The sequence below is a fragment of the Oncorhynchus masou genome, chromosome 15 (assembly GCF_036934945.1).
Source record: "Oncorhynchus masou masou isolate Uvic2021 chromosome 15, UVic_Omas_1.1, whole genome shotgun sequence".
NCBI lineage: Eukaryota > Metazoa > Chordata > Actinopteri > Salmoniformes > Salmonidae > Oncorhynchus > Oncorhynchus masou.
Genome location: NC_088226.1, coordinates 45072146 through 45144068, shown reverse-complemented (window position 1 = coordinate 45144068; position 71923 = coordinate 45072146). Strand labels below are relative to the sequence as shown.

Here is a 71923-nt window from a genome sequence, read left to right as displayed (position 1 = left end):
GGATTTCAATACAAAGAACCCAAAGAACAGAGAAATAACGGATTTCACTCTCATAGAATATGATTGATTATTATCACTATAATAAGATATCAACACTAGTTCATCCTTTACCAGCTGATCTTCATTTACGAGTTCATCATACTAACAAGAGTGTATATTACACCTTAAATATTATTTTAGCTCTAAGATTTTCCATAGAGCATTCTTGACTCCAGGATAGAGACATTCATTGTTTTGAAATCATTGTTAATGGTCAGACTAATATCCTTTATCTTGGTCTCACTTAATTATAGAGTCATTGCACTAGTATAATAATAATTTTCCCCAAACAACTATTATTTTACTATACCTGTTGATTGAAGAGAGCAATAAGAACCCATGGTCAACAGAGCTGCAAAAGTAGCACGTTTTTATCCCTCCATCAGGTCAAAAACGGACCACATGAATGTAATTCTGAAGCTACAACATTCAACAGTGTTTTGGATCACAAATAGACCCTCAACAGAACATTTTGTTCGAGAAGCAACAGTTTCAATATAAATGATGAGAGGAGATAAAAGTCCACTATTATATCTGCCAGATCACTTTCCATCCAGAATGTGAATTGGAGATTCATATAATCAACAAAAATCACCCACGAAGCCAAGACCACGGGTGCCAATGGTACTTACACTTGCTTTCCTATTTTGTGAGTGTAATTATTTTTTAGACTTGATTTTATGCTCTACTCATTGCATTTCCTACACAGAAAGTACATGTTTTGGACAACTTTCACATAGCTAATGAATCTTTTGCTGGTCTCTTGAACAATTGTATATGCTCTTCTTTTAGGTCTGCAGCATAGTATCAGAGTACTCATATTATTAGGGTTATTAATGATAATTATTAAGATAATTTGGTTTACTACCCCCTATGTTAGTCCTGGCAATAGAACAAGACATGGGTGAAACAGATTATGACTCTAAGCATGCTAAAACAAGGCTACCCAAAATGTCAACCTGCTTAAAATGCATATTTAGAGACCTTTCTGATTCTTTATCAAATATTGAAAGGCTGTCAATGATTTCATCACCATTGTGAATGTCAATGTAGATTACACAGATGCCACCATTCTCCCTCGATGCTGCAGTTCCGGTGTGAAAATCTCTTTTGTTTGCAGGTCACATCTGCACGTCATTTTCTGTGCGTGTCGTAGGGGGCTCCCTCAGCACTGTAGAACACTCCTGACAGGTTCACTTACTAGAGACACCTCTTGTCCCCGGAGTCGTGGTGGTCGAGCCCACTGTGGGAAGTTCCTTATCACACTCTTAAAGATGGGAAAATGGAGTGGAGCTAGCTGGTGTTACGCATTGATTGTAACCTCTAGCCACCTGGGGTTTTGTTTTTGTGTCAACACTTCGATCGACAGACTGTCTACGTGGGCACTAACATCTTCCTTTGACTTTCTCAAAATAAATAAATATGTGGACAAGTGAGATCAAGCACCAAAATAGCAGGACCAGTGAGTGAATCATGACCAAAGGCAAGCAGAGTTTGTGGAATAAAAGACATGTGCGTTGGTAAAAGCTAATGGCTGTGTATGTGTGGGCTGTCAATACCACAGGATACACATTAAACATGTTGGGCTAAAACAAGCTCATTTTCCTCGAACGCTCTGAGCCAAACACACGCGTCAGCTTGTCACATTGAACCAGTCAAGACCATGTAAAGTGACATGCCAAATATGATCATACTCCGGCATGCAGTTATTTTGAACAACCTATTCAGCTGCTCATTTGACGCATGCACACGTCCTTTATGCAATTACTGCAATCTCTTCATCCTTGTAGGGAGATGTATTTGTACAATAAATGATTGTGTAGCGGTATTTACAGTGCCTTCAGAAAGTATTTAGACCACTTCACCTTTTATTACATTACAGACTTATTCTAAAATATACACACAATACCCCAAATGACAAAGCAAAAACAGGTAGTTAGAATTTTTTGAAAATGTATTTACATTTTTTTTTAAATATCACATTTAAATAAGTATTCAGATCCTTTACTCAGTACTTTGTTGAAGCACCTTTGGCAGTGATTACAGCCTCAAGTCTTCTTGGGTATGACACTACAAGCTTGGCACACCTGCATTTGGGGAGTTTCTCCCATCTTCTCTGCAGATCCTCTCAAGCTCTGTCAGGTTGGATGGGGAGCGTCGCTGCACAGCTATTTTCAGGTCTCTCCGGAGATGTTTAATCGGGTTCAAGTCCGTGCTCTGACTGGGCCACTCAATACATCAATACATTCAGAGACTTGTCTCGCAGTTACTCCTACGTTGTCTTGGCTGTGTGCTTAGGGTCGTTATCCTTTTGGAAGGTGAACCTTCACCCCAGTCTGAGGTACTGAGCGCTCTAGAGCAGGCTTTCATCAAGGATCTCTCTGTACTTTGCTCTGTTCATCTTTCCCTCAATCCTGACTAGTCTCCCAGTCTCTGCTTCTGAAAAACATGCTTCACCTTAGGGATGGTATTGGCCAGGTGATGAGCGGTGCCTGGCTTCCTCCAGACGGGATTCTTGGTATTCAGGCCAAAGAGTTCAATCTTGGTTTCATTAGACCAGAGAATCTTGTTTCTCATGGTCTGAGAGTCCTTTAGGTGCCTTTTGGCAATCTCCAAGTGGGCTGTCATGTGCCTTTTACTGAGGAGTGGCTTCTGTCTGGCCATTCTATCATTAAGGCTTGGAAAGGCAATGGAAACAGGATGCACCTGAGCTCAATTTCGAGTCTTATAGCAAAGGGTCTAAATACTTATGTAAATCTTTTTTATTTTCTATACATTTGCAAAAACGTCTAAAAACCTGTTTTCGCTTTGTCATTGTGGGGTATTGTTTGTAGATTGATGAGGAAAATGTTGAATTTAACCCATTTTAGAATACGGCTTAATGTAACAAAATGTGGAAAAGTAAAGGGGTCTGAATACTTTCTGAAGGCACTTTACATGATAAACGCGCATAGGCTACTGTATAAACACTGTTCTACTTCACTTCTTCTCTGAAGAAAATGTTATATCACACAAAATGCTTATTTTCATATTAAAGCAATAACTGTTCTCAAAGCCTTGCTGTGGGATGTGAGAAGCTCCGTACATCTCAGTGCACTCCTATAATCAAATCTCCAACACTGCCAACTCTAACATCCAGTTATCTCAAACAGCCATGCTCGGCCTTAAGTTTCCCATCATTCTAAAGGCTCCAGGAGAGTCATGGGTACCCTGGGGCCAGAACGATGCCAGAAAGCTGAAAATGACTTGTCGAGAAAACACACAGTATACACAGGCACTATGGTAAAAACTGCTGCTTAAAGGGTGGTTGTTCCCTTTAAAAACCCTTACCCCAGAGTCTTGACCTCTCTCACACACTTCTGAATTACTCACCTCCCTGAATCTGCTTCAATCCTTTGGGGCTATCAGCTTGTTATCTCCTATGTCTATGTATCTCTAATTAAATCTAATAAAATCAAATCAATTTGCGCCGAATTCAACAGGTGTAGACCTTACAGTGAAATGCTTACTTACAAGCCCTTAACCAACAATGCATTTTAAGAAAAATAAGTGTAAAGTAAAAAATAGATAAGAAAGAATTCAAAATAAAGGTTTCAAATAATTAAAGAGCAGCAGTAAAATAACAGTAGCGAGGCTATATACAGGAGGTACCGGTACAGAGTCAATATGCGGGGGCACCGGTTAGTAATTGAGGTAATATGTACATGTAATTGAGGTAATATGTACATGTAACCAAAGAAACAGATTTAAACATAACCTTCTGGGTCAACATGTGAGAACTGCAAATCCTAAGATCACTGTCGGGAGCTATAAGGCCACATATCTATGTTTTAGATATGTCGTGTCTTTACTATCATTAAATTGAAGACTTATAGTTTTTTTCAAAGATTCTCTGTAATTAGTATTACGCGATCAACCGATTAATCATGTAACTGTAATTAACTAGGAAGTCGGGGCACCAAGGAAAAATATTCAGATTACAAGGTTAGAATTTCCTAATATAACCTTTCAGATATTTTCATATTTGATCCATAGTCTTCTGATTAATGAATTATTTACTTTACCTCACGTTAGTCTCATTCCAAACGTCGTAAATTGTTGGTTATCTGCACGAACCCAGTCTTCACTATGAGTCATCCATACATCAATTGTCTTAAATCATTTATTTATTACTAAGTAATTCACAGAAATGCATAAAGAAACAAACAAGGTAAATGTGGTTACAAGAAATGATAGGGGAATGTGTCCTAGTGGGCTAAACCAGAATCGCGGCTTGTTAGACAAAAGGGGAAGTGGGGGTCAACTGAGATGAGACACTACAAAGTTGATAATTATAACAATTGAAATGCTAATCCTTTGCACATGAACGCTCACTCATTCGGGAACAATTGCAATCAATATATATATTAACGCTCAGTGTGTCGTCGGGATCTTTGTTGAAAAGTTTGTTTCTGTTGGAGAGTTTCGTTCTCTCTCTCGAGTTTCGTTCTCTCTCTCTCTCTCTCTCTCTCTCTCTCTCTCTCTCTCTCTCTGTGTCTTGGTTAGAGGGGATAGTTCAGAGTGACATTAATTTGTTATAGAATGAATGTTTCGGCAGTTGTCGTTCTTCGCGTTCAATGATACCGAATTCCTAGCTGCAGACTAGTAATTAATATCAAAACCTTGTTCTTATTCTGTCGGTATCGATAGTCTAAGAGTTTAACCACGTGGTATGGTTAAAAGATTCAGCAATGATATACAACCTTTGTCCTCTCCTAATGGAGAAAAACATGGTCTGCTGATAATTTCTCAAAGTTGGGTTTTATTCAGAATTGCAGAAAAGGGCTGTCTGAGGATGCCTGACCCTAGGGCTCAGGGGCGGTCCTCTGATTTAGGTAACTCCAATTCCCATATTATACAACAATTAGATGTAAACCTCATATCTGAGGCTATTATATAAACAGTGTTATGATAATGTGGCCACACCGTCTCACATGAGCTTCCCCAAGTTGTAACAAACGGACCAGTTCGTAGCTGGATTCTTCACCGATCTTTTATACTTTGTCTGGAACATGAAATTTGTTCGTACCTCAAGTTCTGTGAGGTGGAAGAAATTCCTTTATGCTCTATGAAAATTTACTCTGCCTCTTATACTGTGGGGCCATGTGGCATGGTCTTCTCAGGAATTTACGACCTCTCTCTGACCACAGCAGCCTAGTTGAAGGAGGCAAGGGGGAGGCAGGGAGAGGGAGATGGGGCTTGCTATAACCAAAGAGGGCAACGTCATGACAGATAGGACATGTTTAATACAACGTCTAAACTAATTACTGTGAAGGAGCAAAAAACACACTCATAGCAGCATTACATCAAATTACAAAATTATCTAAAACGTATTTTTGTACAAAATGAACACATTCAGCCACCTTGCTTATTGTGAATATTGATAATGGGCACCGATGAAACAATGACAGAGACAAGACACAATTGTGTCTGTAGAAAACAAAACATAGCAACCTCTGCACTACCTTGCTATATTACACTCTCTATCTGACCAACCCACACAATTGATTGAATCAAGCGATGTCTCTGAGGGACAAGTACAGTATGTGGATGGGGTTTACAGATCCTCCCAAAACTAAAGATGATGCAGACCACCCACTTTGATTTGGTATATATATAATAGCTTGTCTAGTGTATCCTGGGCACAGAGACAAAATAATGTGTTTTTGAGATATTTCAATATTCATATTCAGCTATTTGAAATTATAGATAATTAATAAGACATTTGTTATTGTAGATAGTTAACAATATGACATAACCCACTGGGCACACACACTGGTTGAATCAACATTGTTTCCACGTTATTTCAATTAAATGATATACATTAAACCAATGTGGAATGGACATTGAATTGACATCTGTGCCCAATGGGAGTGCGGAAACAGATGAATGTTGCCACCTGGTGTTCTTAGATGGTAATTGGGTCCTGTTGTGAGTTATCAGAGGTGTAGGTAGAGAGGTGAGAATAATGTGTTGTGTCATTTCCACAGGGATGAGCTAGCCCGTAAAAGTGGTGTCTGTTTGGTTCATTCTAACACTTTCAGCAGAAATCAAACAAACCAGCACCTGGACCATGCCAGTCATAGAGATTCAGGAACAGTCACTAGCTCACAACCATACTCAATAAAGACACACTTATATATTTTGATTTCACTGAGTAACATCAGAGCACCATGTTTGAGGTTTTGCCAGTTTATGAAACCTCCTAATTCCTCACAACCACTGAAATGTGATTATTCACTAATAACATGGAAAAGTAAATAATTCCCACTTCTTTCCATAAATCAATTACAGTATGTGTAAATCTCAATTGGATTAGATTTTCTGGGGATTGTTTCCTCACATTGATGTCTGTAAACTACATGTAGGCATATGTAACCTACAGAAAACGTACAGCCTACACACTAAAAATAGAAAATGTCCTACATATTTATTCAAACTGTTTCTTCATGAATGTTGGAAAAGGCATCACCAATGGCAAGACTGAAAAAGGCAGGTTGTGTCAATGACTGCATATATGGGTTGTGCTGTTGTGCATCAGCAAGTGTTGTCAATTTAGCGACCTTGTCGCTGGTGAGTTTTCAGACCCCTCCAGCGACTTTTATTGGTAAAAGAGTATAGCAACAATTGTGGGTACATTTTAAGGCTGCCCCAGGATGAGAGCTTTCTGCACAAATCGTCTTAGGGAAGGTAATCTGAGTGTTTGTCATCCTCACCAGGGTCTTGACCTGACTGCAGTTTGGCGTCGTAACCGGCTTCAGTGGGCAAATGCTCACCTTCAATGGCCACTGGCCCACTGGAGAAGTGTGATTTTCACAGATGAATCCCAGTTTCAACTGTACCGGGCAGATGGTGTCATGTGGGCGAGCGTTTTGCTGATGTCACCGTTGTGAACAGAGTGCCCTATGGTGGCAGTAGGGTTATGGTATGGACAGGCATAAGCTACGGACAACAAGCACAATTGCATTTTATCAATGGTAATTTGAATGCACAGAGATACCGTGATGAGATCCTGAGGCCCATTGTTGTGACATTCATCCGACGCCATCACCTCCTGTCTCAGCATGATAGTGCACGGTCCCATGGCACAAGGATCTGTACACAATGCCTGGCAGACTGATCAACTCTATGCGAAGGAGATATCACACTGCTTGAGGCAAATGGTGGTTACACCAGATACTGACTGGTTTTCTATCTACTCCCCAACCTTTTGTTTTTAAAGATATCTGTGACTAACAGATGCATATTTGTATTCCTCGTCAAGTGAAATCCATAGATGAGGGCCTAATGAATTTATTTCAATTGACTGATTTCCTTATATGAACTGCAACTCAATCAAATCTTGGAAATTGTTGCATGTTGCGTTTATTTTTTCGTTTCGTGTAATTGAGAAGGTTATATGGAAAGAAAAGCTGTCAACCCACAGGATTGTTATCACATCAACTGACTCCAGGAGTGCAAATTTGGTTTTAGAAGTAGGGGGCATAACCTGGCGGGGGGGTCTGGGGGTCCTCCCTCAGAATTTTTTGGGGCATCTAAAAACAATCTTGGTCAGATTAGTCTTTTCCTGGGCTCCCGAATGGTGCAGCAGTCTAAAGCACTGCATCTCAGTGCTTGGCTGTATCACACCCAGCCAGGCTGTAGGCTGTCATGGCTGGCTGTATCACACCCAGCCAGGCTGTAGGCTGTCATGGCTGGATATGTATCACTGGCTGTATCACACCCAGCCAGGCTGTAGGCTGTCATGGCTGGCTGTATCACTGGCTGGCTGTATCACTGGCCGTATCACACCCAGCCATGATTGGGAGTCCCATAGGGCGGTGCACAATTGGCCCAGCGTCGTCCGGGTTTGGCCAGTGTAGACCGTCATTGTAAATAAGAATTACTTCTTAACTGACTTGCCTAGTTAAATAAAGGTTGCATTTAAAAATATAATAATCTCAAATAATAAACTTTCGATTTGTAAACATTTTCAAAGGTATATTTTTCGCTATACACTACCAGTCAAAAGTTTGGACACACCTACTCATTCCAGGGTTTTTCTGAATTTTTTACTATTTTCTACATTGTAGAATAATGAAATAACACATGTGGAATAATGTAGTAACCAAATAAGTTTTAAACAAATCAAAATATAAACTCAGCAACAACAAAAAACGTCCCTTTTTGGGGACCCTGTCTTTCAAAGATAATTAGTAAAAATCCAAATAACTTCACAGATTTTCATTGTAAAGGGTTTAAACACTGTTTTCCATGCTTGTTCAATGAACCATAAACAACGAATGAACATGCACCTGTGGAACGGTCGTTAAGACACTAAAAGCTTACAGATGGTAGAAAATTAAGGTCACAGTTATGAAAACATAGGACACGAAAAAGGCCTTTCTACTGACTCTGAAAAACACAGAAAGAAAGATACCCAGGGTCCCTGCTCATCTGCGTGAACGTGCCTTAGGCATGAGGACTGCAGATGTGGCCAGGGCAATACATTGCAATGTCCGTACTGTGAGACCCCTAAGACAGCACTTACAGGGAGACAGGACGGACAGCTGATCGTCCTCGCAGTGGCAGACCATGTGTAACAACACCTGCACAGGATCGGTACATCTGAACATCACACATGTGGGACAGGTACAGGATGGCAACAACTACTGCTCTAGTTATACCAGGAACGCACAATCCCTCCATCAGTGCTCAGACTGTCCGCCTTAGGCTGAGAGAGGCTGGACTGAGGGCTTATAGGCCTGTTGTAAGGCAGGTCCTCACCAGATATCACCGGCAACAACGTCGCCTATGGGCACAAACCCACCGCCGCAGGACCAGACAAGACTGGTAAAAAGTGCTCTTCACTGACATGTCGCAGTTCTGTCTCACCAAGGGGTGAGATTCACGTTTATCGTTGAAGGAATGAGCGTTACACCGAGGCCTGTACTCTGGAGTGGGATTGATTTGGAGGTGGAGGGTCCATCATGATCTGGGGCGGTGTGTCACAGCATCATCGGACTGAGCTTGTTGTCATTGCAGGCAATCTCAACACTGTGCGTTACAGGGAAGACATCCTCCTCCCTCATGTGGTCCCCTTCCTGAAGGCTCATCCTGACATGACCCTACAGCATGACAATGCCACCAGCCATACTGTTCGTTCTGTGCATGATTTCTTGCAAGACAGGAATGTCAGTGTTCTGCCATGGCCAGCGAAAAGCTCGGATCTCAATCCTATTGAGCACGTCTGGGACCTGTTGGATCGGAGGGTGAGGGCTAGGGCCATTCCCCCAGAAATGTCCGGGAACTTGCAGGTGCCTTGGTGGAAGAGTGGGGTATCATCTCACAACAAGAACTGGCAAATCTGGTGCAGTCCATGAGGAGGAGATGCACTGCAGTACTTAATGCAGCTGGTGGCCTCACCAGATACTGAATGATACTTTTGATTTTGACCCCCCCCCCTATTTAGCCCTATTTGGTACAAGACCAAGTCCATAAATAAACAATAAACAAAGAGCAATCACAGTCCATCATTACTTTATAACATGAAGGTCAGTCAATGCTGAAAATGTCAAGAAGTTTCTTCAAGTGCAGTCGCAGAAACCAATAAGCGCTATAATGAAATTGGCTCTCATGAGGACAGCCACAGGAAAGGAAGACCCGAGTTACCTCTGCTGCAGAGGATAAGTTCATTAGAGTTACCAGCCTCAGAAATTGCAGCCCAAATAAATGCTTTACAGAGTTCAAGTAACAGATGCATCTCTACATCAACTGTTCAGAGGAGACTGCGTGAATCAGGCCTTCGTGGTCGAATTGCTGCAAAGAATCCACTACTAAAGGACACCAATAATAATAAGAGACTTGCTTGGGCCTACTTGGGCCAAGAAACAAGAGCAATGAACATTAGACCGGTGGAAATCTGTCCTTTGGTCTGATGAGTCCAAATTTGAGATTTTTGGTTCCAACCGCGTGTCTTTGTGAGATGCAGAGTAGGTGAACGGATGATCTCTGCATGTGTGGTTCCCACCATGAAGCATGGAGGAGGAGGTGTGATGGTGTGGGGGTGCTTTGCTGGTGACACTGTCAGTGATATTATTTAGAAGGCACACTTAACCAGCATGGCTACCACAGCATTATGCTGCTATATGCCATCCCATCTAGTTTGCACTTAGTAGGACTATCATTTGTTTTTCAACAGGACAATGACCCAACACACCTACAAGCAGTGTCAGGACAGTGTCAGGACTATTTGATGGAGTGGTGCATCAGATGACCTGGCCTCTACAGTCACCTGATCTCAACCCAATTGAGATGGTTTGGGATGAGTTGAACTGCAGAATGAAGGGAAAGCAGCCAACAAGTGCTCAGCATATGTGGGAACACCTTCAAGACTGTTGGAAAAGCATTCCAGGTGAAGCTAGTTGAGAGAATGCCTAGAGTGTGCAAAGCTGCCATCAAGGCAAAGGGTGGCAAAGGGATTCTACTTTGAAGAATCTCAAATTTAAAATATATTGATAAATGATGTTCCTCGTCCCCAGTGAAAGTTGCACCCCTGACTAGCTGGCTCCACACAGAGTAACAGTAATAGACAAAAGCACGCACCACACAGACAGACAGGTAATATTGATGGAAATTAATTGGCAGATATTGTTAGGTTTGGCTTCTTAAGACAATAGTGGCTAACCAGGGGTGGGATAATGTCAAAAGTTGCATTGATTAGATAGTAGCTGGGAGCTTGTGTGGTGGATACTTGTGAGATTTATTTATGACAGTTTGCAGTGAAATTCTGTCAGTGTGCAGTATAACTGCAGTAAACTCCAGTATACCTGCAGTTAGAGTGCAGTATAACTGTAGTATGCTGCAAATACTGCATCCAAAATAACCATTGTTCTTTTTACTGCAATTAGAGTGCGATTACTGCGTCCAGAAAACCACAGTGAACTGCACTTTCAAACCTGCAATCTTTTTTTGTAAAGGAACTCTTAATTTGCATGTATTTTTAGAATGTTTTGGTAAGCTAAACATAGGTGGGCTGCGATCAACCTGTTTGAGACCCCTAGGCATTATGAGCCTCCCCCGCCCCTCTTCGCTTTAGCCTCTCGTGCGATGGGGCGCTGTGGGATTATTTAAAATAGTATTTGAAGAGGTAGGGTTTGATGTTTTCAGAATATGTGCAAGGATTCTGCTGTCCTAGCTTCATGGGCAAGCTGGTTCCATCATTTGGAAGCTATTAGTGCTCCTGTGTAGAATGGGCACCCCTTTGCTTGGTGGGCGAAAATACGAAAAACGCTGCCTGCTGGAGGGAGACAGATTTTCCACCGAGTTGGGCCTCTCTCAGTAAAGGGGAGCCCATTCTACTCAGGAGCACTTCTAGTTTCCAAATGGTGGAATCAGCTTCCCCCTCAAGCTAGTGCATCAGAGTCCTTGCCCATCTTCTGAAAACATCAAACCCTACCTGCTCTTGATCTATACTTTCACACACCAAGTAGGCTACTGGGAAGACAGACAGCACTTAAAGTAGTCCCAACTAGCAAAAAAATACTAGACTCCAGAGGTGGCGTTTTAACGTTGTTTCGCCCAGATATCAAGGAGTGTTTTGTATGGAGGTCAATGAGTGCCTGAGAATTTGGTCAATAAAAACATTAATGCATATTTGCTACGTGAGATTTATTTGAAAAAATAAATACAGTTTCATAATGCTTAAATTGTTATGGGTGTTGTTTTGGTAATCAGTGGCTGTATTGGTTCCTGTGGTTTCTCCTCTGTCTCTCTCTGCTGGTCTTTTTAGATAACCTTCTCTGTGCTCTTGATCTTCAGCTGTTCACACACCAAGTAGGCTACTGGGAAGACTTTCACACTTAAAGTTCTCTCTTCCCCCTCTAGAAAAAGACAATACTAGACAACAGATTAAGACAAAAATTAACCTTATCACTCCTGGAGATATCAGGAGTGTGCTAGCTATAGATTGAAGTACACTGAGTTAGAGCCTGAGAAACTGGTTATAGACTCAAAAAAGAGGTGAAATCACTCCCCCTCCAATACAGCCACTGATTACGAAAAAATAAAAACAGTCATAAATTGCTTTACCCATTAATCCTGGTTGATGTGTAATAACAGTTATACTTATCACTCCTGGAGATATCTGGAGTCCTCTAGCTTTAGACATTATATTTAGTTGTTGGATAATTTATCATTGCATGAGATTGAAGGACAGCATAAACATAAAAAAATAGAATACACAAATATTTTAAACATTCTGTTTAGTTTTTCTTTGGATAATTTCTCATTTCCTGAGACTTGACAGACATAATAAACTTGCATAAAATGTGCAAATTAACATTATTCCACTGGGATTCTCGGCCTCTAACCCTATTACAGGGGCTGAGTCACTGGCTTACTGTCTAACACTATTACAGGGGCTGAGTCACTGGCTTACTGGTGCTCTTTCATGCCGTCCCTAGGAGGGGTGCGTCACTTGAGTGGGTTAAGTCACTGATGTGATCTTCCTGTCTGGGTTGGCGCCCCCCCTTGGGTTGTGCCGTGGCGGAGATCTTTGTGGGCTATACTCGGCCTTGTCTCAGGATGGTAAGTTGGTGGTTGAAGATATCCCTCTAGTGCTGTGGGGGTTGTGCTTTGGCAAAGTGGGCGGGGTTATATCCTTCCTGTTTGGCCCTGTCCAGGGGTATCATCGGATGGGGCCACAGTGTCTCCTGACCCCTCTTGTCTCAGCCTCCAGTATTTATGCTGCAGTAGTTTATTTGTCTGGGGGCTAGGGTCAGTTTGTTATATCTGGAGTACTTCTCCTGTATTATCCGGTGTCCTGTGTGAATTTAAGTATGCTCTCTCTAATTCTCTCTTTATTTCTCTCTCTCGAAGGACCTGAGCCGTAGGACCATGCCTCAGGACTACCTGGCATGATGACTCCTTGCTGTCCCCAGTCCACCTGGTTGTGCTGCTGCTCCAGTTTCAACTGTTCTGCCTGCGGCTATGGAATCCTGACCTGTTCACCGGACATGCTACCTGTCCCAGACCTATTATTTGACCATGCTGGTCATTTATGAACATTTGAACATCTTGGCCATGTTCTGTTATAATCTCCACCCGGCACAGCCAGAAGAGGACTGGTCACCCCTCATAGCCTGGTTCCTCTCTAGGTTTCTTCCTAGGTCTTGGCCTTTCTAGGGAGTTTTTCCTTGCCAACGTGCTTCAACACCTGCATTGCTTGCTGTTTGGGGTTTTAGGCTGGGTTTCTGTACAGCACTTTGAGATATCAGCTGATGTACAAAGATCTATATAAATAAATTTGATTTGATTTTGATTTGATTAGGTCACTATTACAAAATGACGTCATCTCGCGACAAATGTAGAAACCAGCAGCCAACATTTATTTTGTTAATAAAATATATAAAGATAATACATTTAAAAAGCAGCAACCAACTGCTACTTTTTTTGAAAAATAGTTGGCAACAATGTGCAGCATTGGGTCACATGACTGGTCCATCCCAGAAACAGGAAACTGTAGGGGAGAGGCTGTGTCTTGGCTCTAAGGGATACTGATTTTGTTAAAGTTACGTCATAATCTCGTTCACTTCAATGAGAGTTTGTGTTTTTACACAGCTTCGAGTTCTACAGCAGACTGTACTTGATATATACAGTCGCGGCCAAAAGTTTTGAGAATGACACAAATATTAATTTTCACAAAGTTTGCTGCTTCAGTGCCTAGATATTTTTGTCAGATGTTACTATGGAATATTGAAGGATTTCATAAGTGTCAAAGGCTTTTATTGACAATTACATGAAGTTGATGCAAAGAGTCAATATTTGCACTGTTGACCCTTCTTTTTCAAGACCTCTGCAATCCGCCTTGGCATGCTGTCAATTCACTTCTGGGCGGCCACATCCTGACTGATGGCAGCCCATTCTAGCATAATCAATGCTTGGAGTTTGTCAGAATTTGTGGGTTTTTGTTTGTCCACCCGCCTCTTGAGGATTGACCACAAGTTCTCAATGGGATTAAGGTCTGGGGAGTTTCTTGGCCATGGACCCAAAATATCTATGTTTTATTCCCTGAGCCACTTAGTTATCACTTTTGTCTTATGGCAAGGTGCTCCATCATGCTGGAAAGGGCATTGTTCGTCACCAAACTGTTTGCGGATGGTTGGGGGAAGTTGCTCTCGGAGGATGTGTTCTTAGGCAAAATTGTGAGTGAGCCCACTCCCTTGGCTCAGGATGCTTTACTGTTGGCATGACACAGGACTGATGGTAGCGCTCACCTTGTCTTCTCCAGACAAGCTTGTTTTCAGGATGCCCCAAGCAATCGGAAAGGGGATTCATCAGAGAAATTTACTTTACCCCAGTCCTCAGCAGTCCAATCCCTGTACCTTTTGCAGAATCTCAGTATGTCCCTGATGTTTTTCCTGGAGAGAAGTGGCTTCTTTGCTGCCCTTCTTGACACCAGGCCATCCTCCAAAAGTCTTCGCCTCACTGTGCGTGCAGATGCACTCACACCTGCCTGCTGCCATTCCCGAGCAAGCTCTGTACTGGTGGTGCCCCGATCCCGCAGCTGAATCAACTTTAGGAGACGGTCCTGGTGCTTGCTGGACGTTCTTGGGTGCCCTGAAGCCTTCTTCACAACAATTGAATCGCTCTCCTTGAAGTTCTTGATGATCCAATAAATGGATGATTTAAGTGCAATCTTACTGGCAGCAATATCCTTGCCTGTGAAGCCCTTTTCGTGCAAAGCAATGATGACGGCACGTGTTTCCTTGCAGGTAACCATGGTTGACAGAGGAAGAACAATGATTCCAAGCACCTCCCTCCCTTTGAAGCTTCCAGTCTGTTTTTCGAACTCAATCAGCATGACAGCGTGATCTCCAGCCTTGTCCTCGTTAACACTCACACCTGTGTTAACGAGAGAATCACTGACATGATGTCAGCAGGTCCAATTGTGGCAGGGCTGAAATGCAGTGGAAATGATTTTTGGGGATTCAGTTAATTTGCATGGCAAAGAGGGACTTTGCAATTAATTGCAATTCATCTGATCACTCTTCATAACATTCTGGAGTATATGCAAATTGCCATCATACAAACTGAGGCAGCAGACTTTGTGAAAATTAATATTTGTGTTATTCTCAAAACTTTTTGCCACGGCTGTACAGAATAACTTGCTAGCTAGCACGGAACCATTGGGGAAAAGCTAGCTACTGAACACACATAAACGCCACATGCAACAATTTCAAAGAATTTACTGACTTACAGTTCATATAAGGAAATCAGTCTACTGAAATAAATACATTCAGCCCAAATCTATGGATTTTACATGACTGGAAATACAGATATGCATATGTTGGTCACAGATACCTTAAAAAAGGTAGGGCATGGATCAGAAAACTGGTCAGTATCTGATGTGACCACCATTTGCCCCTTGCAGTGCAACACATCTCCTTTGCATAGAGACGATCAGTCGGTTATGATGCCAAACTGCAGTAAGGTCAAGACCTTGGTGAGGACAACGAACACACAAATGAGCTTCCCTGAGATGGTTTCTGACAGGTTGTGCAGAAATTGTTTGGTGTGCTAACCCACAGTTTCATCAACTGTCCGGGTGGCTGGTCTCAGACGATCCCGCAGGTGAAGAAGTCAGATGTGAAGGTCATGGGCTGGTGTGGTTACACTTGGTCTGTGGTATGTGAGGTCGGTTGGACATACTGCCAAATTCTAAAAAACAACGTTGGTAGAGACGGCTTATGATAGAGGAATTAAAATTAAATTATCTGGCAACAGCTTTGGTGGACAATCCTGCAGTCAGCATGCCAATTGCACGGTCCTTCAACATTTGAGACATCTGTGGCATTGTGTAACGTGACAAAATTGCACATTTTAGTGTGGCCTTTTATTGTCCCATGTGTAATCATCATTCTGTTTAATCAACTTCTTGACATGCCACACATATCAGGTGGATGGATTATCTTGGCAAATAAGAAATGCTCACTTCTAGGGTAGAAATACATTTGTGCCCAAAATATTAAAGAAATATGTGTAGCCTAATGGTGAGAGCGGTGTAACTTGTAGCTGGAAGGTTGCAAGTTCAAACCCCTGAGCTGACAATATACAAATCTGTTGTTCTGCCCCTGAACAGGCAGTTAACCCACTGTTCCTAGGCTGTCTTTGAAAGTAAGAATTTGTTCTTATTTGACTTGCCTAGTTAAATTAAGGTAAAATATTTCTGAGATATTTGGGACTGACTCTTTACATGTTGTGTTTATATTTGTGGTCAGTATAGAAGTGCTCCTGAGTAGAATGGACCCCACCTCCCCATTTTTACTGAGACACAACGTACAAAAAATAGTGTAGGGTGCACTATGTATGTCCAATATGAAAAGACGATTGGATTTATGCATATGGCCACTCTTTAAGGGCCGCAAAATGAGCAGCGACACTCGTCTGGGTGTAAACTCTATGGATTTGGAAACTTGAAGTACTTCTGTGTATAATGGACCCCCTTTGTACAGAAAAGTATGTACAGTGCAATACATGATAGAAGTATACACACCAAAAACATTTTTTATAAAAAAAATCACATAACATTTCATAGAAATACTTGTAATTATTCTATGTATGATAGCTAGTATAAATATATTGATAATTGTGTATATTTTCCATAATTTCACCCTCATTATTAATTTACAAAGTATACAGAACGGGACTCTTATTCTGAAGGACTCCAAAAAATACGTGACCTGGAAGTAGTTAGTTATTCTTGCCTGTTTTATAGCGGTGGAGAAGTTTGCTTATTATTTTGCTTTAATAGCGCTGAAAAAAGATCACGTTTAAATGACAATACATAGTGATTAGGTGTAGAACATCCCTAGTGCATTAGATTCTCTATCAACATTCAATTTAAGGTACGTATGTTCTGTATAAGACACCAAGCTAGCCTAACAACTTTGCTAGCTAACCTAGTAACTTTAGCAGTTAGCCAGGAAGAATGGCCTGCTTCTCAAGACAGCTAGCTAGCTGTCTGTTTACATGTAGCTAGCTGTCAATCGCTAGACACGTCCAGAACCATTTTGGCTAACTACATCATGCTTGCTAACCGTTGTTTACTTATTTTGACTGCACCATTGACCAGCAATACTGTGATGTAAACGGTGCAGACGTTCTTACCATAATGTTAATGTATACTGTAGGAAGTTCGGGAAATGATCAGGTAGACTGGTACAAATCTTGAATAATATGGTACTATACTATAGTTGTAATTTATTTGTAAATTATATTGTCATAGTCTGTGTCCCACTGTGAGGAATAAAATTGTGTGTAAAACGGAATTATATGAAGGTTGCATTGAGTTTGCCTGGCTACCCAGACTTCTTGCTCCGGCCAAACGCTACGCGCACGGACGTTAGTTTCTTGTAGCAGGCGAATTTACTGCGAGCCGTCAGGCTAGCATTATGTCTGCCTGATTTGTATTTACAGTAACAACAATGACAGCCATCAAGCACGCCCTCCAGAGGGACATCTTTACGCCCAATGATGAGCGTCTCCTCAGCATCGTCAACGTCTGCAAGGCGGGGAAAAAGAAGAAGAACTGCTTCCTGTGTGCCACAGGTGTGGCATAAATGCCTTTAAAGTCTAACATGAATCAGCCATTTTCACCATCTCACCAGTGTCATGATGTAAACATTCCGGACTTGAAAACCACTGTCAGAGATTTAACATTAGAAACAGTGATTTCACTGATAAGGCTTACAGAAATGGATCAACATATCACTTTTACCCCATTATTAGACTATTATAACGGTTTGATGCTTCTACCTCAGTCACCACAGAGAGGCCGGTGCAGGTGAGAGTGGTCAAAGTGAAGAAGTCAGACAAAGGGGATTTCTACAAACGGCAGATGGCCTGGGAACTGAGGGATCTGGCTGAAGTGGATGCAAAAGATGCCAGCAAGGTCAGGGAAAGAGTCATTTTTCTCAACTTCCTCTCACTGCCTGAATGTAATTTCTCATAGAACCGTGTCTCTCTCTCTCCTTCTCTTCCTCCTAATGTGGGTATTCTTCTTTTCCTTCCTTTCCTCATATGCTTTATCCTCTTGCTAATTTTATTGATATTCACATATGGCATCTCTTCTGCTCTTGTCATTCAGGAGAATCCAGAGTTTGACCTCCATTTTGAGAAGGTGTATCGATGGGTGGCCAGCAGCACAGCTGAGAAGAATTCCTTTATCTCCTGCATTTGGAAGCTGAACCAGCGTTACCTGCGGAAGAAGGTGGAGTTTGTGAATGTCAGTTCCCAGCTGCTTGAAGGTATGACAGCTCTCTAACTATGGGGGAGGATCAAAAGCATGTATGTTTTTCTAGTGACCCTTGCTGATCCCTGTACCTTGCATCTGTGATACTTTTCTTTCTTGCCTGTTCCCAATCTCCTGAACTCAACCTGAAGTGTTTCCAGATAAATCTATTTAACCTGTGAGTTGACCTTTGGTGTGGCTTTCTGTGGCTTAACACGTCTTTATTCTCACTCTTCTCTCTTAAACTGTCAATGGCCAGAGCTTCCTAAAGCGGAAGGTTGGTAGCACTTAACTTCTTTTCCCATTTCCTCTTCATTGTGATTTCATGGTGTTGATTCACTATTCTCATAGTAGACTCGCACATCTTTAAAAGTTGTTGCTATTGTTTGCCTTATTTGGATATTGAGTGAGTGGCTTCTGAATGGGTGTTACTAGATGTTTATTAAATATTTTAACATTTACTTAACTAGGCAAGTCAGTATGAATATTAGTCTGTTCTGTTTTTGTATAGACATTTTCTATAGTGTATACACTACCAGTCAATTTTTTTAGAACACCTACACATTCAAGGGTTTTTCGTATTTTTTACTATTTTCTATATTGTAGAATAATAGTGAAAACATCACAACTATGAAGTAACACATATGGAATCATGTAGTAACCAAAAAAGTGTTAAACAAATATATATTTTATATTTGAGATTCTTTAAATAGCCACACTTTGCCTTGATGAAAGCTTTGCACACTCTTGGCATTCTCTCAACCAGTTTCACCTGGAATGCTTTTCCAACAGTCTTGAAGGAGTTCCCACATATGCTGAGCACTTGTTGGCTGCTTTTCCTTCATTCTGCGGTCCAACCATCTCAATTTGGTTAAGGTTGGGGGATTGTGGAGGCCAGGTCATCTGATGCAGCACTCCATCACTCTCTTTCTTGGTCAAATAGCCCTTACACTGCCTGGAGGTGTGTTGGGTCATTGACCTATTCAAATACAAATGATAGTACCACTAAGCCCAAACCAGATGGGATGGTGTATCACTGCAGAATGCTGTGGTAGCCATGCTGGTTAAGTGTGCCTTGATTTCTAAATAAATCCCTGACAGTGTCCCCAGCAAAGCACCATCACACCTCCTCCTCCATGCTTAGGGTGGGAAATACACATGCGGAGATTATCCGTTCACCCACACCGCGTCTCACAAAAAACAAAAATCTAAAATTTGGACTCCAGACCAAAGGACAAATTTCCACTGGTCTAATGGCCATTAATCATGTTTCTTGGCACAAGCAAGTCTCTTCTTATTATTGGTGTCCTTTAGTAGTGGTTTCTTTGCAGCACTTCGACCATGAAGACCTGATTCACACAATCTCCTCTGAACAGTTGATGTTGAGATGTGTCTGTTACTTGAACTCTGTGAAGCATTTATTTGGGCTGCAATTTCTGAGGCTGGTAACTCTGAACTTATCCTCTGCAGCAGAGGTAACTCTGGGTCTTTCATTCCTGTGGCGGTCCTCATGAGAGCCAGTTTCATCATAGCACTTGATGCTTTTTGCGACTGCAAAATTGAACTTTTCCGGATTGACTGACCTTCATGTCTTAACGTAATGATGGACTGTCATTTCCCTTTGCTTATTTGAGCTGTTCTTGCCATAATATGGACTTGGTCTGTTACCAAATAGGGCTATCTTCTGTATACCACCATACCTTGTCACAACACAACCGATTGGGACAAATGCATGAAGAAGGAAAGAAATTCCACAAATTAACCTTTAACAAGGCACACCTGTTAATGGAAAAGCATTCCAGGTGACTACCTCATGAAGCTGGTTGAGTGAATGCCAGGAGTGTGCAAAGCTGTCATCAAGGCAAAGGGTGGCTATTTGAAGAATCTCAAATATAAAATATATTTTGATATGTTTAACACTTTTTTTGTTGTTGGTTAATACATGATCCCATATGTGTTCTTTCGCAGTTTTGATGTCTTCACTTTTATACTACAATGTAAAAATAAAGAAAAACCCTTGAATGAGTGGGTGTTCTCAAACTTTTGACCGGTAATGTATGTGTTTTTGATTGTATATTTGTTGAAATGGAAGGGTGACGTTTGTTTGTGTGGATGTGTGTGTACTGTATGCGCTGTGCACAATGTTAAACCATCCTCTCCGTCCTTGGTTTAGAGTCAGTCCCCAGTGGTGAGAGCCAGAGTGTTGCCGGGGGTGATGAGGATGCTCTGGATGACTACCAAGAGCTGAATGCACGGGAGGAGCAAGACATTGAAGGCATGATGGAGGTGTGCGAGTATGCCATCTCTAACGCAGAGGCCTTTGCTGAGAAACTCTCCAGGGAGCTACAGGTTCTGGATGGGGTAAGTAGACAGCGCCATGGAGACTTGGGTCATCTTGAGGACAACATAGACTTGAGTTGCCTGACATGCGCAGACTACTGCCCTTTATGATTTATGGTTGAGCACATTACAGTGTGGTTTGGCTCACCGTGATTTGATGAACAGTGTAGTTAAAGTGACCACCTCCAATAATCCCCCCAATTCCAGGCCAACATTCAGTCCATCATGGCATCTGAGAAGCAGGTGAACATCCTGATGCAGCTACTGGACGAGGCTCTGTCGGAGGTGGACACCATCGAGGGCAAGCTGAGCAGTTATGAGGAGATGCTGCAGAGCGTCAAGGAGCAGATGGACCAGATCTCCCAGAGCAACCGCCTCATCCAGATCAGCAACACCAACAATGGCAAGCTGCTGGACGAGATCCAGTTCCTGGTGGTGAGCATTGTGGTTGATGTGGGGGGAGGTTTCCTGTTGCTGTTGGTTTGTTTGGATGGATGATTTGCCTCTATCTGGTACGATTACAATGCAGTACCACAAGATATGGCGCGTTTTCTTTGACTTGTTGGTTTGGTTTAATGAGGTGATGTTGAATGATGAGGGGCGGGCAGGTAGCATAGCGGTTAACAGCGTTGGGTCAGTAACCGAAAGGTCGCTGGTTCGAATTACCAAGAATACTGGGTGAAAAATATTTTGAGTTGCGCTTGAGCAAGGCACTTAACTCCAATTGATGCTGTACCTGGTTGATTAGAGCATCTGCTAAAGCGGTGGTTCAATGTTTTTTTTTGTTTTTTTTTCAAAAGTCAGTCCGGCTTATAATAGTAGAATGCACAAGGTGCGATTTCGAAATTGGATAGTGCAGCATCAGTTCGTCTTGTCATGTTACTCATTGCAAACCTTAGAGAGCTATTTATAACTTGTCAGAAAGTTTAAAAAGATCAATTAGCCCATGTCAGCTAATGTTTTTTTAGCTAGGTTTTTTAGCCCATAGATTTTGTTGTGATGTTTGTCACTCAGATATCATCACATGAATAAACATTAGACATGGGAAATGTTATAGAATTGCAAGAAAATTAGGTTTAAAACTGCAACATGTTGTGTCACGTATGAACAGTTTGTGTCATGAACAGTGCTTGTGACCATACAAATAGACATGGTGCGCTCGCACAGGGGGGACGGAGGATGTTCCCCAATGCTGGAAAGGGGGACTGAGTGGAAAAAGTGTGCTAAATGACTACAATTTAAATGTAAATGATGAATACCTGTCCCTCAGAATTATATGGACTTGTCGAAGGGACACATCAGGGCCCTGCAGGATGGAGACTTGTCCTCGCCCAAAGGCATTGAGGCCTGTATCAATGCTTCTGAGGCTCTACTGCAGTGCATGAACGTGGCACTTAGACCAGGTCATGAGAAACTGATGGCTGTGAAACAGCAGCAGCACCTGTTCACTGAGCTCAGAGATACCTTTGCCCGGCGCCTCACCAATCACCTCAACAACGTGTTCGTCCACCAGGTAATCCACACAACACAGTAACACTTCACTAGTCCTCTAGGTAATTTAAACATGGTCTCAAGATTTATATTCAGATTCGTATTGAACAACATTTATGACTAGAAATGAGGCATAACAAGAGTGCTGTACACATTTCTTGTTACAGTATTTGAATGTTTCCTGCCCTTTGGCAGGTGGCTTTTTCTGTCCTCCTCATCCACTTCCTAGTTTAAGCTCTGTTTCCTCTGATCGTGTCTCTTCCTGTCTCTATGCTGTTTCCCTCCTGTACTACTCTGGTACTCCTGTACTTCACTCTCTGCCTCACTCTGAACCACCCCACTCTGCTCTCTCTGCTCTCTGTCCCCTGTCAGTTCAACCACTTCAGTCACTTCAAAATGACCATCCCTCAGTTCTATAGGTCCTCCTGTATGTCGCTTCCAGTGAGTAGTACCCTCACAGCAACCCCATTGACCCTTCCCCTCTTACCGCTGACCTTTCCTACTTATCTACACGCCCCTGATTTCTTCACAAAATGAATTACTGACCGCATGAGTTGTGCTGCTCATGACTTCTTAGCTAACCCTCCTCTCTTTCATCTCAACTGGTCTGAACGCCTCAGAAACGTCTCAGACCTTGCTCCACCACCTCCATTGAAGGATTGACTGGGCCCCCCTTGCACTTTGCTTCCTTCCTGTGTCAGAGTGCTGCTGTGACTTTGCTGTGCTGGGGTGCCATATCATAATACTTCTGCCTGTCTGCATGCTTGGTAGCAGCCCTAGAAGCAAGTGAATTAACCTCTTTGGGCTGAGATCCCGCTAACAGGATCGATATGACAACAGCCAGTGAAAGTGCAGGGCGCCAAATTCAGAACAACAGAAATCCCATAATTAAAATTTCTCAAACACACAAGTATTTTAAACCATTTTAAAGATACACTTATTGTTAAACCCACCACAGTGTCCGATTTCAAAAAGGCTTTACGATGAAAGCAAACAAAACGATTATGTTAGGTGAGTACCTAGTCACAGAGAAACACAGCCATTTTTCCAGCCAAAGAGAGGAGTCACAAAAAGCAGAAATAGAGATAAATCACTAACCTTTGATCTTCATCAGATGGCACTCATAGGACTTCATGTTACACAATACATGTATGTTTTGTTTGATAAAGTTCATATTTATATTTTAAAAATCTCAGTATACATTGGCGCGTTACGTTCAGTAGTTCCAAAACATCCGGTGATTTTGCAGAGAGCCACATCAATTTACAGAAATACTCATAATAAACATTAATAAAAGATACAACTATTATGCATGAAATTATAGATACACTTCTTCTTAATGCAACCGTTGTGTCAGATTTCAAAAAAGCTTTACCGAAAGAGCACACCATTCAATAATCTGAGTACAGCACTCAGAGACCAAAACAACCCAAACAGATATCCGCCATGTTGTGTAGTCAGAAATAGCATTTTAAATATTCACTTAACTTTGATGATCTTCATCAGAATGCACTTCCAGGAATCCCAGTTCCACAATAAATGTTTGATTTGTTCGATAAAGTCCATAATTTATGTCCAAATACCTCCTTTATGTTTCCGCGTTTAGCCCAGTAATCCAAATTCATGACGCACGTTCACTAGGAGCCGACGAAATGTCAAAAAATTCCATTACAGTCCGTAGAAACATGTCAAACGATGTATAGAATCAATCTTTAGGATGTTTTTAACATAAATCTTCAATAATGTTCCTCTTTAGGATGTTTTTAACATAAATCTTCAATAATGTTCCAACCGGAGAATTCCTTTGTATGTAGCTTGAGTTCCATTGCATTTCTAACTATCACGTGAACTGGCGTGGTCAGTTCATGCCTCTCTGGCAGACCTCTGACTCATTCACTTCTCATTCGCCCCCACTTCACAGTAGAAGCATCAAACAAGGTTCTAAAGACTGTTGACATCTAGTGGAAGCCTTAGGAAGTGCAATATGACCCCATAGACACTGTATGCAATAGGGAATGAGTTGAAAAACTACAAACCTCAGATTTCCCACTTCCTGTTTGGATTTTTTTCTCAGGTTTTTGCCTGCCATATGAGTTCTGTTATACTCACAGACATCATTCAAACAGTTTTAGAAACTTCAGAGTGTTTTATATCCAAAGCTACTAGTAATATGCATATGTTAGCAACTGGGCCTGAGTAGCAGACCGTTTACTCTGGACACCTTATTCATCCAAGCTACTCAATACTGCCCCCAGCCATAAACTGAGAAAGGGAAAAAACCTTGAAAATCTACAAATGCCGGGATGTTCTTGTCAATGAGGTTATTTGAATGTTGAGGTTGAATATCTGAACAGTTAATCTTGTACTACCTCAGTGGTCCATCGGGCCACACAAACTGTCCCTATGAATGCAGGGGATGTCCTTAAAGGGACCAAGATGGTTCAAGAAAATGTCTCTCCCTGCCTGTGTGTGTGTTTGAGAGGGTGTTTCTCTATATGAGCTGTGTTAACTACCTGTGTTCCCTACATCCAGGGCCATGACCAGAGCTCCACTCTTTCCCAACACACGGCAGAGCTGACACTGCCTAAACACAGCCCCCTGCACAGGGACCTGCTGAGATACGCCAAGCTCATGGAGTGGCTCAAGAACACCCAGAGAGAGAAGTATGACGGCCTGTCCAGGGTGAGTGGCTTCCTCTCAAAGATCATCATCATCATCATTATTACTGCCCTTGCCCTAGCTATATTCTATTGTTATCACCATTACCACCACTACTATAACGTCTCCATCACCAGCAGCCCTACCATCATCGCTTACTGTGTCTCATAACAAGTAGACAGGTATTCATTGATTTTTCTCCCTCTGTTTTCAGACCTATGTTGATTACATGACCAGATTATATGAACGAGAAATCAAAGATTTCTTTGAGGTGGCGAAGATCAAAATGGCAGGCACAACCAAAGAGGGGAAGGGAAATAAGTTTGGTAAGACCTTGGCGTGTTTTTAAATGTGTGATGTTTGTGTGATTGTTTGTAATTTCTTTTCGCTGTGAGAGCTTGTAGTTGCTGTGGGGTTTGTTTGTGGTGTTGTTTAGCCAATTAGGTGCTGTTTTTTTCCCCTTGGGTTTTTGCGTATGGTTTGTATTTATGGTGTGTGTGTACTGTATTTATGTAATTTGGTTTTGAGGTAAGTGTGTGTAATTCTGTTCAATATTTGTCCATCTATACTGTAACATCACCAGCTTTTTCTGCATGGTTTCCCTTGCGGTATTCCTGGACTATATGGTAACAGCAAACATAACTGCATGTAGTTTACTGCCCTGTACTGCTTCCTGTGTCATAGCTTTCACTGCCTAGGAAAGGCCCTTGTGTGATGTCATTGTTTTGCTCGGTGTTGCTAGCTGGTGTTTTGCTCATTGTTATTTCCCTATTTGTCTGTTTACTGTATGAAGAGCCGAAAATTAACCCTGCTACTCATTCTAACTGCAGAGTATGACTTCACTAATTTAGTGTTTTAAGACTAATTGGGGAGCCTAAACATTACATGGGGAATGAAATCCCTCATTTAAGTTTACCAGTAAAGTAAACTGAAATATACTGTATTTCATGCTCTAAAAACGGTCCTTTCATTTGGCAGGAATATAAGGCTCTGCTTCCTGAATTCTGAATTTCAGTCTTAGCTTTTCTCTCTAGAAAACAAAATGAGCAAAACTTTTGTTTTCAAAAAGGCTTTCTTAAGGCCAACCACAGCCTCTGCAGTGCATTTCAGTCTGTTACCTTTGACTCTCACCTCCTTAACGTGCCCCCATTCTTCATGTCATGAGCCTAACATGTCTCTGTCTCTGATGCCTGCCGTTCTAACTGGCCGCCAGCCACGCTTCCACGGAAAGAGAGTGCTCTCAAACAGGAAACGGAAAGTAAGTATCCCATACGGGTCACGCAGTGAGACCCCTGTAACCTGCCACCCACACCCACCCCTACCCACCTGCTCCCCACTACTGTGTCCCTGATACTGTTGCACAGCCAGGGCCCCTCCCTCAGCCCTCCACCTAGAGTAACCCCAATCTGCCATCCATAGAACGTTCGACAGGCCACTTTTTAAAGAGCACCTAAACTAACACCGATCAGACATTTAAAAACAATGAGTATGTACATTCTGTAGGCATAGGATCCTACTACTCATCCAACGAGGTTCTCTGATAATGAATGTCCAACATCCATAATAAGATATTTAATGGTCTTTATCACCGAGCACGCCTTTCAACGTTTCAATGTTGCATATGTTCTTGTCTCTCAATTGTTTTCAGCTGTTCATGTTATGTGTAATTACCGCTAAACTAACATGTTTTAAAGATGCATATTCACGTGGGCTTTGTGGCACACTTTTTTTTGAGATGCCACAAAGTTCTTTATTTTTAACAGCACAGTTGCTCTGCTTTGAAAATAAGTCCATGTGAATGCAACTTTGGTCTCATGGGCTATAGATAGGGAAATGTTCCACAGACTAGTATTTAGCATGTGGTTAGAACGTGCCTTCAACTGTTTCCCCTCTGGTGCCCCAGGCCTGCATGGCAGCTCTGGGAAGCTGACGGGCTCCACCTCCAGTCTGAATAAGCTGGCAGTGCAGAGCTCCAGCAGCAGGCGCTCCCAGTCCTCCTCTCTGCTGGACATGGGCAACATGTCTGCCTCAGACCTGGATGTGGCCGACAGGACCAAGTTCGACAAGGTGATGCTCACAGACAGGGCCATACTACAGTCTATATATTGCACATACTACCCGTGTTTTTTTGTAGATCTCTTTATCGTTTTAGATGCCCCATTTGTTTTGTGCGTTTTATTTATGTTGGATCAATTGATGTAGGTGTCTCTCTTTCTGTAGATCTTTGAGCAGGTTCTTAGTGAGCTGGAGCCTCTCTGTCTAGCAGAACAAGACTTCATCAGCAAGTTCTTCAAGCTACAGCAGCACTCCACCCTGGCTCAGGTGAATTCCATGCTAGTCTGACTGGCTGAGTGTTTGCAAGTGAGATTATGAGTAACTTCTAAATGATTAACCACAGTTTTTTTTGTTCTATCAGGGAGAAGTGGAGTCTGATGGAGTGGTGCCCTCCAGACAGCCCCCTCCAGGGGAACACAGACACTCAATGTCATTGACTGAGTGAGTAGCTAGCCTCTCATCTCTTACTGACATTTACTGTATGCTCTGAATGTCCATCAATAGTGCTGGGGCAGTGGTCACCAACCTTCTCTGAGTCAAGATCACTTTCTCAGTCAAAAAGTAAGCCATGATCGACTGCTCAGATTTTATTTTTTAACATGACTTAAAAAATGTAACATTAACCTAATTATAACAGTTATGTAGGAATGAGGTTTGTGCTGTAGGCCAAATACATTATCGCAGCATATTGGCTATATGCCTGGCCTTACAATATTTTTTATTCTCAAACCATATTATATTTCAAAACTCAAGCTTTGATAACAAAATAGATCAGTTGGTGTAGCACTTGTGAGGCACAGCTGAGTATAAATTAAAATAATTTGCAAATAATTCACTTTTTTATTTTACTGGACTGGTGGTACCTGCATCTGATGGTCATGGTTCTTTCAAGACAACTGGGAACTCATGTCAGTGATCTTCAGATCGGAACTCTAGAAAGATGCGCGAGTTTCCTACTTGGAATTCCGAGTTGGATGACCTTTCAAAACGAGTCGGAGATGTCCTAGTTCACAGTTGTTTTGGACACATTATTAGTCTTAGCGGAGGGAGAGTGCAGCAGAGGGTTTGCCTCTCACGGTCCCTGCTCTCTCAATCCTTTCCTCCAGTGAGACTGACCAGAGGGGACACAGTCTTCCACCTGGATGGCAAAACTCGAATCTCACCGCATTAGCCTCATGCACAAAATAATACAAATACAGGGCTGTCGATACACCTGGCTACTAATTCATTGCAGCGCAAGTGGTAGTATGGAGAAGCATGTTTTTTGTTTTGTAATAGTGTTGAATAAAAAGTGTTGTCAATGCTGAATAAAAACGTAAACATGAACTCACCCTTAAAAACAGCAGCACTTTGCTGTATTCTTCAGTCTCTCTCTAGTCATGGCTTTTAAAATGTTACGAAATCTAATTTAGGCTAGTATCACACTTTGCTGGAAGCTGTAGGCTGTGAGCTATCCGATTGGCCAGCGCAGTAGGCACACTTGATTTAGCCACAGAGCTCCCAGAGTTTTGTATTTTCAGACAATTGAAAAGGTTCAAAATTGGGGCATTTTGCCTACCCGGTGCACATGGCTTCTGAATCATGTGCACCTCCCGCCAGCAGTGAAAAAATAAATTGAAAAAGGAGCGCAAGCCTTTATTGTTGGCTTTTCTATAGAAATGTTTGGTGATCGACTAGGAATGCCTTGAGGATCACAATCGACCGGTTGGTAACCACTGTACTTGGGGCACTAAACATGCGACAAATATGACAAGTCCAAATACCATCTTTCATGGTCCACTTCTATCCTCCTCTTCACTTTTAGCATATTATTATCTTTCGTTCTGTGTCTTATCACCCGTCTGGTCCTCCTCAGGAAGGACATGGTGCGATTGATGATGAACAAGATCTTCCAGAGCATTGAGACGGAACTCAACAGCCTCATCGCCCTGGGAGACAAGATCGACAGCTTCCACTCCCTGTACATGCTGGTGAAGATGAGTCACCACGTGTGGACAGCCCAGAATGTGGACCCCGCTTCCTACCTCAGCACCACCCTCGGCAATGTGCTGGTCACCGTCAAGAGAAACTTTGACAAGTGCATTGTGAGTAGAGTTCAGGTTAACAGTTGAGTCTGTTGATCTGTGTTTCTAGTACTGCTACAGACTGTTGTATGTGTGTGTGAAGCTGTTCATGTTTCTCTCAGTCTGGTCAGATCAGACAGATGGAGGAGGTGAAGATCTCTAAGAAGAGCAAGGTGGGCATCTTGCCCTTTGTCACTGGGTTCGAGGAGTTTGCTGAGCTGGCTGAAACCATCTTCCGTAATGCAGAGCGCAGAGGGGACCTGGACAAGGCATATGTCAAGCTTATCAGAGCCGTCTTTATGAATGGTAGGTCTAATACTTGCCCTGTGTTGTTAGGAAGATTGAATACTATGATTGGTGAATGTTTTGTGTGTATGTTGAATAATGTGGTTGGCTGATAGTCTGTGCTCTGATTGGTGTTTGTCTTGCTGGGGGTGTATCCAGTGGAGAAAGTGGCGAATGAGAGTCAGAAGACTCCCCGGGACGTGGTGATGATGGAGAACTTCCACCACATCTTCTCCACACAGTCCCGCCTGAAGATCTCCTGCCTTGAGACAGAGAGGCGAGAGGCCAAACACAAGTACACAGACCATCTGCAGTCCTACGTCATCAACTCCCTGGGCCAGCCACTGGAGAAACTCAATGTGAGAGAGGGGGTTTACACTTGACAAAGCTAATGTAAATTTGATTCATGTTTATATGTAACATACATGTTATATGATAACTGTAACGCATTGTGATTTCACATATAGCACATTATGTGATTTCACATATTACATGGCATGCATACTTGAATGTACAGAATTTAAAAATGCACAAAGTTGATCAAGTACGCCTCTATGCTTTGCAGCACTTCTTTGAGGGAGTGGAGGCGCGTGTGGCCCAGGGGGTGCGTGAGGAGGAGGTCAGCTACCAGTTGGCTTTCAATAAACAGGAGCTGCGTAAAGTTATCAAGGAGTACCCCGGCAAGGAGGTGAAGAAGGGCCTGGACAACCTGTACAAGAAGGTGGATAAGCACTTGTGTGAGGAGGAGAGCCTGTTACAGGTTAGTGATAGAGAACCTAGAAGTTTGCAGTGTGTCTATTATAGATTATTATAATGATAATTTATTTTATTGATCTATTATAGATCTGTAGATATGTTATCTTAACAGCTGGTAGTTTCACTAGTTTCACTTAACAGCTGGTAGTTTCAGTGGTTGATCCTGGTCTTGTTTTTTTTATTGTTGTGTACTTTTCAATTTCTCCAATAGGTGGTGTGGCACTCCATGCAGGATGAGTTCATCCGTCAATACAAACACTTTGAAGGCTTGATTGGCCGTTGCTACCCTGGGTCTGGTATCACCATGGAGTTTACCATTGGAGACATGTTAGAGTACTTCTCAAGCATTGCCCAGTCCCATTAATTACAATCATACGCATTATAACTTTACACATGCTCTCAATTGCTTCATAGTGCCACACACACAAGAAACACTATTTACTGAAACCAATCCGTCATTGCTGTGTGGCCAATACGAAGTACATTAATTGAAATTGAATAAATGGCACTTGAAATTGTCTGCAGTACTGGTATGGATGGGAATGAATTAACAGTTGTAAAAAGTTGTGTGTAGCAGGCTTAAAAGCCTAGCCGACTAGGTGAAAATCTGCCGTTGTGCCCTTGAGCAAGGCACTTAACCCTAATTGCTCCTGTAAATTGCTCTGGATTAAAGCATCTGCTAAATGACTCCTATGTAAATGTGTGTGTGTGAGTGAGTGAGTGAGATCTTATTTGCACAGAGATCACAATGTTACTGATTTCTTCTGTGATTTTCCTTTGTTATAATGCACATCGCCTGTACATCATAAACTCTTCAAAATTGTGAGGTTGTGGGCCAAATACATGTTAACTTGTATGACACTACTCAAAATCTAAAGCCCCCTTCATCACACTGATGTCTTGAACTTTGTCACAGAATGTCAGTCTTCTACTGGAATATTTTTGTGTGATTGCAAACTTTTCAACATAATGCCATATTGCCAAATAAATGTTAAAATGTCAAATTTTTCATGGATTTGTTTAACATTTCTATTTTATAGTTGGCATTAGATTAGAAGCACTGAGCTCATTCATTATGTAGTGATAACTACAACTGCGGAGTAGAACTGAGTGTAGGCTACTACTGAACTCGTTGGAGACTTTGGAGATGTTCACTGGCACAGGTTCAGGTGACATGTGTCTCGTTTCCATGGAGAAGTTAAAGCGAAGTGGGATGTGCTTCGGCGCCATTTTCAAACTACTTTACCGCCGACAGAGAACAAGCTAGCTAGCTAGTTCAGATCAGGGCGAGTCGAACGACAGCTTTGCATTCATGAAAAATCCATGTACTGACTGACCACCATCGCAAACCTCTACAAGGTGTTTCACCTGGCACATACGTGAGAGTCTCATGCAGTCTTTTCAGCGTTGTTTATTCGATAACTTTGTTTACAGAAGACATGTCAACAATCACAGCTAACGTTAGCTAACTAAGTTAGCTATCTAGCTAACCGGACCGTGGATTTGTGAGTATAATTTAGCGACTAACAATTAATGAAAGTTTACTGGCAAGAATATATAAGTTAGCTATAGCAAGCTAGACTGTCAGTGAAATCCTGTTTTCCCTTTTGCCATAACTTTACCTGGCCTGAACGACCTAGCTAACGTTAGCTAGCTAGCTGCAGCTTGATAGGATGAATGAGCTGGCTAACGTTACTTGCTCTGGTGCAATAGTAGCCCGTTTCATTTGTCAATGCACTACCAGTCCATCTTTGGCTAGTCCAATAGTATTGGCTAGCTATGTAGTCAATAAACTGTAGTCAGCAAATAAACTAGTTATAACCACAGATGGAGTTGTCTACGAATCTTTACTGTGTCCTGTTTTGTAGACTGCTGCAGCAACAATGAGCACCAATGCAGAGAGGAAGTTTATCAACCTTCGGAAACGTCTGGATCAACTGGGATACAGACAGCCTTTGGGAATCGAGACCCTGCCACTGGTGGAAAGATTGTTCAGGTAAATACATATTCACCTCTGGGACATGAGTGTAAATTACCAGTTGTATAGAGAGATGTTATTGCGTCCCATGTTATAGTGAATGAGGTTTGTGTGTTTCTGCCTCTATTGCAGTGATCTGGTCCATACCACAGAAAGTCTGCGCAATGCCAAGCTCAATGCAGGGAAGACTGAGAAAGAAAGCCGTAATCTAGATGCCCTCCTGGAGCCATACAAGACGGAGAATGCCCGGCTGGTCCGGGAGAACAACGAGCTGCACCTTGGACTCCTCAAAGTCGGGGAGGAGAAAGAGCGAGTAAGCAGAGGTATCAGTCCACACAATGCCACTCAGTGAAGCAGTAGTCGATTCATATATGAATCCCACTGTCCTCTCGTAACAGAAATAACTGGTCAAACCCATTCATTTTTACTCCTTCTGTTATCACTGGCAATACATATATTTTGATATGAAACCTGTCACTGCCCTTTGTCTCAGAGCTCAAAGCCTACATCAGAAAGCTGGACCATGAGACATCAGACCTGAAGTTCCTTAACAACCAGTATGTGCACAAGGTCCGCTCCCTGGAGAAGGACAGCAAGGCCAAGACGGAGCGCATTCAGCAGCTGCAGGAGAAGAACATGCAGGCTGTGGTGCAGACACCAGGTAGGACATAGATCCAACATCCACTGGCATCCACCTCATACTTCTATTACTCACCCATAAGTTATTCACTCAAGTTTTTATGCTAGAGCACCTCTACATGTCCTGTTTTTCTAACGTGTACATCCAGCCTCTATACAACCACACACCAGGATGTTTCCATTAATGATGATTTGGCAGGAGGGAAAAAGCACAGCATTCCTTTCAGACGTCAGCGGATGCAGATCGATGACCTTATCCCGCCCTCCTCTGGCCCTACTCAACCTGTGGCGCAGCCTGATGACCCGTACATCGCAGATCTTCTGCAGGTGGCTGATGACAGGTGGGATACTCCTTGTAGCTGTTTAATCACTTTCAAGCTATTTATTTTGTATATATTTAAACATATTAACAATGTACAATTAAGTAGTTATGCTAGTGCTATTCACATCAAGATGCATCAAAGGGATATTTGCAATGTTTTAACTTTGTAATACCTAGGGGTGTAACAGTTCACCAAAGCCACGGTTCAGTACGTATTGTGGGTTTGGGGGTCACGATTCGCTTTCGGTACAGTGGAAAATTCAATGCCAGCCGTTACTGTAGTTAATATTTATTTAAGAAAATAGAAAGTATTGGTGTTCCTGATTGTGCTCTCATCAGGTAAATGGAGCCATATCAACACTTAGTATTTTCTTAAATCAAAATGCACAATTACTCAATAACAACACTAAAATAATGTGCAATATGCATGTGAAATCAATATGTTAACATGATTCAGACATTGTACAGGCTTATGCTATAATGTTTTCTTACAAAGAGAAAAAGATGTGCATTTGTGACTCTCATAAAGGAGGCGTGTCTGTAGCGCGGTACTTCTCATCTCCCACTCCAGGGTAATGTAATGGGGCTGTCACAGCTTCTTTGTAGCCTTGGAGGTCCATCCATCCATTAGGGGCAGCAAGTTGCCTAGTGGTTAGAGATTTGGGCCAGTAACCGAAAGGTTGCTAGATCGAATCCCTGAGGTAAACATTTCTAGTTCTGCCTCTGAACAAGGCAGTTAACCCACTGTTCCTGGACGATCATTGTAAATAAGAACTTGTTCTTAACTGACTTGCCTAGTTTAAATTGTATATATAAATATATCTGTGGAAAGCGCAACACAGGGTGCATTGGCCAATTCATTGTTAACCTCGAATTTGGCTTGCTTTCTAGGCTATTGAGTGTAATACCTGTGTGCTGAAATGGGTGCTAGAGGGAAGTTTATATTCTCAATCACCTAGAATGGGCGCGTATCAACTGCTATAAACATACCTATCCCTCTTGTAATTTCTTTGGCGCAGAACCAGCTACGACGAGCTGCTTGAATGCAAAGGGGAAACGAAGCTGTGTTGTTTCCGTCTTGCTCCAGTGGTAGGAATACTGAGATGTAGGTAGCTGCACAATCTATTGTCATTTAACATTGGCAAATACTGTTACATTTTATCCACAATTCTCTGTCCATCACTGTTGTAATCTACTGGGAAGCCAAAATGTTCCCAAACTGGATATCTAAGAGCGTTGGACTGGTAACCGAAAGGTTGCAAGTTCGAATCCCCGAGCTGACAACGTCCAAATCTGTCGTTCTGCCCCTGAACAGGCAGTTAACCCACTGTTCCTAGGCCGTCATTGAAAATTAGAATTTGTTCTTAACTGACCTGTTAGAGATCGGGCTACTTTTTTCAACATTCTGTTAAAAATCGCGCAACATTTCAACGTCTTGCTACTCATGCCAGGAATATAGTATATGCATATGATTAGTATGTGTGCATAGAAAACACTCTGAAGTTTCTAAAACTGGTTCAATGATGTCTGTGACTATAACAGAACGTGTTTCGTGGTCAAAATCGCAAGGAAACCTGATCACAAAATTGCAGAAGAAAAAATCAATCCGCCAGTCTCTGTATTGTCTATTGCAAGGCATAATAGATAGGGATGGGCTTACAGTTCTATTGAATACAGATCGCTCCGTGATCAAATTTGATCATTTATTTAACGTTTACTAATACCTAAAGTTGGATTACAGAAGTAGTTTGAAGTGTTTTGTCAAAGTTTATAGGCAACTTTTTTAATTTAAAAAAATAACGTTGCGTTTAAAAACTGTGTGTTTTTCCTGGATCTGACGGTCTTCATAAATGGACATTTTGGGTATACAAGGACCGATTTTAATCGGAAAAAATGTTTTATTTTATTTCTGCGTTTTGTGTAGCGCCGGCTACGCTAATTCTTTTGTTTACGTCCCCTTCTGGTATTTCGGGGTGTTGCATGCTATCAGATAATAGCTTCTCATGCTTTCGCCGAAAAGCATTTTAAAAATCTGACTTGTTGACTAGATTCACAACGAGTGTAGCTTCAATTGAGTACCCTGCATGTGAGTTTTAATGAACGTTTGCGTTTTAACGAGTGCTATTAGCATTTGGCGTAGCGCATTTGCATTCATTGTTGGCAAGGTGGGACGCTTGCGTGTCGGGTTGCCCAGAGAGGTTAACTGACTTGCCTAGTAAAATAAAGGTAAAATAAAAAAAATAAATGATGATGGAGGATTCTCCTGGTTTAACGACCCCACCACTCGCCATTGTACAGAACTAGTTCCCGGCTGCGTGTCACAAAAGGACAGTTTGAAATGCACCGATTTTAAGATTTTAATTTTAATTGCAATCAGCACATAGGCTCTAGTTGTTTTAACGGAATAGCCTGAATTGTTTTTATTTTTCAGCTGATATTTACTCGAGGCATACAAAGGAGCGCACTTGACTATCTAATCTATTGTCGTGACGTGACTTTCATTAATGTGATGACTGTTATTTATTCAATCCACTAATTATGTTTAATTGTTACCCAATTTAAATTAATAATGTAACAATTAACTCATTAGGAATTTGTGGCACCACGAAGAAGTTGTTTAACGAGTTACCATCTCCCGAAACTCTAGAAGATATAAGTTAAAACAGTATATTGATAACTGTCACTTATTAACCATTACCTTATATCAGTTCTCATTCTGAACAGTCATAACCTTCTTGGCTCTGCATGAACCCCAACCTTTGCTGATTATTCAGTACTACACAAATTGGTTTAATTATTTATTTACTAACTAAATAATAATAGAATACACATACACACTTACGATACAAAAGTTCCAAGTGGACTGACGGCTTGTTACATCATAGATGGGAAGGGGGAAAAGTGAGAGCGAAAGAGACACTTATCGTACATCTGGAAACTACGCTCACAGTAACCATTTACTTTGCACACAAACCACCGCCTGTTTTGGAATAAGAAGTAATGAATGTATTTACGTGGGGATGTCTTTGTTCGCTGTATATCTTTGTTGAAACCAATCAATTCTTCTATAGGAAGGGGTCGATTGGTGTAAGGCTCTGGTTGTCCACCAGAGGTCACAATGTCCTTCTTAGTTGTCCTGGCTTCAATGGGCTGTTTCCTCAGAGCAGCTACTTAGATGCACCAATGGTTGTCTAAGATGCGATTTTTCTCTTTCACACCTCGTGTCTTTAGTCAGAGTTTGAAGCACTTTACACACGCAGCTGCAGACTGGCGGTACCCTGGTCTGGTAGGTGAGGTTATCTTCTTCACCTCGTGTTGGTTCACCGGTTCAACCATTTCCCACATGTAGCTAACGCTCCACGCTTTTCTGGTCTGGTAGGTGAGAATATCTCCTTAGAGTTTCCAACCATTTCAACGTATGGACCATGGTCTCACGTCTTCTGGTATGAAATGTTCATTCTTGCCCAGTCCTTTTAAGCGCTCTGGTTGAAAAGGGCGGTTCCATCATGCTGACAAGCTCTCTGACCTTATTCGGGGCATGGCTAGTTGCTGTGCAAAGTATAATCAAAAACTATGATCTCGTTAGAGAACTAAAATCACATTCCTATCTTTACAAAAATAGTTTCAACCTTTTGCATATTGTCTACACCACGTATTGGATGGAATCTTGACATAAACAGTGCGTACACTTTCCAAGTTACAGTATTTTTGTTATACCATATACAATTTGTTAATCGCATCACAAAACAGACATGTTCCATAGACCACTTCCCACATTTGGATGTTAGAAATATTGTTCCAGTGTTCACTTTTGGACGTTAAAAGAGTTTTTTTTTTTTTTTGTGGCAAAATTCCACATTCCAATCTTGATACTAAAGAGCAAGAGCGGGTTCTCTGCTGCATAAAATTTACGATTGCCGTGAGGTGTCATAAAACTGGCCCAGCCCCCCCACTTTTGTGGTGAGAGGGGTCTGGTCATCGTCAGCCATTTGCCAAGCTGATCTGAGGCCTTGGATCCTCAGCCAGGAGAGTCATGACACTATCGATTGTGTCCAAAGCATTAAGAACACCTTCCTAATATTGAGTTGCATTCTTTGAGGCATGGACTCTACAAGGTGTCGAAAGTGTTCCCCGAGAACGTTGGCCCATGTTGACTCCAATGCTTCCTACAGTTGTGTCAAGTTGGCTGGATGTCTTTTGGGTGGTGGACCATTCTTGATTCACATGGGAAACTGTTGAGCGTGAAAAACTCTCGCTCAAACTCTCGCTCAATTCTATTTAAGAATGATGGAGGCCACTGTTCTTGGGGACCTTCAATGCTGCAGACAATTCCTTTAATCTCATGGCTTGGTTTTTGCTCTGACATGCCCGGTCAACTTATATAGACAGGTGTGTGCCTTTCCAAATCAAGTCCAATCAATTGAATTTACCAAAGGTGGATTCAAATCAAGTTGTAGAAACATCTCAAGGATGATCAATTGAAACAGGATGCACCTGAGCTCAATTTCGAGTCTCATAGCAAAGGGTCTGAATACTTATGTAAATAAGGTATTTCTGTTTTTATATTTTTCGCTTTGTCATTATGGGGTATTGTGTGTAGATTGAGGATATATATTTCTTAATCCATTTTAGAATATCTATCTACATACCCCCCCAGTTCAATACAATATGTGTACCATTACACTCCTAGTAATAACTTGTGATTAATTTTACCATAGGATCCAGGAGCTGCAGCAGGACGTAACCAAACTGAAATTAGACCTTGAAAGAGCTCAGGGCGGTATCAAACACCTGCACATACAGGTTGAGGAGCGAGACAAAGAGATTGAGCGTCTTAGTCGAGCACTTGATGGAGGGCGTCCTTATGATGTCATCTCCCTAGAGGCTCAGACCATCAGCAATGAGAAACTGATTGCCCACCTTAACCTGCAGGTAAGAACTGAAACCTGACCCACTTCACACAATGGGTATTACCCACACATTGAATTGATCTCCGCAACCTACCCTCAAATTGAAACTGACCACAAATAACTTACTTGTTTCTGTCAACACCAACAACCATTAACTCAGGCTTGCCAAAGTCCTTTGAGCACTTACCACACATTGACCTCTCGGTGTCGTGTTCCCAGATCGAGTACCTGCAGGAGACTAACAGGACTCTGGAGCAGAAGGTTCAGGGGCTGCAGCAGAAGAAGCAGGATGCATCCTCCGAGGTGGCGGACCTCAGTGCCAAGAACCAGGAGTTGTGTCAGGAGCTCACCCACATAGACCACCTGGCCAAGCAGCTGGAGAAGGACAAGGACCTGGTGCTGGAGACTGCTGACCTGGAACTACAGGAGGCCAAGGTGAGAAAGGAGGAAGATTATAAATGGGAACAGGAGGAGTACTGTATAAAGACAGACAGAGGGTTCAATTTGAGGAAAATCTGTGGCCTGTTTTTCTCCTCAGAAAGAAATCCAAAAGCAACACCGAGCCTTGGAGGACTTGGAAGATGTAATCACAAAGTTAAGAAGGGTATGGCTTTTTATTTATTTATTGGGCTTATAAAGGCTTGTAGCCTTCACGTTCCTGTTAAAACTTAACGTCTCAATGACTAGAGAATGTCTATCTGTTACAGTACCACATCAGATAGTTGTTAAAGGGAAACTTGAATCTGTGCAGCATTTTACTCACAATATCATAGTTGTATCTGACTCCTCTGACTGGATGTTTTAGGACCACGCTGAGGGAGACTACGAGAAGGACCGTCTGAGGAATCAGCTGGGGGAGCTCGGGGAGCAGAATGAGAAGATGGAGGGACTGATGAACTTCCTGGAGGAAGAGAAAAGGAGGCTTCAGGACAAACTAGAGAAAATGACTGATGCTGGTGAGTAGCAGTGTTTTTCTCCTGTCTCACTGGAACTTTGGTACTCAAATGTCTCTCATTAATTATAGTTGGCCTGAGCTCAACTGACTCTGGTTGCTGTATCTAGATAAAGAGCTGGTGCTTGAGCTGGAGAGCATGAGGTCTAAACACGGTGTGTGTGGGAAGGACCGCTCCCCATCTCGCCTGGACGCATTTGTCAGGAGCCTGGAAGAGGAGCGGGACTATTACCGACAGGAGGCTGAGCGCTACCGCAGGGCCAGGGGACCAGGCGTCATGGACCACACCCCCACCCGCAGCAGCCCAGGCAGGGGCAGGAGCCCCAGGGGGAGAACAGGCTGGCATGGCAGGGTGAAAGAGCCAGCCATTTATACTAATGCAAAGAATACATAGTTATGTTCTTATTTACTGTATATATGTACAAAAACTCATGGTACTAGTAAGCCTCTTATATCATTATTTTGTTTGCATGTATGGTAAATCATTTATTTTTCTGTGTTATTTAGGGGGACAATGTTGATTTGGAGCTCTCCCGGACAGTGAAGGAGAGAGATGAGCTCCAGGCTGTACTGCTGGGTTTTGAGAGACACATGGAGGACATCCAAACCAACGTCAAGGCCCTTACTGCTGAGCGGGACCAGCTTAGTTTACAGTGCAAAAAGGTGAGACAGGACATGGCATATCAAATGAAAAAGATTGTTTCAGTGTAGTACCAAACATTTAAAGTGTAAACATACCTATCAATTCAGGTGTCAAATACACATCTTACACCCTCCTCCGTTGGATCAGTATTTGAAAGCCAGTGTCTATGACGGGGGCACTCAAGTACTACTACTGTCTGGTCACACACATTTCCTAGATGGCAAAGGTCTGGATGGATATTGTCATATAATAATAATAATCATGTTTATCGGTATAGTAACAAACTCCAACCTTGCGACCCCAAACTGTTCACACCCCTCTTGTTGGCGGAGAGAATTTAGTTTTAAAGCTAATTTCCTGCAAATCTACCCTTTTTTTTTATGTTTGTTTTTTTTTACACTTTTTCTCACCAATTTCCCCAACATGAGAACATATGAAAGCTGGTGGTTCAATATTCCCAGTTAACCTCTCTAGGGTAGGTGAGACGCTAACATCCCACCAGGCCAACATCCAGTGAAACTGCAGAGCGCTAACATTCTAAATACACCATTTGTTATCGTAAACATTCTTGTAAATACATGGATTTTTACATCATTTAAAAGATGAGCATCTTATTAATCCAGTCACTGTGTCAGATTTCCTAAAGGCTTTACTGCGAAAGCAAACCATGCTATTTTCTGAGGACAGCTCCCCGCACACACAAGTATTACTAGTATTTTCCAACCAAGCATTAGCGTCACGAAAGTCAGAAATAACAATAAAATAAATCGCTTACCTTTGAAGATCTTCCTCTGGTGTCAATGCCAAGTGTCCTAACTACACAGTGAATGTTTGTTTTGTTTGATGACATCCATTTTTATAGCCTAACACGAAACATTTGTAAACCGCTTGTGTCGTGATTTCCGTCTCATTCAACTTTGGACGAAGCGTTCGTGGTAATTACACACACTAAACAAACGTTTATCCAGTCAAGGTTGATTTCATTGCAATCCTCTAGTTGTTACTAACACAACCATACGTGATGGTTCTTTTCCCGGGACGTATTGACCGAAACAAACCGATTTGAAGACACCAACCAATGACCTCATTGCGCACCAATGGTAGGACCGGTCTATCGTTGATTGACTGTATTTTGGCCCAATGACCACTGATCATCTTGAAATCTAGCTTGGAAGATAGCCAATGAGTTGAGGTAAAAGGCAATATGTAATGGTTATGCGTTCGAAGACCAGCCTTTGTCGTAATCTCTGGCGTAAATGAGGTTCATTCGCAATTGCAAATCCTACTTGACGGAGCCACAAGTGGTACGCATAGCAGTACATATATAAACTTGCTGAAAATGCAGTTGACTATTTAAATTATGGTGAATAAATCAGGAAAAGCTAAAACAAAGTCTAGGTATACAGATTTAACCCAAATTATAGAGGAAATTGATAGAGAAAGCGAGACCGAGTAAATAGTTACCCTTGTTATTTAAAAAAATATATATAATAATAGTTTTTATGTATTTTTTTGGTGTGTGTTAGAATAGCATTTATGTATTTTATATATAGTTATTACCTTAAAAATGCATCACTGTACCAATTCGGCCACTTGGGTACATTTGTGTGGGACACCTGGGTGACTTCATGCTCAATGTCATGTAGCTCGCTCGTTTTTTCGTGTAGCTCGCTCATTTCCAATGTCATGGAGCTCGCTCAAGTTATCTGTCTAAAACTTTGCTTGGCTATTGTTGCCATCTTATGTTGGGGCGACAGGGTAGCCTTGTGGCTACCCTGCCGAAAGGTTGCAAAGGTTGCAAGTTCAAATCCCCGAGCAGACAAGGTACAAATCTGTCGTTCTGCCCCTGAACAGGCAGTTAACCCCTGTTCCTAGGCCGTCATTGAAAAATAGTTCTTAACTGACTTGCCTAGTTAAATAAAGGTTAAAAAACATGTTTTAAAAAAGTTCTTAATTAAAATCATCCCCAGCATCCTATCTATATGTTTGTCAGTTCTTGGTAATTTGAAATATGATACAGCAACAATAAAGAACAGAAAACATATGTTTATTTCCTTGTATTTTCTTCTACCAGATCTATTGTGTTATATTCTCCTACATTCAATGCACATTTCCACAAAATTCAGAGTGTTTCCTTTCAAATGATACCAAAAATATGCATATCCTTGGTTCTGGGCCTGAGCTACAGGCAGTTAGATTAGGGTATGTCTTTCGACGGAAATTGAGAAGAAGTTAAGAAGTTTTGGGTTGTAGTTAATTCTAGGAATTATGCATTGACTATTTCTCTCTATCATTTGTATTTCATATACCTTTGACTATTGGATGTTCTTATAGGCACTTTAGTATTGCCAGCCTAATCTCGGGAGTTGATAGGCTTGAAGTCATAAACAGAGCTGTACTTCAAGCATTGCTAAGAAGATGTTTGAATTAATGCTTACAAGGCTGCTGCTGCCTACCACCGCTCAGTCAGACTGCTATATCAAATCATATACTTAATTATAATATAATAAACACACAGAAATACGAGCTTTTGGTCATTAATACGGTAAAATCCGGAAACAATCATTTTCGAAAACAAAAATGTTTATTCTTTCAGGGAAATAAGGAACCGTTCCATATTTTATCGAACGGGTGACAACCCTAAGTCTAAATATTGCTGTTACATTGCACAAACTTCAATGTTATGTCATAATTATGTAAAATTCTGGCAAATTAGTTAGTTCGCAACAAGCCAGAGCGGCCCAAACTGTTGGATATACCCTGACTCTGCTTGCACTGAACGTAAGAGAAGTGACAATTTCCCTAGTTAATATTGCCTGCAAACGTGAATTTCTTTTAAATAAATATACTTCTGTATATTGATTTTATTAAAGGCATTGGTGTTTATGGATAAGTACAGTTGAAGTCGAAAGTTTACATACACTTAGGTTGGAGTCATTAAAACTCGTTTTCCAACCACTCCACAAATTTCTTGTTAACAAACTATAGTTTTGGCAAGTCAGTTAGGACATCTACTTTGTGCATGGCACAAGTAATTTTTCCAACAATTGTTTACATTACAACAATTGTTTACAGACAGATTATTTCAATTAATCACAATTCCAGTGGGTCAGAAGTTTACATACACTAGGTTGACTGTGCCTTTAAACAGCTTGGAAAATTCCAGAAAATTATGTCATGGCTTTAGAAGCTTCTGATAGGCTAATTGACATAATTTGTGTCAATTGGAGGTGTACCTGTGGATGTATTTCAAGGCCTACCTTCAAACTCAGTGCCTCTTTGCTTGACATCATGGGAAAATGAAAAGAAATCAGTCAAGACCTCAGAAAAACAATTGTAGACCTCCACAAGTCTGGTTCATCCTTGGGAGCAATTTCCAAATGCCTGAAGGTACCACGTTCATCTGTACAAACAATAGTACGCAAGTATAAACACCCTGGGACCACGCAGCCGTCATACCGCTCAGGAAGGAGACTCATTCTGTCTCCTAGAGATGAACGTACTTTGGTGCGAAAAGTGCAAATCAATCCCAGAAGAGCAGCAAATGACCTTGTGAAGATGCTGGAGGAAACTGGTACAAAAGTATCTATATCCACAGTAAAACAAGTCCTATATCGGCATTACCTGAAAGGCCGCTCAGCAAGGAAGAAGCCACTGCTCCAAAACCGCCATAAAAAGCCAGACTACGGTTTGCAACTGCACATGGGGACAAAGAGTGTACTTTTTGGAGAAATATCCTCTTGTCTGATGAAACAAAAATAGAACTGTTTGGCGATAATGACCATCGTTATGTTTGGAGGAAAAAGGGGGAGGCTTGCAAGCCAAAGAACACCATCCCAAACGTGAAGCACTGGGGTGGTAGCATCATGTTGTGGGTGTGCTTTGCTGGTGCACTTCACAGAATAGATGGCATTATGAGGAAAGAAAATTATATTGAAGCAACATCTCAAGACATCAGTCGGGAACTTAAAGCTTGGTTCACATATGGGTCTTCCAAATGGAGAATGACCCCAAGCATACTTCCAAAGTTGTGGCAAAACGACTTAAGGACAACAAAGTCAAGGTATTGGAGTGGCCATCACAAAGCTCTGACCTCATTCCTATAAAAAATTTGTGGGCAGAACTGCAAAAGCATGTGGAGCAAGGAGGCCTACAAACCTGACTCGGTGGTGATCCTAACTGACCTAAGACAGGGAATTTTTACTAGGATTAAATGTCAGGAATAGTTCAAATGAGTTTAAATGTATTTGGTTAAGGTGTATGGAAACTTCCGACTTCAACTGCACATTTGTGCAACGATTGTGCTTTTTTCACCAATGCGATTTTATTAAATCATCACCCGTTTGGCGATGTTGAAATAGGCTGTGATTTGATGATAAATGGGTGGGCACCGTATTGGTTATATGCAACGCAGGACAAGCTAGTTAAACTAGTAATATCATCAACCATGTGTTATTAACTAGTGATTATGTGAAGATTGATTGTTTTTTATAAGATAAGTTTAATGCTAGCTTGCAACTTACCTTGGCTCCTTGCAGCCACAAGGTCCTTTTGACGATGCACTCGTGGTCAGCCTGCCTTTCCTCGTGGACTGCAATGTAATCGGCCATAATCGGCAGCCAAAAAGGCAGATTACCGATTTATGAAAACCTGAAAACGGCCCTAATTAATCAGCCATGCCGATTAATCGGTCGACCTCTAATATCTGTCTTTACTGTAGGTTCAGGAGGAGCTGAGGCGGGTCCGTACAGGATCAGAGCTGTCCACAGAGGTCCTGAGGCTGAAGGAGGAGAGGGAGCAGGCTGATGCTGTCCTACAAAGGATCACCTCCGAGAGGGACACACTCCGAGAGAGACTAAAAGTTGCCCAGACCTGTGCTCTCACAGACCGAGAGGAAGAGGAGCGGAGGATCCTGAACCTGGAAAACACCATCAAGACTGTGAGACTGATCAACTTCTCACCAATTCCAAGCCAAATGATCCTGTCGCAGTTGATCATATTACTTTTTGTAGATAGAACACCTTACACAGATTTTACAACCACCATGTACTGCGCTGTCAATCATGTCTGTACCACCTCAGCTGACCTTACATGCATTACATTACATTTACATTTAAGTCATTTAGCAGACGCTCTTATCCAGAGCGACTTACAAATTGCATGATGGTATCTAGTGCCCTACCTTCCTGGACAGCTCATCATGCATGATGTACCAGGAGTAGAGTGTGTTATGGTGTGTGTTTTTGGTCCCCAGTTGGAGAGGGAGCGTCTGGACCTGCGGTCTCAGGTGTCAGTGCTGAAGGATGGCAGGGTGGCTATAGAGGAGGAGCTGAAGGCTCGCTCCACTGCCCTGGTCCACACTGCAGAGGAGACGGCCCAGCAGAGAGCTGAGTCCAGCGCACTACGGTACTGTCTGTCGGTGTCCGTCTGTCTTTCTTTGTGTGGATGTGATGTCATTTATGTAATGTAGTGATGGGAAATGGCTAATTCCCGCTGTATGTTCAGGCTGTTGCAGGAGCAGATGGAACAGTCTCTGTTTGACACACAACACAGGCTCTCTGTGAAGACCAACGAGCTCCATGCTGCCCACCAGCAGATGGAGAAACTGGAGGAGAAAATAGGTGAGGGGTTTGTGGATGCAGGGGTTAGTTAGACCTGGATATCTTACACATGGTTTCCCTTTGTTTATTCTAAGATGCTTTTTAAAATATATTTTTTTAAATAAATAAATAATTCCATCAGCTGAGCTGAGTCGCCATGGCTCCACCCAGAGAGACGGAGTTACTGTGCTCCAGAAGACTGTCTCTGCTCTGGACAGGGAGAAGGATGCTCTGCAGGATGACGTGGACCAGAAGACGGAGAGCCTGGCCCTGCTGCAGGATGAGCTGTCCAGGAAGGTAGGGCACTAGATACCAGTGACTGGCCTGTACATGTTAGAGGGACTAGGACTATAGGAGTAGGCAGTCCTGCAGAGTGAGCACTGTTCCGTCTCTCGTTCTGCAGGAGAAGACACTGGAGGAAGTTAGACTTACTGTTAAAGACATGGAGAACTCCCTAGAGTAAGTGTACACTCTTCTTGTGAGTTTTGAGTTGTCTGTTCGTGCATTTGTGTGAGGCATGTCTACCGAATATGTGTTTGTGTGTGGCGAGCGAGTGGATCAGTGATATTGTGTTGTACCTGCAGTCAGCTGAAGGGGGCACTGAGCAGCCGTGAGCGGGAGATAGCCAGTCTACGCAGACAACTTGACTCTGCCCAGGAGGAGCTGTCTGGAGTGGGGAGAGACCGAGAGATCGCCCTGCGAGAGAACCGGAGACTACAGGATGACCTAGCCACTATGACCAGGGAGAACCAGGTACAGAGCACAGTTGGATAACAGAGCTTTTGTGAACAGAACAAAATTCTGTCACCCACAATAGACGTATCTAACTTGGGGGCACGTTTACCCTACAAGTTATTTAATTTAATTGGGATGCAAACATTTCATACATACTCCGTTTTCATGGGTCTCATTTGCACGTGTTGTGTGTCCAGGCTGTGCATGCCGAGATGGAAGAGGCCTTGCATGAGAAAGACGAGCTGAAGATGAGAGTTCACTCCTACATCTCAGAAGTGGCCAGGATCGAGAATATAATGCTCGCGAAGGTAAGCAGTAACACTACACAGCAGTAGTATATTCACACTAGATGTTTCCCTCAAAGGGATTGTATTCTAGTGTAGATATTACAATTGGATTATTATGTATCTACTGGAATTGATAATGGCTGTTTTCCAGTGTTTAGCCATCCTCCAGTTGCTATGGAGCCCTTCCAATAGTTTTTAACTGATTTAAATAATGTTGTCTTCCAGGAGAAGGAGAACAGGGAGATGCTGGAGCGGTTCCGGATGGCCCATGGGGAGTCAGAGGACCGGGAGCTGAAGCTGCAGCACGCTGAGGGCCTCAACAACTCCATCCGCCTGGAGCTGCTCTCCTCAGACACAGAGAGACGACACCTCAGAGAGACTGTGGGACATCAGGAGAGAGAGATCCAGGAGGTGAGACTGGGGGAGGGGGGCAATGTGGGTGGAGAAAAATGCTGTAGATAAAGCTTAAAATGTTGTTTAAAATGTCCAATAGCTTATGATATCTGTTCTTGCCTACCTCTACCCAATATCTACTGTACTGAATTCACTTGCATTGTTGCAATTGGTGATGAGGATGCCTGTTCTGTCCCAACCTTATAGCACATGAATGCCCTGCAGGCATACGAGGCCCAGGTGTCGTCCCTGGCCCGGGGCATGTCCCGGCTGGAGGAGGAGCTGCAGGCGGCCCGGGGGGAGAAGACTGTCCTGCTGTCTGACCTGGCCTCTGTCAGGGAGCTCTGTGTCAAACTGGACTCAAGCAAAGAGCTCAGCACCCGCCAGCTCACCTCCAAGAGCATGGAGCTGGAGAGGGTGAGCAAACTGACTGCATCTCAGTCCTCCACCCTTTTCTTTTCCCTTCATGAATTTAGCAATGGTGGAAATGTACACCGCACACGTGTGTGTGTGTGTGTGTGTGTGTATATATATATATATACAGTGCCTTGCGAATGTATTCGGCCCCCTTGAACTTTGCGACCTTTTGCCACATTTCAGGCTTCAAATATAAAGATATAAAACTGTATTTTTTTGTGAAGAATCAACAACAAGTGTGACACAATCATGAAGTGGAATGACATTTATTGGATATTATAAACTTTTTTAACAAATCAAAAACTGAAAAATTGGGCGTGCAAAATTATTCAGCCCCTTTACTTTCAGTGCAGCAAACTCTCCAGAAGTTCAGTGAGGATCTCTGAATGATCCAATGTTGACCTAAATGACTAATGATGATAAATACAATCCACCTGTGTGTAATCAAGTCTCCGTATAAATGCACCTGCACTGTGATAGTCTCAGAGGTCCGTTAAAAGCGCAGAGAGCATCATGAAGAACAAGGAACACACCAGGCAGGTCCGAGATACTGCTGTGAAGAAGTTTAAAGCCGGATTTGGATACAAAAAGATTTCCCAAGCTTTAAACATCCCAAGGAGCACTGTGCAAGCGATAATATTGAAATGGAATGAGTATCAGACCACTGCAAATCTACCAAGACCTGGCCGTCCCTCTAAACTTTCAGCTCATACAAGGAGAAGACTGATCAGAGATGCAGCCAAGAGGCCCATGATCACTCTGGATGAACTGCAGAGATCTACAGCTGAGGTGGGAGACTCTGTCCATAGGACAACAATCAGTCGTATATTGCACAAATCTGGCCTTTATGGAAGAGTGGCAAGAAGAAAGCCATTTCTTAAAGATATCCATAAAAAGTGTCGTTTAAATTTTGCCACAAGCCACCTGGGAGACACACCAAACATGTGGAAGAAGGTGCTCTGGTCAGATGAAACCAAAATTGAACTTTTTGAAAAACAATGCAAAACGTTATGTTTGGCGTAAAAGCAACACAGCTCATCACCCTGAACACACCATCTCCACTGTCAAACATGATGGTGGCAGCATCATGGTTTGGGCCTGCTTTTCTTCAGCAGGGACAGGGAAGATGGTTAAAATTGATGGGAAGATGGATGGAGCCAAATACAGGACCATTCTGGAAGAAAACCTGATGGAGTCTGCAAAAGTCCTGAGACTGGGATGGAGATTTGTCTTCCAACAAGACAATGATCCAAAACATAAAGCAAAATCTACAATGGAATGGTTCAAAAATAAACATATCCAGGTGTTAGAATGGCCAAGTCAAAGTCCAGACCTGAATCCAATCGAGAATCTGTTGAAAGAACTGAAAACTGCTGTTCACAAATGCTCTCCATCCAACCTCACTGAGCTCGAGCTGTTTTGCAAGGAGGAATGGGAAAAAATTTCAGTCTCTCGATGTGCAAAACTGATAGAGACATACCCCAAGCGACTTACAGCTGTAATCGCAGCAAAAGGTGGCGCTACAAAGTATTAACTTAAGGGGGCAGAATAATTTTGCACGCCCAATTTTTCAGTTTTTGATTTGTTAAAAAAGTTTGAAATATCCAATAAATGTCGTTCCACTTCATGATTGTGTCCCGCTTGTGGTTGATTCTTCACAAAAAAATACAGTTTTGTATCTTTATGTTTGAAGCCTGAAATGTGGCAAAAGGTCGCAAAGTTCAAGGGGGCCGAATACTTTCGCAAGGCACTAATATATATATATATATATAGTGCCTTGCGAAAGTTCGGCCCCTTGAACTTTGCGACCTTTTGCCACATTTCAGGCCTCAAACATAAAGATATAAAACTGTATATTATATATAATATATATATATATTTTTTTTTTTTACTCAGCAAATATGGACTTGGTATTTTGCCAAATACGGTTATCTTCAGTATACCACCCCCTGAACTTGTCACAATGCAACTGATTGGCTGAAATGCATTAAGAAGGAAAGAAATTCCATAAATGTACTTTTAACAATGCACAGCTGTTAATTGAAAATATTTCCAGGTGACTACCTCATGAAGCTGATTGAGAGAATGCCAAGAGTGTGCAAAGCTGTCATCAGTGTGGCTACTTTGAAGAATCTAAAATATACTTTAGATTTTTCAAACACTTTTTTTGGTTACTACTTGAGTCCATATGTGTTATTTCATAGTTTTGATGTCTTCACTATTATTCTTCAATGTTGAACATAGTAAAAATAAAGAACCCTGGAATGAGTAGGTGTGTCCAAACTTTTGACTACACACACACAATGCATGTACCAATAAGTTGCGATACAGGCTAAATGCAGGAACCTCCGCTATAAGAAAATGTGCCCTGTCTGTGTAGTGTCGACTCTGCCTTTCATTATGTCTGTTTATGAGCTTGTGCTGCTCTCGTAGGTGACAGGAGAGCTGGAGGACGTGCGCTCGGAGGCAGAGCTGATGAAGAAGCAGCTGGCCAGTGAGAGGCTGACTGTCCGTAACCTAGAGACACTTCTCTCCTCCAATCGGCAGAAGGAGTTCCACACGCATTTGAGCGCCAGCGAGAGGGAGTCAGAGCTGAAGGTTCTGCGGGACAGACTCACCCTAGCTGACAGCAAAACGTAAGAGAAGGTCCTAAAGAATCCTCGAGCCAACGAATGTACTTCTTCACAGACCCACTGATTACACACAATCTTACTGATTTAATAACGATAAGTAACAGTGTGTGTGTGTGTGTGTGTGTGTGTGTGTGCAGGGCAGGGCATGCCAGGGAGGTTTCACTACTCCGAGGGAAAGTCTCTCAGCTGCAAACAGAGATGGACGTGCTGAAGAGACAGCTGACCACTGAGCGCTTTGAGCGGTGAGCTGAATGACTCTATGTGCCCAGCTTATCAGTCACCTACCTCAATAATCCAAATGTTTGTTTGCGTGTAATTGAAAAGACTGAGAGCTACTATCTGTCCCTCATGCCCTTGTTGTCTCTCTACCTCAGTGAGAGGGCTGTGCAGGAGATGCGCAGGCAAGGTATGTCTTTCTCCTCACTGCGGAGCTCCTCCCCCCTGAGCAGATCTCTGAGTCCCCGTCCCCCCTCCCCGGAACGGTCCATCCTGCGAACTCCAGAGCGCTCTACCGACCGGTCACCAGAGAAGTGAGTTACACTCACAGTACTACGTACGTGCTTGCACAGACACATCACACCACTTCCTACTTTTATATCCATTCTGCAATCACTGCGATCCCCTAGCATCTATATAACAGACTTTATAGATCACACTGATTTGTATTCAAGCCGGTAATTGATGCGACTTCCCTTTTCCTCCACAGAATTGTGAGCTTTAAGGAGTAGAGACACCCGACAGACAGGGAAATGAAGGAGCTGGAGTGAGTGCGTGAGAAGCCTGTAAGGGTATCAGTTTGGACGCATCACACAAACGATTCACACACAACTTAGCAACTCTTGTGTCCAACAAAAATACTTCTAATGGTCTAAAATGCCACCGTCCTTCTCTATGAAGGATGCAATAACTTGGATCAAAGTTGAAATCATGCCGTCCTCTCACCAAAGATACTTCCAGTGCCAATTGTTTGAAGAATTTGATTGTCTATATTATGTTTCTCCATGGAAAAAAATAGACTAATTGAGCTACTAATAGTATTGTCAAATTGAAGTGTACCTTGGAGGTACTGTACATTTTCTGCTTATACTTGGGAGATTCATAGGTGATTGGACTCAGATACTTTTACCAAATGTATTTATAAGAAACTGGACTTGGTTATTAAACCACTGATAGGAGAATAGGTCATTAGTTCAGCTTTGTGTTCTGTGGTATTTTTACATGTTTTTAATGTTACATATTATTCCCATTATGCCTAAATTAATAACTTATTCCTTCAAATAAAGTGTTGTACAAACAAATTCACTGCACTCGTCTATACCTTACATCAGAGACAACACAACAGCCTTTAAATGACCCATAATAGATTTCCATAAAAATGTAGAGGAAAATGTATTTACAAAATACAAATGTGTTATTGGGGCTTTAATACTTTGTTGGGTCATTGTTTGGTTGAAGCCCAGATGGAGTGGACAGTAATTAGAGCAATTGGACAGTAACAGTTAAATTTCTTAATAGATTTGATTCAGTAACATCCTCTTTCCTTCTAAAATACAATTCCTTTTGAGTTTTAGTGGTTTTATGCATATACTCAAACACACAATTCATATTTCCCAATGCTGTAACATCTAATGTAAAAAGTAACATATCAAAATACTGCTTGTTCCCTCAGAATAATAAAAAATAAAAAAAGACATGGCAAATGTGTAACAAGATGCTGTAGAAAAATAATATTTCCAAGTATAAAATACCATCTTGCAGTTAATGTCTGCAGTACTCAGTGGTTGTGTTGGGGAAGGGGTAAGTAAACAGGGAAAAGTCTAGAATATACTTGGGCAGGAGTTCCCTGAGAAGTTTCTGAGGCAGACTGCATAGGTAATAGTGCAGCGTCTCCTTGGTGACAGGCTTGTACCATGTCTGTCGCTCAGGGAAGTGGACGTGTGGAGGTGCACTAATACGCTGTAGCACATAGTCCGCATCACTCTCCAGATGCTCATAGGAGCCAATGAAGTCATAGGACACGGCACATGGCTGACACAGGTTGTAGATGGGCATCCAGTGCTCATTCATGCGGTCCACATCCTCATCCAGCAGGTAGCGCACAAACTCAGCAAAAGTCACATCATCCCCAGCCACTGCTGTATCCTTGGCATGGCCCTTTCTGTAGCGCCTGATGATCTCGGCACCGTACTTCTCTTGGTAGGCCTTGATCTCACCGAACTTGTTCCTGTAAGCGGAGAGAAGGCGCTCCATAGGTTCCCTGACAAACATGAACTTGAAGTAGTGTTTCAGCCTATAGCGGATCTCCTCAGGCTTCAGGGAGGACAGGAAGAGCAGATCACTCTTGTGGTTCATCTTGATGTTGACGTCCACGTTCTCTAGAGCCCCACTCAGGACCTTCAGAACCCTCTTCCAGTTGGAGCAGGCCACCTTGGGGACGTAGCAGTAGAGGAAGCGGTGCTCGTCGTTCACCAGGATGTGCTGCAGCAGGGTTTTCCTCTGCAGGGGGCTCAGTGACCACACACTGTGAGGCATGTTCTTCTGACCACACATGGTCCGGATGGTGCGGTTACGGATCTCCTGGAGAATCTGAATGAGGTTTGGGGGAGATGTAACAGAAAAAAGACATTTAAAACTAAACTCAGCAAAAAAAAGCGTCCCTTTTTCAGGACCCTGTCTTTCAAAGATAATTCGTAAAAATCCAAATAACTTCACAGATCTTCATTGTAATGGGTTTAAACACTGTTTCCCATGCTTGTTCAATGAACCATAAACAATTCATGAACATGCACCTGTGGAACGGTCGTTAAGACACGGAGAGCTTACAGACGGTAGGCAATTAAGGTCACAGTTACGAAAACTTAGGACACTAAAAGAGGCCTTTCTACTGAAAAACACCAATAGAAAGATGCCCAGGGTCCCTGCTCATCTGTGTGAACGTCAAGGAGGCATGAGGCCAGCAGATGTGGCCAGGGCAATAAATTGCAATGTTCGTACTGTGAGACGCCTAAGTCAGGACGGACAGCTGAGCGTCCTCGCAGTGCCAGACCATGTGTGACAACACCTGCACAGGATCGGTACATCCAAACATCACACCTGTGGGACAGGTACAGAATGGCAACAGCAACTGCCTGAGTAGGAACGCACAATCCCTACATCAGTGCTCAGACTGTCCACAATAGGCTGAGAGAGGCTGGACTGAGGGCTTGTAGGCCTGTTGTAAGGTCCTCACCAGACATCACCGGCAACAACGTCGCCTATGGGCACAAACACACCATCGCTGGACCAGACAGGACTGGCAAAAAGTGCGCTTCTCTGACGAGTCGCGGTTTTGTCTCACCAGGGGTGATGGTCGGATTCACATTTATCATCGAAGGAATGAGCGTGACACCGAGGCCTGTATTCTGGAGCGGGATCGATTTGGGGGTGGAGGGTCCGTCATGGTCTGGGACGGTGTATCACAGCATCATCGGACTGAGCTTGTTGTCATTGCAGGTGTAACAGTATTACTTTAGACCGGGCGCCAACCAGGGACCCTCTGCACACATCAACAACAGTCACCCACGAAGCATCGTTACCCATCGCTCCACAAAAGCCGCGGCCCTTGCAGAGCAAGGGGAACTACTACTTCAAGGTCTCCGAGCAAGTGACGTCACCGATTGAAACTCTATTTAGCGCGAACTAGCTAGCCATTTCACATCTGTTACACTCACCCCCCTTTTGACCTCCTCCTTTTCTGCAGCAACCAGTGATCCGGGTCAACAGCATCAATGTAACAGTATAACTTTAGACCGTCCCCTCGCCCATACCCGGGCGCGAACCAGGGACCCTCTGCAGACATCAACAACAGTCACCCCTCAAAGCATTGTTACCCATCGCTCCACAACAGCCGCGGCCCTTGCAGAGCAAGGGGAACTACTACTTCACGGTCTCCGAGCAAGTGACGTCACCGATTGAAACGCAATTTAGCGCGTACCACCGCTAACTAAGCTAGCCGTTTCACATCCGTTACACAGGCAATCTCAACGCTATGTGTTACAGGGAAGACATCTTCCTCATGTGGTACCCATCCTACGGACTCATCCTGACATGACCCTCCAGCATGAGAATGCCACCAGCCATACTGCTCAATCTGTGCATGATTTCCTGCAAGACCGGAATGCCAGTGTTCTGCCATGGCCAGCAAAGAGCCCAGATCTCAATCCCATTGAGCAGGTCTGGGACCTGTTGGATCGGAGGCTGAGGTCTAGGGCCATTCTCCCCCAGAAATATCCGGGAACTTACAGGTGCCTTGGTGGAAGAGTGGGGTAACATCTCACAGCAAGAACTGGCTGGCAAATTTGGTGCAGTCCATGAGGAGGAGATAAACTGCAGTACTTAATGCAGCTGGTGGCCACACCAGATACTGACTGTTACTTTTGATTTTGACCCCCCCTGCCCTTTGTTCAGGGACACATTATTAAACTTCTGTTAGTCACATGTCTGTGAAACTTGTTCAGTTTGTCTCAGAATCTTGTTATGTTCATACAAATATTTACACTTAAGTTTGCTGAAAATAAACACATTTGACAGTGAGAGGATGTTTCTTTTTGTTTGCTGAGTTCATGTAAGACATTTAAGATAATAGTACAATATCACTCGTGTCAATCTAATACCTATACAACATGTTATGATATGCATTCCATCAGAGTAGACCACCAAGATAATGGAAATTATGTAGCAAATGCTTCCCATGAAATGTTCATGGGCAAACGGCACTTGATTTCTATTAAATATCTGTAGTGCTCAAGCAAGGCCTAACATTTCATCACGAGATGGCATCATGTACTTTTATATAAATAAAATGAATTTGAAGTTATAGCCTACATTATTTGTTTACACAAAGTGTCCTGTGACAAAAACATTAATGGTGTAATAAGTCCTTTAGTTATTTGGTTATGAATACATTTTGTCGGCCTCAGGTATTTTAAAGTCATATTCTTCCAAAACATGTCCAGCCAAATCGAGTGGTGGGCTACTGGGAATCTACACACCGTGGCTTCAATTTACCTGGGATTCTGCGTCCACAGCTGGATCGAGATTTCGGGCTTGTCTGAGGTAGCCTGACCTCTTGCTGTATCCCAGAGGTGGTGGTGTCTCCATACTATTCAGCATTCCTTTCTCTATCATGAGCAGAAGGCCCCCGGACGCCACGATCACAGCGAACGTCAGCACCGATGGCAAGACAGCAGAGCTGCGGCGTAAAGAACCGGAATTCACAGTTTTTCTGAAGTTTATCACGGACCCGCTCCTGGCCCCTCCAGCCTTTTTCAGTCCGAAATCTTGGTTTCGCGGAGGCATCGTCGATCTCTGAATGATGTCCGTTGGATATGTGATATTGTTTTTATGAGGAGAAAAAAGAGTGTAAACTACCACGTACACATAATATCGTATTCTCAGTAAGTAGGCTGCTCCTACCAAAAATACTCCTGTTCCTGTAAAAAGAAGAAAGCGTCAGTGGGATTGTGGGAACTGTAGTTGTGGAGTATATTTTGTCCCGCTGGGTTTGGGAGGGAGCAGGGAAGGACTTTACGAATCCTATGCCGACTCCTACTGGAAGCCCAGCCTACCTACAGTTGTAACTAGTTTTCAGTTTATGACTGCATTATGAATGTCTGTCTTTCCAACAGCAGTTTTGGACATTGATCTGATAAAGAAGTAATATTTTTGTATTATTTTAGGCTTATTTTTTTAGGGTGGTGCTAAATCATTGGAATCGTCTCCAACTATGGAGGCCTTTATGCTTCGTGAATTGTGGAAGCACCCACTCATTGGTCATTTTGCAAGGGCTGGCTCAAGATGCACAAAGAAGTCAGTCATGCCAGTCTTACCCCACAGCCAACGAACAATAACGGTGTCACGTATGTCCTCCATAAATAAATACAGAGAGCGCATATTCGTCACATCAAATTTTAGCCCAATATTTGAGATCCATTGCACTGCGGCTAATTGAAGTGAGATTTTCTATACTAATATAGTAATCATTTTCAGATAGAATGTGATAGGCCATTTCACTGTGACAGGCTGTGAAGACTGTCAATGACAAACAAGCACCTCCACTCCGAATTAAATCAAAGACATATACTATGCCTATCCAGACATTATTTGTACTAGATCAATAGCCAAAGCTATTGTGTGAACATATACTATATAAGGCTAGGCAACGATTTTTAACAAACAGGAGAGTGGCATCGTAGCCTTGAGGAAGGAGATCGTTTGTGGACGTTGGGTGATTTTTGTGCCAAGCGCAGCCTCCGCCAGCCACACCCTCACGTGCGTGCAACTGTGCTGGACTCTATTTCTCACCAGAGCCGTCTGTACGCTTGGCCATGCGTGCTTGTCTGTCGCGAGCACTCGCAGCATCAGCAACACAAAGAGAGTCGATGAGCTGTTAGATTGGAGATACAAGGCGCCGCCGGCAACTTCAAGGCCGATTTGCGGGGGAAACGAGATCACTTATAAGGTGGTGGAGCTTGTTCTTTATTCTGGCATATTTTCTTTGTCATAAATGGTGTCTTTATTTTCAATAGGCTGCTGACCTTGTCACAGCCTCTCGTTTTCATTGACCTGCTGACGATTGGTCCATCCTTTACAGATGTGTTTGTGCGCTGGAAATGGACAATATTTTTTTATTTAATTATAAATGCGTGAACATATTTGGCATGGCTCGAATTGCGCCGATAATTGGCTATTTGTCATTTTCATTATCATATTTTCGATGATTGCATCAATTGGATGTTCATCCTACAGCTTTCGTTTGTTGGCTACTGTCTCAATATACAGTAGGCATATTTGTGATAACATATTACATAAAAGATAGATGCTTTGTGCTCCATATCATGCTTACATGCGCCTTCTTATAGCAATGTATATATAACCAAGAATGCAGCGCCTCTGTTATAGTGAAAATCTTTACTATGTTGCCGACCCCCCACGGTCTCTTGGGTCCATCCCTTTATCACTTCCATGACGTAGGGCCTACCTGTGACATATCTTATTTTGCCATGGACCCGAGAGATGCCATTATGCATTTCACGCACTATTGTTTCGATCCCTATCCCCATATATTAGATGGAATGTATAAAACAGAAATCATTGTCTCAAACGTTGTAACAGCGGATCTGTGGTGTTTCAGTCAAAGATTTTGGCCTCGTTCTTCAATGCAGCATTTACCGTTATGTATTGCAATTTTCCTTCGATTTTAGTCCATGAATTTAGCCAGAAATTGACATTCAGGTTTATTATCTCTAGTAAAGATACAGTTGGCTGATGCTGCGTTGTCTACATATCAGGTATGGTTGGCTTCTTTCGAGTATATCATTAGCTTACTCATTGCAGAATGAGCAATAAGAAGATCCAGTAAAGCCCCATGCCTTGATGTGTAGACGGTTTTAAAAAACTGCCCTGCCTTGTTTGTCTCCCAGATGGGGAGCATTGTTGACAATAGACCTCTGAGAGGGTTACATATCTCATAGCTCATATATCTAACACTAAATGAGCTCTGAGTGCCTACTTCCATGTCTTAAATGAGACCAAAGTGGTTTGGCAAAAATAATTATATCCCTGCTCAAAGTCTATGGATGTATATGGTTGGGGAGGTGATAAGTGGGCACATAGACAGATGGATGCTCCCCCCCTACTGTAGCACTGCATGTTTGGAGTCATCAAAATGAGTTGCTGCATTTTGTAGCCCTGTCGTCTGTACTGTACCCTTTGCAGTGGGAACTAGAGAAACAATTTCCCAAAGCGTCACTTTCGCTGTCAATAATTCATGGGGCAGGGGATACGTTTTTTATTTTTTTAGAAAGAACATAAAATACTGCATTGGTATTTGGTACCTTGCCACGGTGTAAGGTCCTCCGCTTTTGACAAGTTTTTGTGGTTTCTCAGATACAGTAGCTTAGTCAAGACGTCTCTTGCTATAGACAGAAATCAAATCTGTGGTCAAAACCATACCGTATTGGTATGTTGTTTGTTTATACATTTGGCTTTGCCATATAAACAGTGTGTACTCCCTGTAATCTATGGTGAGAGAGATTACATGTAACAAAAAGTATTGTTGATATACTGTAAGAAATTACAAATGGAAATGTGCTCAAACAGCATCTTTTTGGGAGGATGAGGACATGTCTCTGTGTCACACAGTGTAATCGGTGATGTTTAATCACTTGAATCACTTGATTCCTTCCTAGGTCTGTCCAAGTTGTAATTTGATCCTCTGGCCTGTAAGTACAGTATGATAGTGCATTTTCACAGATTTGGTTCAAGCTAAAATAGCAGTCAGAGAAAGCATCCTCGAGGGAATTCTAGGAATGAATGAATGGAATGAATTGATATGCATCCTGTTTTCCCAGCGTTGTCGACAAACTACTCTATGAAGGGTTGTTTTTGTCTGCATTCAGTACTGGCTTCCTCTTCCATAAATGAATCTGAGCCATTCCTGTAATAGATTTTAGTCAATTTTCACATTTTTATCCATGAGCCTCTTACCACAGCATCCGATCCAATCACACTATTCAAACACTGCACAATTTCTGGAGCACCACATAGTTCAATCCATCAGGACATGACATTCCTGAATAAGAATTGGACCAGTTTTTCATAAAGCATCATCTAACAGGCCAGTCATACTGGAGGAATTTCATTCCGATCAATACACATTTGCATTCAAATTAAAAGCCACATTTTACGATATACGAGCAATGGCTGCTACTGTATGACTGAGAGTCATCGCTGCAGGCTGTTGATAAATCTCCCTGCTCGTATAATGTTAAATGATTTAGACTTATTTCTCCTCACATTTCCCCTGTGTGTGTGTTTTGTGGGAGTTTCTATTAATAAAGCCAGTCAGAGAGCAGTGAGTCTTTGATGTGTTATACTGCTGTAATGAAGCCAGCCTCCAGGCTGGTAAAGCCCCAACATTACCATATCCTTATGAGACTGCAGTGTGATAATACTGCCAATGCTCTGAGGGGCTTTATAGGTGACTCATACAGGCCTATTAGGCTGTAACGCGACACCCCATTATGCTGCTGGAGGAGACCCTTCTAACTTTGAAATAGTGATGGCTAGTCGTCTGCTAGCCAAATACAATTATTTTTTATCTGATGCGATTACTGTACATTATCTCAGATTACAATACAACGTATTTCTCAATAAAACTTGTATAGCTTTACCCTAATATAACATTTGGATTTTAGTCCAATAAAGACTCATCATTTTATGATCATCCAATGATATCTCTTTAGACCTAATGGTTTCTAACCCTCTCAGATGTTTATAATCCTATACAATTGATCTTGTGACTGTTAGAACCCTCTGACAACATCATAATTCCACCAGACTACTCTATGAAGGAGTCCACAAAGACTGCATTCCTCAAGACTGCAAGATGGGTCTCCTGACATTAGGGAAGTGCTCTGAGATACTGCTACAACACGAGACCCACTGTATCACATGCACTATAATAGGCACACACACAGTTACACGCGCACATTTGCAGTTCATTCACAGTGATCGGCTTTGTGTGCGTCAGCCAGTTGAAATGACAAAATGCCACTCTGTTCTCCTCTTGCACTGGCAGATCAGGCTAGGAAACAAAGTATCACTTTGTGCCTCCTTAGGCTTGCAGCAACTGGCACAGCAGCAACTGACACAGCAGGACACCCAGCGTCTCTCCTATCACAGGCTGACAGGCCACCCCTTCCTCACGCCCTTCCCTCAGAGAGACACCTCCACTTAAACATGAACGTGTCTACACACAGTCCCACAGAAAGTTCTATATGCATGCAAACATACTGCAGATGCCATGTGCCGACAATCACAACAAATAGCCACTGCGTGCACTTGCAGTCTTAACATTTGGAAACAAAAACACACGGTCACATGCAAGGGGTACACACACGGACACACTCAAGCCCTCACTGCATCTGCGCAATGACACCTGACTCCAGGTAATGCCCTAGTTCCACAGTGACAGCAGGCAGGTTGAACGGCCACACGCACACACACCACTCGCATAGAGATACAGTATCTCTGCACACAGACACAATAGCAGCAAGGTAAGACTGCATTCTTACACAGTAACGAACACTATTTCTCTTTAAACATCCATTGTGTCAATTGTAAAGTACATGTCCTGTATGTGTAGTACTGGAGCACAATGGTAGAATGATATAATTACTGTTAGCTTGCTCCTGACGGAATTCAACTTGTAGCAGGTTGGTGTAATGCTCATCACCCAAAAACATTCAATCATATTTGATTGGAACAGCATTTTACATTTCTTCCTGGTAAATGAATAATGCTATACTGTATTGTCCAAGTTTATAGGATGCAAATATGCTTCAGTAGGTAACATGAACAGTTTGCACATGATATGTCAGCCTCACATCACTGTGCCATTGTGAGATGGCAAGTGTGAGGGGGAAAAAAGGCCAATTTGTTTAGTTTTTTTGTTATTGCATGGCACAGGATGGAAGCCTATTACCTCACTAGTGGTCAGTAGGGTAAGTGTAACCCTGTTGGTCATGTGACTACTGCTTTGTGTATCTCTACGCTCTGTCCCACCATCCAACCTTGTCTCCTCTGTCTTCTGCTACTCTTCACATCTAGACTTCAATTTGGTCCATCTTCTGTTTGATCCCTTCTATCATCCTCTTTTTCACTCCAACTCCTGCTGTCGTATTATAGCTGATGTTGTTGCTCTCGGTTTTATAGATGATATATTCTTGCATATGGTAAGACTTGCGGTATGGTGACAGGGAACATCATCTGGCCGTCATGTTCCTGTCAATCTCATTGTGACGTCAGCTTCTATGTGTTACGGAAGCAGTGGTGATAGTTGAGTCTTGCTTGGAGTGAGGAGGGACAAGCCTCTTGTGGTGGTAGATCCCTTTGGCGTCTCCTTCGGTTCTGATTTGCCAATACTCTGTTGCCATGGGAACCTGTGGTTCCTAAACTTAAGATATTTTTCATCAGAGGATGGAGAGAAGAGAGAGTGAGACAAAGAGAGGGGTAAATGTGACAATAACAACCCTGTTTTAATGCATTGCAGACGTTATTGGCACTCTAGTCAATAACAACCAATATTCTGTAACCAACTAGAGGCCCTGACCTGAATCTATGGATTCTATGTCCTTGTCCCCCACGCCCACCTTGCTATGTAGTACTACTTATTAGGGTTGTTTCCTCAATATAAGGGACATTTGTAATCCAATTAAAAACTGGCCTTGAGGCTACAGTTATCTGCTAAAGTAAGGGAATTTGGCTCCAACCCTCATCCTCATCCATACCTTCAAATACCTTAGTTGCCCTCCATTTCATACCTGATCGCCATCCTATATTTTTAATAACAACCCCAAAGCTGCTGTTTATCTTTCTGTTTGTATTTTATTTCCCTTTGTTTCTCCCAAAGCCGCAGAGAGAGGAAGCAGCAGCAGCAACGCCGCTGGTCTGGGTAAAACATTGTGCAGAAGGGCAGATCGATGTTCCCTAAGGTTTTTCTGCAGTGGTGCGCAGCCCTGTCAAGTTGTGCCGCTAAAATAGGTAAAGGGTTGCACAGTTCCACCTCGTCTGTCTGCTTCGACAACAAGCTGTTGACGCTGTCAAGCTACGACACTTTAGCCAACCCATTGCGCTATTTATCATGGCACTGTGCTATGCCATTGAGCTATGGCAGTTAGCTGTTAGCTGTCCCACTGTGCTTCTGACAATGAGCTGTGCTATGAAGCCATTGCACAGGGCTGTGTCACAGTGGAGTGATGTTGAGCTCGTCAGTGGCTACACAGCAGCTCCACTGCAACACAGCATTGTGATGCTATGCCACTGTCACACTGTGTTGCAGCTGTACCCTTGTCAAAGGCATCTCTCTCTCTGCTTCTGCAGAGCACATGGCCGCTCCTCGTGCTTCTCTCATCCCATCTGCAGCTCTGCTCTCAAGTCTGTCTACCACAGCATAGACAGACAGGCACACACACACATACATACACACACACACACACACACACACACACACACACACACACACACACACACACACACACACACACACACACACACACACACACTGCCATGTAGACACATGCTCAATATACAGTGGGGCAAAAAAGTATTTAGTCAGCCACCAATTGTGCAAGTTCTCCAACTTAAAAAGATGAGAGGCTTGTAATTTTCATCATAGGTACACTTCAACTATGACAGACAAAATGAGAGAAATCCAGAAAATCACATTGTAAGATTTGTTATGAATTTTTTTGCCAATTATGGTGGAAAATAGATATTTGGTCAATAACAAAAGTTTATCTCAATACTTTGTTATATACCCTTTGTTGGCAATGACAGAGGTCAAACGTTTTCTGTAAGTTTTCACAAGGTTTTCACACACCATTGCTGGTATTTTGGCCCATTCCTCCATGCAGATCTCCTCTAGAGCAGTGATGTTTTGGGGCTGTTGCTGGGCAACACGGACTTTCAACTCCCTCCAAAGATTTTCTATGGGGTTGAGATCTGGAGACTGGCTAGGCCACTCCAGGACCTTGAAATGCTTCTTACGAAGCCACTCCTTCGTTGCCCGGGCGGTGTGTTTGGGATCATTGTCATGCTGAAAGACCCAGCCACGTTTCATCTTCAATGCCCTTGCTGATGGAAGGAGGTTTTCACTCAAAATCTCACCATACATGGCCCCATTCATTCTTTCCTTTACACGGATCAGTCGTCCTGGTCCCTTTGCAGTCGTCCTGGCCCCAAAGCATGATGTTTCCACCCCCATGCTTCACAGTAGGTATGGTGTTCTTTGGATGCAACTCAGCATTCTTTGTCCTCCAAACACGACAAGTTGAGTTTTTACCAAAAAGTTATATTTTGGTTTCATCTGACCATATGACATTCTCCCAATCTTCTTCTGGATCATCATCAGCTCTCTAGCAAACTTCAGACGGGCCTGGACATGTACTGGTTTAAGCAGGGGGACACGTCTGGCACTGCAGGATTTGAGTCCCTGGCGGCATAGTGTGTTACTGATGGTAGGCTTTGTTACTTTGGTCCCAGCTCTCTGCAGGACATTCACTAGGTCCCCCCGTGTGGTTCTGGGATTTTTGCTCACTGTTCTTGTGATAATTTTGACCCCACGGGGTGAGATCTTGCGTGGAGCCCCAGATCGAGGTGGATTATCAGTGGTCTTGTATGTCTTCCATTTCCTAATAATTGCTCCCACAGTTGATTTCTTCAAACCAAGCTGCTTACCTATTGCAGATTCAGTCTTCCCAGCCTGGTGCAGGTCTACAATTTTGTTTCTGGTGTCCTTTGACAGCTCTTTGGTCTTGGCCATAGTGGAGTTTGGCTGTTTGAGGTTGTGGACAGGTGTCTTTTATACTGATAACAAGTTCAAACAGGTGCCATTAATACAGGTAACGAGTGGAGGACAGAGGAGCCTCTTAAAGAAGAAGTTACAGGTCTGTGAGAGCCAGAAATATTGCTTGTTTGTAGGTGACCAAATACTTATTTTCCACCATAATTTGCAAATAAATTCAGTAAAAATCCTACAATGTGATTTTCTGGATTTTTTTTTCTCATTTTGTCTGTCATAGTTGAAGTGTACCTATGATGAAAATTACAGGCCTCTCTCATCTTTTTAAGTGGGAGAACTTGCACAATTGGTGGCTGACTAAATACTTTTTTGCCCTACTGTACACCCATATGGTCAGCTCAGCGAAAGCTTTTTTACTCACACACCCAAAATATGCCCAGGCACATACAGTGCCTTCAGAAAGTATTCACACCCCTTAACTTTTTCCACATTTTGTTGTTCTACATCCTGAATTTCAAATGTTTTGTCACTGGCCTACACAAAATATCCCGTAATGTCAAAGTGGAATTATGTTTTTTGAAATTTGTACAAATTAATAAAAAATGAAAACTGAAATGTATTGAGTCAATAAGTATTCAACCCCTTTGTTATAGCAAGCATAATTAAGTTCAGGAGTAAAAAAAAATAAAACATCTTAACAAGCCACATAATAAGTTGCATGGACTCACTCTGTGTGCAATAATAGCGTTTATCATGATGACCACCTAATCTCTGTACCCCACACATACAATTCTCTGTAAGGTCCCTCAGTCGAGCAGTGAATTTCAAACACAGATTCAACCACAAAGACCAGAGAGATTTTCCAATACTTCGCAAAGAAGGGCGTAGATAAAAAAAAATGTAAAAAGCAGACATTGAATATCTGTTTGAGCATGGTGAAGTTATTAATTACACTTTGGATCGTGAATCAATACACCGAGTCACTGCAAAGATACAAGCGTCCTTCCTAACTTAGTTGCCGGAGAGGAATGAAATCAAGGATTTCACCATGAGGCCAATAATGACTTTGAAACAGTTACAGAGTTTAATGGCTGGGATAGGAGAAAATGTAGGCTGGGTCAGCAACATTTTAGTTCATCCACAATACTAACCTAAATGACAGTGAAAAGAAGGAATGTTTTGAAATATTCCAAAACATGCATCCTGTTTGCAACAAGGCACTAAAGTAATACTGCAAAGAATATGGCAAAGCACACAGTGTTATATTTGGGACAAATCCAATACAAAACATTACGGAGTACCAACATCCATATTTCCAAGCATAGTGGTGGCTGCATCATTTTATGGGTATGCTTGTAATCATTAAGTACTGGAGAATTTGTCAGGACAAAAAATAAACGGAAAGGAGCTAAGCACAGGCAAAATCCTAGGGGAAAACCTGGTTCAGTCTGCTTTCCAACAGACACTGGGAGATGAATTCACCTTTTCAGCACAACAATAACCTAAAACACAAGGCCAAATCTACACTGGAGTTGTTTACCAAGAAGACACAATGTAACTGAGTTACAGTTTTGACTTAAGTCTGCTTGAAAATCTATGGCAAAACCTGAATGTGGCTGTCTTGCAATGATCAACAACCAACTTGACAGAGCTTGAAGAATTTTGAAAAGAATCATGGGTAAATGTTGCATAATTCAGGTGTGGAAAGCTCTTAGAGACTTACCCAGAAAGACACATTATGTAAATTAGATATTTCTGTATTTCATTTTCAATAAATTTGCCAAAATGTCTAAAAACATGTTTTCAAATTGTCATTATGGGGTATTGTGTGTAGATGGGTGAGGACAAAATATATATTTAATACATTTTGAATTCAGGCTGTAACACAACAACATGTGGAATAAGTCATGGGGTATGAATACTTTCTGAAGGCACTGTACATCCATAACAACGCACATACTATACACGTATGCAAACACTCATACACACTTCCACACCAATTACATGAATACCGGCATACACTAACACAGTCACTACTCCCTTACAACCAATAGCATACTCTCACCCACATCAATACACACAATATACACATTCCCTCTTATACATCTCCACATGTGATTGCTGGCTCCTTGTCCTGCCCTAACTATAGTCAGTCAGGACAAAGAGCCATTCTTGGTGAGACATTTCTGAGAGGCTCTGTCAGACCCTGTCACCCTCAGAAAGGAAAAGCATGTAGCAGAGAGAGTACAGCACGTTGTTGATCTCACGCTCTGTCTATCCCTCCCTCTCTCTCTCTCCCTCATGCTCTCTCTGTCTCTATCCCTCTCGCTCCCTCTATCTCTACCCCCCCCCCGTCTTTATATGTCTGTCCCTATTTCTCCCCATCTCTTTCTCAGGACTGTCTCACCATGCCAGGCTTCTGGCCCAAGTGCTTCGAATTTTACACACCGTGTGTTTCCACTGTACATCTGAAAATCTGTGGCTCAACAACGTGATGGTGTCTAGAGACTGACAGGTGTTGGATGAGAGGTGTTGCAGCCAGAGGGCCATGTGTATGATGGAGGTGTTGCAGCCAGAGGGCCATGTGTATGATGGAGGTGTTGCAGCCAGAGAGCTATGTGTATGATGGAGGTGTTGCAGCCAGAGAGCTATGTGTATGATGGAGGTGTTGCAGCCAGAGGGCCATGTGTATGATGGAGGTGTCGCAGCCAGAGGGCCATGTGTATGATGGAGGTGTTGCAGCCAGAGGGCTATGTGTATGATGGAGGTGTTGCTGCCATTCTCTGGTGCAAGATAACACCAGCATCTTTCATGTCCATACATTATGTTTCTTAAATGGTGTCTGTTAGAAGTGGCGATGGTCTTGGTGGGTGTACCATGTGGTTTTGATCTGAGGGAGCACTGCAGTCATGTGTGACGAGTATTATCCACGTTGTGCTTACGTGGAGGGTCTGTAATCAAATGCAGGTCTGGAGCAACAAAGTGCTTCCCTGCTGGGTTAACACATTATTCACAGCTGCAGTGGGGCGAGGAGAGGAGGAGAGACAGAGGGAAATTATACTGTGAGTATCCTGTGATTTTGTTCAGTTGGGATTATATTGATTTGAAAGGTGTGCTAGTGTCATATAATTGCAAAACTTTTTCCAGCTATCTTGGGTGTGTTTGGCTTCATAATAGCATTGATGTTTGTACACAAAATGTGTGTAGCACAGTGGTCTCTGAGCGGTTCCCCTTGCCATTAACAAGCTAGTCACCAAGGGACTTTCCGAAAGAGGGGAGAGAGGAGCATAGCTAGATAGAGGAGAGCAAGGGACAAGTGTGCCATTCAAAGTGCGCCCTTTGCGTGAACTCTCATGTTTCTCCCTTCACTCAGTGAGTGCTGCTCTGTCCACATCATTTTCTCTTTTTCTTTCCTGACAAGGGACTCTCCCACTAAAGACAACTACAACCCCCATGTTCACTCCCTTTTTCTCTCACCACAGACAAGGTGTGCCGTTACCATGGCTACGGACGCCAGTGAAACTCATTTAGAGGTAACCGTATCCGAAAGCCCAGGTAAATGGGAAAACAAGAGTGATTTTAGACACAGCCTTAAAGAGACAGGACCTTAGACTAGAATGAATGATAACGTCAGGATACAACGAGGCCTTTGTTGGATTGCATTTAGAGCTCTCTCTTTCAGTGTCTCTTTAAGAAAGGCTTGGTGTGATGATGTGTAGTACAGTAACTGATATCAAAAGCTTCACATAGGCCTGTCTTAGATGTGTGTGATGTGCTAAGGCCTCTGCTTGACCCTATGTGTTCTCTGCACTATGCTCCCGCTCGAAGAGCTGCTCTTTTATCTCCTATTGATATTTACCATGGTGAACTGATACATTCTGAATTGATTGAATTGTCAGGACAAAAACAAAAGGGATGAAACAACATGCATCAGGACAGCGAGCAGTAAATGGCAGTAGATTGTTGATATACGAGCTACGGTAAATAACAAAAATGGATCAATAGGATCATTTTTGTTGACTATGGTTCAGGCCTTGGTAAATCAATACACGGCCCACATCTCTCCACTTTATGCTCGGGCTTTAAGCATTTCCTTTCTCCATTCACAAACAGTCTAATGTAATGTTGCGCTGTAGTTCAAAATGTCAGTATGTGTTGGGAGCAGAATATTAGTAGTAATAGCTTTACTATGTACAAGATGTTTTATGTGGACCATTCATAGACTTAACCCGGGAGTCGGCGAGCTAGAGTAGACGTGTGGAGTGCTGCTGAGTGTTCTACTCTGCAGAAAACTTGTCCTTTACAGTTTCACGCATGAGTGTGTGAGCACGCCAGAGGCAGTGAGTGCAGTATGGGCCGGCTAGCGAAACAGAGCAGAAGCAGTGCAGGACAGGTCCTGATGCTGGGAGAGCAGAGCACGTTGTGGGGAAATAGGATATCAGTGCCACAGTACAATAACACTCAGCACTTCCACAGAGGGAGTGAGAAACAGTCTGACAGTCAGAGATAAATAGGCTAGAGAAGCTCATCAGTTTACTCAATAACACACGCTAAAACACAGAGGCTGAGTCCAGTAGACTCTCAGGGTTGGCTCAGTCAGCAGTCTGGTTCAACAGACTGGCACACTGTTGACATCCTGTTGGTAAACGGTTGGTGCACTGTTCTGTTAAGGCCTTTGTTTTTCTAAATTGCACCATTGTTAATAAATGTTAAGGTAACACTAATTCTATGATTGATTTATAGCACTGATGTGGTGGATTGGATATGAGGACAGATTATGATTTGGCTGAGGTCTTGGTAAAGGTGGACATTTTGATAAGATTTACATGGTCACGAGTGAAGAGTCAACATACAGTATAGTATTTGAATCACTAAGGATATAGATGGATGTAGTTGCTGATGCTTTTAGCATAACACACTACTCAAACTCACACAGCTGCCAGAGATGATGATATGGAGTTTACTGTATCATTTCCCACAATGCCCCTGTGCAGCAACACACACTGAGTGAAATCCCACACTGGTTGCTACTTATAGCCCTGAAAGGGATACTCAGAGAGCCCAGAAAGTGTTTGTCTTCACAGTGGTGTAGAGTAGCCTGGTAACTCTAACCCACTTCAGTTCATCACAGGACCTCCCACTAACACACACACAAACACAGTCTTGTATAACTAACCTTGTGGGGGGACACAATTCAGTCCCATTCAAAATCCTAGTTTCCCCATTTATTTAACCTTTATTTAACTAGGCAAGTCAGTTAAGAACAAATTCTTACTTACAATGTCGGCCAACCAAAAGGCCTCCTGCGGGGGCGGGGGCTGGGATGACAGATAAAACGTATTAAATAAAAATATAGGACAAAACACACAACACAACATTGCATAAAGAGAGACCTAAGACAACAACATAGCATGGTAGCAACACAAAACAGGGTACAAACATTATTGGCCACAGGCAACAGCACAAAGGGCAAGACGTTAGAGTCAACAATACATCACGCAAAGCAGCCACAACTGTCAGTAAGAGTGCCCATGATTGAGTCTTTGAATGAATAAAACTGAGATAAAACTGTCCAGTTTGAGTGTTTGTTGCAGCTCGTTCCAGTCGCTAGCTGCAGCGAACTGAAAAGACATTCGACCCAGGGATGTGTGTGCTTTTGGGACCTTTAACAGAATGTGATTGGCAGAACGGGTGTTGTATGTGGAGGATGAGGGCTGCAGTAGATATCTCAGATAGGGGGGAGTGAGGCCTAAGAGGGTTTTATAAATAAGCATCAACCAGTGGGTCTTGCGACAGGTATACAGAGATGACCAGTTTACAGAGGAATAAAGAGTGCAGTGATAAGAGTGCAGTGATCGTATAAGGAACATTGGTGGCAAATCTGATGGCCGTATGGTAAAGAACATCTAGCCACTCGAGCACCCTTACCTGCCGATCTATAAATGATGTCTCCGTAATCTAGCATGGGTAGGATGGTCATCTGAATCAGGGTTAGTTTGGCAGCTGGGGTGAAAAAGGAGCGATTATGATAGAGGAAACCAAGTCTAGATTTAACTTTAGCCTGCAGCTTTGATATGTGCTGAGAGAAGGGCAGTGTACCGTCTAGCCATACTCCCAAGTACTTCTATGAGGTGACTACCTCAAGCTCTAGAGGTAGTAATCACACCTGTGGGGAGAGGGGCATTCTTCTTACCAAACCATATGACCTTTGTTTTGGAGGTGTTCAAAACTAGGTTAAGGGCAGAGAAAGCCTGTTGGACACTAAGAAAGCTTTGTTGTAGAGCTTTTAACACAAAATCCAGGGAGGATTTTAACCCCTAACCTTAACCCGAAAACCTTAACCCTAAACCTAACCCGAGCTCCAAACTCTAACCCAAAAACTAAGCTTAGCTCCTAACCCTAAACCTAATTCTAACACTAATTGTAACCTTAACCCTAAACCCCCTAGAAATAGCATTTCATCTTGTGGGGACTAACAACATGTACACAGTATGTCGACAACAAAAAAAGTTGACTATTCTAGTATAGTTACACACACGGACATAGATACACACATAGCTGCTCGTACAGACACATGGCCGCTCATAAAGACCTAAGGGTCGAAAAATTGTAACAATAAAATCACCTGGAAGCATGAACAGCAGCGTTTTCCTTGTTATTTTTATGAATTCAACCATAACTCCAGCACATACAAAAAAGTACCTGGATGTGCGTATGTTCTTCAGCTTTTGCTCATGCAGACACACATGGGAACACATGCACTAATCCAGGAAAACACACCCCCTAACCACCCCTGATGTGGGAATGTTTAGATTATATGGCTTAAAGTTTATATCTGACTGGCAAGGAAAGCGAACAAGGCGATAAAGATTGGAATCAAAGGTCCTCGTCTTATCTTCAATTCAACACTGTGGCATTTAAAACTGCTCTTTTGCCATGACTCAATCATGACCAACTGAAATCATGCCCTATCAGTGTGAGCCAGTGCAGGGGTTTGCATCGTCCGTGGTTGTGTGGTAGGTAGGTACACTATGATTTATGTTTTGGACAAAGGTAATTTACTGAATCAATATTTCAAGCCTGGATACTGGTCTATAATTCACATGGCCAATACCAGCAAAATTATATTGTAATCATTATGTTGTTATATTAGCAGTAAGCAACTGCCTTGTAGATAAATGAACAACAAGCTTCCTTGTCCATGAGACTTTCTTGTCCATAAGTGCATTATGAGGTTAGGTCTCAGGGTGCGAATCTCTAATGAATTTTGTAGAGAGAAGAAATTAGATGTAGACTGTAATGTGTCCTTTACACACTGACATTGACATTTCCAGAGATAAGCTTCGGCACTCAGGGAACCACATTTTATACTCTGATAAACAGGAAATTCTCTTGAGCATAGCTGTCAATGTCATTTCCTGTCTTCGCTGTAGTGGAGCTTCATCATTCAATATTATAGTAGGGGATTCTGTAGATATCATATTGGTTTGTTTTGTTTGTGGCCTAGCTGGTCTGGTGTGCTAGCATTCTACCACTTGGCAGGTCTAAAATGCTCTGTGGGTAATGCTGAGCACCAATGTTCACATTAGGAGCTCCCTACACTTTAATAATGTTCCATTTCCACTGAGGATTTACCCTAGTGTTTTACCAAAATGTCTCAGACAGCTCCTGGGACTCACTGGGCCATGGCCTAAGTGGACCTGCACTATCTTGGCATAATGGATCATCAAATAATTGGCATATACCTTACTCTTCCAGAATTTCCATGTGGGAAAGGATATTGGAACTTTAATCAAAGCCTATTGGATGACAACTTGTTTTTAACTAGAACAGAATAATTTGTAACTGACTTTCTCCGACATAACATAGGTACAGCAAATCCCCTTATTGTAATGGACACTTTTAAATGTGCCTTTAGAGGCCATGCAATTCAATACTCATCTTTAAAACAAAAGCAATTTAGGTCAAAATAATTCATATTGACGAAGTAAAAAGGACTAGCAGTACAGATAGAGAGCAATAGAGGCACAGAATACTTTATAGAAAAAACAAAAAGGAATAGAGAAACTTATTCAAGAAAGATCAAATGTAACATATTATTTTTTAAATTAAGTGAACTGGATGGAATATGGGAGAAGAAAAAAATGAATCTTCAACATAGAAATGCAACCAAAAAGAATTTACTGAAACTTGTTACGAATGATGGAGTAACCCATGATTCATCAAACAATGTTTTTAAAGAGGAAGCTAATTATTTTAAGCATATGTTTTCATTTCAGTCTCCTCCATCTTCACTAACTGAAGTTAATTGTATGGATTTTTTTCTGTTAATAATGTAAAATTAACAACTGTACAGAAAGACTCATGTGAAGGCCAAACTACAGAGGGGGAACTTATTGATGCAATTAAAGCATTTAAGTCTGGGAAAAATCCAGGGATAGATGGCATACCAGTTGAGGTATACCAAACCTTTTTTGATGTACTCAGAGGACTGTTTTAACCACTCCTATAAAAATGGTAGATTATCAGATACTCAACCAGGTCTGATTTTCATAACTACTGAAACAGGACCCAAGTGGTAAATATAAAGATCCAGTCCATTAAAAAAAATGTAGGCCCATTACAATTCAGTGTTGTGATCCAAAATTTCAGACAAATTCCATGGCGTATAGAATTAAAAAGGTGTTAAAAAAATGTTGGATATTATTCATCCTAATCAGACAGATTTTTTACATGGACAATACATTGGAGGTAATATAAAACAAGTACTGGGAAAAATAGAACATTATGAAAAATCAGGGAAACCGGGCCTGGTATTCATAACTGACTTAAAGGCTTTTGATAAAGTACAACTGGAATTGATATATAAATAGCTGGAATACAGTGCATTCAGAAAGTATTCAGACCCCTTTCCTTTTTCCACATTTTGATACGTTACAATATTATTCTACAATATATATATTTTAAATCAAATCAGATTTATTTATATAGCATTTCTTACATCAGCTGATATATCAAAGTGCTGTACAGAAACCCAGCCTAAGACCCCAAACAGTAAGCAATGCAGGTGTAGAG

At 42.3% G+C, this 71923-nt stretch overlaps 3 protein-coding genes across 8 annotated transcripts; 2 read left to right on the top strand and 1 right to left on the bottom strand.

Moving 5' to 3' along the window:
* The first annotated feature begins 16793 nt into the window (after positions 1–16793).
* On the top strand, positions 16794–31001 carry exoc1 (exocyst complex component 1). Of its 4 annotated transcripts, XM_064989385.1 has the most exons (19): positions 16794–16964; positions 17536–17667; positions 17880–18010; positions 18206–18365; positions 18609–18626; positions 20523–20710; positions 20897–21124; positions 21960–22202; positions 24713–24862; positions 25053–25164; positions 26052–26096; positions 26742–26905; positions 27059–27160; positions 27255–27334; positions 28749–28977; positions 29079–29262; positions 29401–29600; positions 29807–30001; positions 30209–31001. In XM_064989385.1, exons 2-19 carry the CDS (start codon positions 17544–17546, stop codon positions 30359–30361), a joined length of 2706 nt encoding a protein of 901 aa, XP_064845457.1. In that variant the 5' UTR covers positions 16794–16964; positions 17536–17543; the 3' UTR covers positions 30362–31001. The 4 variants fall into 4 exon arrangements, with proteins under 4 accessions (XP_064845457.1, XP_064845459.1, XP_064845460.1 ...); XM_064989387.1 differs by lacking the exon at positions 18609–18626; XM_064989388.1 differs by lacking the exon at positions 26052–26096.
* Positions 31002–31225: 224 nt separating this feature from the next.
* Positions 31226–50818, top strand: cep135 (centrosomal protein 135). 3 transcript variants are annotated; one of them, XM_064989383.1, is made up of 24 exons: positions 31226–31502; positions 31866–31993; positions 32108–32298; positions 32469–32636; positions 32814–32955; positions 37655–37868; positions 38066–38281; positions 38385–38450; positions 38652–38802; positions 38909–39150; positions 39306–39461; positions 44162–44380; positions 44696–44847; positions 44947–45062; positions 45184–45338; positions 45445–45500; positions 45626–45794; positions 45974–46084; positions 46289–46474; positions 46682–46873; positions 49307–49509; positions 49644–49748; positions 49881–50036; positions 50213–50818. In XM_064989383.1, the coding sequence occupies exons 2-24, from the start codon at positions 31881–31883 to the stop codon at positions 50232–50234; spliced, it is 3501 nt and encodes a 1166-aa protein (XP_064845455.1). In that variant the 5' UTR covers positions 31226–31502; positions 31866–31880; the 3' UTR covers positions 50235–50818. The 3 variants fall into 3 exon arrangements, with proteins under 3 accessions (XP_064845455.1, XP_064845453.1, XP_064845454.1); XM_064989381.1 differs by having other exon boundaries at positions 46664–46873; XM_064989382.1 differs by having other exon boundaries at positions 46664–46873; positions 49881–50059.
* A 95-nt stretch (positions 50819–50913) lies between these two features.
* Positions 50914–55018, bottom strand: chst14 (carbohydrate (N-acetylgalactosamine 4-0) sulfotransferase 14). The gene is made up of 2 exons (XM_064989384.1): positions 54553–55018; positions 50914–52092 (listed from the first exon to the last, which is right to left on the bottom strand). Exons 1-2 carry the CDS (start codon positions 54841–54843, stop codon positions 51265–51267), a joined length of 1119 nt encoding a protein of 372 aa, XP_064845456.1. The 5' UTR covers positions 54844–55018; the 3' UTR covers positions 50914–51264.
* Positions 55019–71923: the final 16905 nt, after the last annotated feature.

Coding starts and splice junctions, on each gene's coding strand:
- exoc1 (XM_064989385.1), top strand. CDS start 17,544: ATGACAGCCATCAAGCACGCCCTCCAGAGGGACATCTTTACGCCCAAT. Junction 24,863..25,052: donor AGTATGACGGCCTGTCCAGG/GTGAGTGGCTTC, acceptor CTCTGTTTTCAG/ACCTATGTTGATTACATGAC. Junction 27,161..27,254: donor AGCACTCCACCCTGGCTCAG/GTGAATTCCATG, acceptor TTGTTCTATCAG/GGAGAAGTGGAGTCTGATGG.
- cep135 (XM_064989381.1), top strand. CDS start 31,881: ATGAGCACCAATGCAGAGAGGAAGTTTATCAACCTTCGGAAACGTCTG. Junction 38,282..38,384: donor TGGAACTACAGGAGGCCAAG/GTGAGAAAGGAG, acceptor TTTTCTCCTCAG/AAAGAAATCCAAAAGCAACA. Junction 45,795..45,973: donor CTATGACCAGGGAGAACCAG/GTACAGAGCACA, acceptor TTGTGTGTCCAG/GCTGTGCATGCCGAGATGGA.
- chst14 (XM_064989384.1), bottom strand. CDS start 54,843: ATGCCTCCGCGAAACCAAGATTTCGGACTGAAAAAGGCTGGAGGGGCC. Junction 52,093..54,552: donor CTGTGGACGCAGAATCCCAG/GTAAATTGAAGC, acceptor AACCTCATTCAG/ATTCTCCAGGAGATCCGTAA.